General features: G+C 49.6%; 3 protein-coding genes across 4 annotated transcripts in view; 2 read left to right on the top strand and 1 right to left on the bottom strand.

Moving 5' to 3' along the window:
- The window catches only part of MINPP1 (multiple inositol-polyphosphate phosphatase 1), a 16,083-nt gene extending 9,548 nt beyond the window's left edge, over positions 1 to 6,535 (top strand). The window contains exon 5 of the mRNA XM_058810365.1: positions 2,935 to 6,535. Within this exon, the coding sequence (XP_058666348.1) occupies positions 2,935 to 3,334 (400 nt within the window). The 3' untranslated portion in view covers positions 3,335 to 6,535. The remainder of the gene's footprint in view (positions 1 to 2,934) is intronic.
- Positions 6,536 to 23,711: 17,176 nt separating this feature from the next.
- Positions 23,712 to 51,412, top strand: PAPSS2 (3'-phosphoadenosine 5'-phosphosulfate synthase 2). The gene is made up of 12 exons (XM_058810684.1): positions 23,712 to 24,074; positions 33,601 to 33,706; positions 35,132 to 35,367; positions 36,243 to 36,381; positions 36,642 to 36,760; positions 36,880 to 36,993; positions 37,598 to 37,709; positions 42,583 to 42,788; positions 44,509 to 44,644; positions 45,757 to 46,025; positions 47,706 to 47,935; positions 49,400 to 51,412. The coding sequence occupies exons 1-12, from the start codon at positions 23,712 to 23,714 to the stop codon at positions 49,539 to 49,541; spliced, it is 2,172 nt and encodes a 723-aa protein (XP_058666667.1). The 3' UTR covers positions 49,542 to 51,412.
- Positions 51,413 to 52,987: 1,575 nt separating this feature from the next.
- On the bottom strand, positions 52,988 to 69,305 carry ATAD1 (ATPase family AAA domain containing 1). 2 transcript variants are annotated; one of them, XM_058810397.1, is made up of 10 exons: positions 69,127 to 69,305; positions 65,838 to 66,012; positions 64,456 to 64,554; positions 64,123 to 64,243; positions 62,214 to 62,414; positions 60,929 to 61,035; positions 59,179 to 59,268; positions 57,546 to 57,596; positions 55,504 to 55,640; positions 52,988 to 54,278 (listed from the first exon to the last, which is right to left on the bottom strand). In XM_058810397.1, the coding sequence occupies exons 2-10, from the start codon at positions 65,997 to 65,999 to the stop codon at positions 54,158 to 54,160; spliced, it is 1,089 nt and encodes a 362-aa protein (XP_058666380.1). In that variant the 5' UTR covers positions 66,000 to 66,012; positions 69,127 to 69,305; the 3' UTR covers positions 52,988 to 54,157. The 2 variants fall into 2 exon arrangements, with proteins under 2 accessions (XP_058666380.1, XP_058666381.1); XM_058810398.1 differs by having other exon boundaries at positions 55,534 to 55,640.
- Positions 69,306 to 69,507: the final 202 nt, after the last annotated feature.

Here is a 69,507-nt window from a genome sequence, read left to right as displayed (position 1 = left end):
AACAAAGACCATGCAGCTGGGAAGACATGAAAATACAAGTAATTAAATAAGAGAAATATTGAAAAAGCATCTCCAGGAGATGAAATAGAATTCCAGGCCAGTCTTGTAGAAATAAAAAAATGCTCCACACTAGTATTGCTGAGCACCTTGATGAATCTGATACACCTGAGAAGTGTTAGGGTGGCTCTTTAAAAGGAAGACATTCCTCTTGGAGCTTTTGGAAGGGATCAACAAATATAAAATAGGGTGGTTGGTAGTTACAGTTATGGTTTCCAAACATCCTTCTGAACAGGTTTCCTTATCTAAAGGAATCAGGCAGCTGGGGTTACAGGGAGAGGTCCTTACAGAGGGAAAAACTTGATAAAATTACAAGAAATGAGGGTAGGGACAGCTGATTGATTTTTCCTAGCAGAGATAGAGCTGGAAAGATCTGACCTGCTTGGAATGTTGAGAAGAGCTGACAAGTTCAGTGGCATTGCAAATGTGGCAGTTTTATTCCAGATAAATGAGATGAAGTGTTTCTACAAGGGAGATTGTGAAAGGACCTGGGGAGACTGACTGGGCTGGAAAACTGCAGAGCTGTCAAGTAATCCACATGGGGAAAAATGATTTGTTTATCAGCTGTTGGGTAGGATCTGGGAGAGCCTATTGCTCAGGGGCCTTTAGGAGGTTGTTGTAGCTGTCTGAGATATCTCAGACTTCAGGCATGTGGGGTTTGGGGCAGCCTGGCCTGTGGAGGTGTCCCTGACAGGGACAGGGAGCTGGAATGGGATGATCTTTAGGGTCCCAGTCCAAATCATTCCTTGTTGGATATCAGGAATTAAGCAGAGAGCTCATGGGTGTAGCATTGTTTTCTCTGTAGCTTATGCTTCTTGAGTATTGTGCATTCTGATGTTGTGATCTAAAGGGATGTGGAAAATTGTGAAATGACTGAGGAAGGATTTCTCAGCTTGGAAAAAACACTATTGCAAAGCTGTCAGAATGGATTAAATGGGACATGGAATCTACAGATAGAAGAATAAAGAGCAGTGTGTGAAGCTGTGCAGCTCCTCACCACAGGACACTGTGTGTGCTAGAAATGCACCTGGATTGAGGGAGAGATTTGGCAAAGCTGGGATTCATTACCTAGGAGCCACCTCTGGCCCTGGAGACTTCTGAGCTGGAAATTGCAGGAGATCAAAGGAATGGCCTCCTGTTTCCTTCCACAGACATCTGTGTCTGGCTGCTGTGACAGGAAGGATGTGAATGTGTCCTAAAAACTAAAAATACTTCCCTGCAGGTGTGTGTGGATGGGAAGGATACATGTGAACTGGTCAAGTGGATTAGAAAGGGAAGAGAAAAGAAAGGGATTCAAGGATCTAAAAGCTTTATAGTTTTCATAAATAGCAAGGGGAGAACTTGAGCAGGAACATTGATTTTGGAGGAGCTGGAAGAGTGGTGAATGTAAAGATCTTGGTGCAACAGAGGCATAGGTGGGGAAAAATACACTGTCCTCCACAGAGAACCTTTGTGGTTTGGAGGCTGCTGCTTTTGAGCGGAAAACAGAGGCAGAGTTTGGATGTGTTTTTTAAGGGATATTTTGTCTAAGGGGGAGGGTGTGAGGAGTGGAGTCAGAAGGGCTCAGGCTCACCAGGAGCGTGCTACAAGGTGTGTGTCAAACTGTACAAACACCAGTGCACCATCCTGGCCCAGCACTGAATTCCTGCTGAGCTGATCAAAGCTCCAATCCCCAGGTAAATCTCCCACTTAACCATTTCTCCATTGCTTTGGGTGGGAGCTGAGGAAACTCCTCCTTTCCAGAGCAGTCAAGATGTGTCTCCTGAAAGCTGAACTGTGTTTACCTGTGCTGGATTTACATGGGCCACTTGGAACTGGTCCCTAAAAGCCATCATCCTCCTCTGGAGCAAGGGTCAGATTTTCCTCTTGGCTGGAGTTTCCTGGCACAGCAAGGCAGCTCTTATCTCCCCTTTGGCTGAGCACTGTGTGTAACCTTTTGTTACATAAGCTGTCCTGGGTCATGGTTTGAGGCAGTGCCTTGATTTGCTGACCTGTTCCTGAGGGAGCATCATCTCCTCCTGGACTGCTTGGTGCCCTCAGGGATTGGTAACAGCAGTGCTCCTGCTGGTCATTGGGGCTGCCACACTGGGGAGGGACAGTCTGGATTTCTGTCTTCAGACTAAATTTGGTAAATGCTGATGATGATTTGGAGGAAACTCTCTACATCTAATGAAGGGTTTGGCTGTGTGAGCTGCAGTCCCTTCAATGCATGCAGAAATTGCTGCTGCTGTCCCAGCTGAGCCTCCCCTGGCCCAGCCTGAGGCCCTTTCCCCTTGTCCTGTCCCTGTTCCCTGGCAGCACAGCCCGACCCCCCCTGGCTGTCCCCTCCTGGCAGGGAGTTGTGCAGAGCCACAAGGGCCCCCTGAGCCTCCTTTGCTCCAGGCTCAGCCCCTTGCCAGCTCCCTCAGCCCCTCCTGGGGCTCAATTCCCTGCCCTGGACACGCTCCAGCCCCTCCATGTCCTTCCTGCATTGGGGACCCAGAACTGGACACAGCCCTGGGGTTCCTCAGCAGGGCCAGCACAGGGGACAGGGACAGCCCTGGGCTGGCACAGCCAGGGCCCATTGGCCTCGTGCCCCCTGGGCTCCTGCCCAGCCCTGGCACAGCCCCCAGGGCCCTTTCCAGCCCCTGTGCCCAGCCTGGAGCTGCAGGGCCTGGCACTTGCTGAACCTCACTGTGTTGGCCTTGGATCCATACTTGGACAAAGTTTAGGAAGCTGCATTTAAAATGTCTGTACCAGACTGCAATTCCCAAAGAGATTTTTCTCACAGGTTCAAGGTGTCCCTCAGCCACGGTCGCTGGCAGCTGTGCCACGCGTTGGAGTTTTGTTTTAAGGCACAACCTCTCGCTCATCCCTTCTGGTTCTTTTCTTTTGTAGCTCCAAACCCATTTCCTCACCTTTGATTGTCCAAGTGGGGCACGCAGAGACCCTGCAGCCCCTGCTTGCCCTGATGGGTTACTTCAAGGACAAGGAGCCCCTCCTGGCCACCAACTTCGCACGGCAAGAACGGCGCAAGTTCCGCAGCGGCCGCATCGTGCCCTACGCCGCCAACCTGGTGTTCGTGCTCTACCACTGTGACCGTGCCAATGCCTCCCAGCAGGAGTACCAGGTGCAGCTGCTGCTCAATGAGAGGCTGCTGCCCTTCCTGCACTCCAACGAGACCACCTCCACCTACACTGACCTCAAGGATTACTACAAGGACATCCTGGAGAACTGCCACTTTAAGGAGGAGTGTGAACTGCCCCAGCTCAACGTCACTGCCGTGGATGAGCTGTGAGGGAATGAAGCGTTCTGCAAATTGCTCTGGGTTCAGTTCCACAGCTGTTGGGAACAAGCACTTTGGATGATTTGCTGCTGCTGTGTTGACTTTCTAACCTTGCAGATCTGGGGGGTTGTCTCAGCTCGGTTTGCTGGTTCTTTGTTGCATAAGCACAACTGCTGTCACAGGGAAGTTGTAACAAATGCGTGATGCAAGACACAAATACCTGTGTGTTTATGTGTGCACATAAGCTGATTTCATTGGTCACTGCTGTTGTGAATGGGCCATGGATGGATTTAAGAGCTGGGGCAGCTTCTATTTTATTGAATCTGAAGTTGGTTGGACTGATTCAGTGTTGCTTTCTGCTGCCTGTGTTTCTAGCTGCTGTTTTCCTGTGCCATGCATGAAATATTTCAAACCTTTTTTTGATCCTTTTCTCAAGCTTCTAGATGGGAGAGGGTACATAGTTCTCCACAGATGGACAACTTCTGCCTGGACAGCACCATTTCTATTTTGAGCATTTTAAAGCAGGAGGAGTTCCTGCGTGCATCACCTGCTTGAAAAGGGGCAAGGAATTAAAAGTCTTAAGGTCATCATCAACCCATCCTGCATAGCAAGTTAGTCTCCAGGGTAAGTAAATTATCTTTACAAAGAAGTAGGAAAAAAAAAAGGAAATAAAAGTGAGGGAGTGGAAAGTAGCCACTCTTCCTTTTAGGTGCTCTGGGAAATGCAGCAGTTATTGTTTAAATACTCTGGAGTGTCCTTTCAGTAACACCATCCATTTCTGGTGTTATTTGGGCCATGGCTCTCAATCTCTTGGTCCTGCCCAGGTGGGTGCTGACAGTTTCCCTACCAGCCCTGGCTGGAAAGCACCTCTGATGTCTCCAGCCTCCTGCTGGAAATGGAATTGCTGCTAACTCTAAATCCAGTTTTTTGAACTGTATAAAGATTGGGCTGAGGCTTGATTTCTGCTGACTTTAAGGCACCAAACGAGCTGCCACTTATGCAGGCCTTACACATTTGATGTGCCACCTTGCTTTTGAAATGCAGCTGTTTTAAAGAGGTGAATGGCATAGAAGGACTGGTGATATTTTAAAGGAAGTGCACTTTAAGTAGGTTCCCTCATGCCTGAAAGCTGGGAAGTATTTTAGAGCTCTGCAGTGTGACGGTAAAAGGAAAACTGAAGATAGCTGATGAGAAATGTCAGAAAAAGATTCTGTCATCACCTGCAAGGGAATGGTTGTTTGACCAGGTTGCCCCAAAGCAAATGAAGGATGGATTTTTGGTGCTGGTAACTCTTGAAGTGTGCACTCTCACCATCTAATGAGCATCCAGAGCTCACCCTGCAAAGTGGGGTTTGTTTGGCTGTGTTTCCTGGGCAGGAGGTGAAGGGATTACCACAGCATGGCCTGCAGCACTTGAGTGTATAAATGTCTGTAGTGCACCTGATAAGTGCTTTTTGTGGGCTCACCCCCAGAACTGGGAACTTAACTGCTGCAGAAACAGAAAAATGCCAAACTTCAAGCTGAGAAGTTACACTTGGTGTATGTGGGTTTTTAAATTTTTTTTCTTGAGGACTCAGCCTTTGGTCACTTTTTTCTTCTTAATATACCTTGTATATAAAAGCACTTTATGTTTACATCCTGTAAGTTAAGGAGCAATTGAACACCTGGTTTCTGCTGCTCTGAGTTCAGGGCATTTCCCTCCCTGTGCTTGCAGGGCCCTGTTTGGTTTGTGCACCACTTGCTGCAGAGATCACTGAAGATACTGATTCAAATATTTCAGCACTTACCTGTGTAAAATGTTTGAATCAGTATCCACAGCTCTTTCTGAAGTTGGGGAAATGGTTAGGGAGGAGTTCAGTGCTGCAACAAGCAGAGGAATATAGGTCAGGATAATTGTCAGCCCCTGCATATGACTCCTGCTCAATCACCTTTGCATGGCTTCTTTTGCACATGATCCTACCTGGAGACTAAGTCAACTGATGGAAATGGTTGTGTCAGAGCCCAGTTAAGAACTTTCTTGCAACATTTGAGTCAGGCTATAAAGAAATGAGCCTTTGTTTGAAGGCAGTTAAGTTTGGAAAGAGCAGATATGAGAGTGAGAAAATCCACCTTTGAACAAATATTTTTTTTCTGTGAGTCAGTGATGATTCATGAACAGAAGGGATGAAAGCCTGACTATGTGAGATGAATGGAAGATTCTGTTGTCAGTTCAGCAAGACTGATTTTAAGACATCACATTTGTTAAAAGATACATCCTTCTTCCTTATGGAGGGGGGAATACCTTGCACTTGACTGCTTTTCTGATTGTGTGCCAGGTGAGGTGCAGGAACAAAAAACTCCTGCTGTGGGTACCCTTTGTGCATTAGCAGGTTGATTGTGTGTTTAAATTCTGTGGGTGATGCCTCAGAAGCTGTTTCCTGGTTCACCTTGGAGCTGGGTCTCTCAAACCCCTGTAACAGATCTCTCTTCAGGACTGTCAGCAGCTAACTGGAGAGGAAAATCTGCTGTTGGGGCTCAGGATGCTCTGACTCACTGCTCTGGCAGAATTAGAGGCTCAGTGTGGAAATTTTACACCATTGTGGCTCTATAGAAGTGTTGGGACATGTAAATATCCAGGCACTTACTCTGGTACAGCACTGGGGAGGTGCTGATGCTTTTGTCTGATAAACAAAGACATTTGTTTAGATATTAAAAAAAAAAAACAAACTAAAATGGATCCAAATACTTCTCCAAAGTTGTGCACTGGCTCAGTGAGCAGTGTTTGATCAGGCTGCCACATCTCCTGGCAGTGCACATTCCCACATCCTGCAAGACAAATAATGCTTCCTCCTCCTTCCTGTGCCTCTGGAGCCTCATCTCACACACCTGTCAAGGACTCTCTCTGCAACTGGAAGCTTTCACTGATGGAGAATACCAACAGTGCTCTGGTATGCTGGCCTTCAATATGTGAAAGTACATTTTCATTTGTGAAATGGTTCATCTTTCTGGCAAGTGAATTTTTGCTGCCCAGTAAGAGCTGCTGCTGTTCTGGTTAGCATGGAGCTGTCAGATGCAGGTTTGTAATGGTCTGGTACTAACTGGATGAATTTGGATTTTTAGTGCTGTGAAATAAAACTGCACACGTTCTTGATCTGTTTTCTGAGCAGCAATAATGAAATGATCTTTGGAATCATGGTTTGTTTTTCTTCAAAATACATTTGGGAGGTTGCTCTTACCTGTGTTGGTGTCTCTGATTATTTTAAGTCATCAGATTTCTTGGTCGTTAATAGAAAATTGCTTAATTAGGCAAAAACCTAACCTTAATTAGGTTTTTATGCTCACATTTTGAGGGGACTAAAGATTTACTCTTGTTTCCAGGAACTCTGATATAAAAAAGGTTTTTATACAATTTCCTGACAAGGTTTTTGCAGATGCAAAGAGGGTGCTGTGGCTGGGATGGCATCATCTTTGATTGAGGGCTGTTCCTGCATTTTCTGTGAAGGTGTATTAGTCTGTAAGAGAGCTGGAAACGGAAAACAGCAGAGGATGTTCTGTTTAAAGCAGGGAGAAGCCCCCAAACTGTGCAGGTGATAGAGGGAAATCCTCTCAAATGAAGACACCACACAGAACCCTGAGGAAGGAACACCACCACCACCATCCAGCTCCCCTCTCCCTGGTTCTTGGGTCTTTAATACATTAAAGAGCTGTGTTTGTTGTCAGCCCTTCAAAGGGAAGGGGATATTATCAGGTGCTGCTGAGGCAGGAGTAATGGCTTATCTTTAAAGTGTTACATTCTTGCTTTCCTGGGCTTTAAATTAGAGATTTTCTCCTGACCTGACTGGCCTGGAGTGAAGGTCAGGACTGAGGAGGTTCAGGCTAACAGCCTGTGGTGGGCTCATTTATTTAATTTAACAATTCCTTTGAGTTTCAAGGGACCATTGTTTCTGCTGAAAGGTTGGAGCACGCCTGTTACTGTGTTCAGTTAGCAGAAACAAATTCCTTATCTTCAGGGAAGGGATCACTGTGCAAGGAACAGTGTGGAGGGAGCAAGGTGAATTTTGCATTATTTATTTAGGGGTTAGAAAAGCTCTGCAGGCCTGTCCACATTAGTGATCTGTAGCTCTCAAATGCTTCCCTGGCTGTGAGAGCAGATCCTGAACCTCTTACAGAAGCAGGAGGTGCCCAGGTGGTCTGGGAGCCACTCCAGAAAGGGGATCCAGGTGGGATCAGGCTCAGGGTCCTTTGGCCTGGGGCCCTCTGGCTTGTGGTGGGACGTGGTGCCTTGAGCATAGAGACAGAGCAAACATTCCCCATCCATCCTGATGGTGGTTACAGGGTTTCTGAGCTAGGGACAGTGGATTTGTGTTTAATTTAATATATTTAAAGGAATTTCTCTTCTACACAGCTGTCCTGGTGCTTTGCTAACCCAAAGGCAGGATTGTACCCCTGGGCTCAGGTGAGACCCCACCTGCAGGACCTGGAGCTGCTGCAGAGAGCCCAGGGCAGGCACCAGCATGGGCAGAGGGATGGAGCAGCTCTGCTGGGAGGAAAGGCTGGCACAGCTGGGGGGACTCACCTGGACAGGAGAAGCTCTGGGGTGACCAAACTGTGGCCTGAAGGAGCTGCAGGAAACGTGGAGAGAGATTTTGGACAAGAGATGGAGTGGCAGGACCAGGGGAATGGCTTCATGCTGACAGAGAGGAGGTTTAGATGGGATATTGGGAGTGAGGAATTGTTCCCTGGCAGGGTGGGCAGGCCCTGGCACAGGGTGCCCAGAGCAGCTGTGGCTGCCCCTGGAGCCCTGGCAGGACTTTGGGACTTGGAGCAGCCTGGGACAGTGCAAGGTGTCCCTGCCATGGCAGGGGTGGCACTGGATGGGATTTAAGGTCCTTTCCAGCACAAACCTTTCTGTGATTCCATGCCTTGCTTTGCAGTGGGATGGATGAGGTGGATGCTGGAGCTTTAGGAAGGTCCAGCTCCTCTCAGCTGAGCCTCCTGCCAGACTGGAATTTCAGCCATGTTTCCAGGAGCTGTGATTTGAAACCAGAGCATTCTCAGTTAGCAGAATTAGTTACCATATGCAAATCTGGGGCTTGGCATGTGTTCTGGAGCAGCTCTGCTGATACTGATCTTGTTTCAGTGTTCTTTTCCTCAATACCAGCAATTCATCCCATTCCTTGGAGCACTTTTATCGGGAGAGCAGTTAAACACTTGACCTCTTTGCATCACACTTTGCTACTTGTGACTTTTGATTTTCTTTTCCTCACATGGGAGGGGCTCATTTTCTTTATTCCTTGTGCTGAAGTTACTCTGTTCTCATTGCTGCTTTGATTTTTGGCTTGGTTTTACCCTGTGCCTATAAATATATTTCCTAGGCCACACTTGCACACACTGTTCAAGGTGAGCCTGTGCTGTTGACTTGAAAAGGAGTGAAATGATAATTCTTGTGAACTTTTCTAGGTTTTTATTTCACACTTCCCCCACATAAAACAGCATCCCAAAGATGTCCTCTGTGTACGATGCATTGCTCCTTCTTGCTATTAATGTTATTTTGCTGCTCTCTGAGTGTTTTGGTTGCCTAAAAACACTTCTGAAAATTGGAACAACTTTCTAATATTTATGAATGATTAAAATATCATTAAAAATATTCTGATTTTTTTATATTATGGTTGTTTGAAATGAATCATTGGTTTGTTAGAATAAATATACAAGGGATGAGGTAGAGGGAGTATTTTCAAACAATCAGATAGGGGAGGAGCACAAGGAGGTGGCTCTTGCTCCTCTGTGATCCCACCTTTGTGCTGGACCAGCCAGGACACAGTTGGCTTTCTGGGCTGCCAGCTCATGTCCAGCCTCTCATTCACCATCAAATTGAAATCCCAACCTCCTAATCTCCAGTTCCTGGTTCATGTGCCAGAAGGGAGCTGTGAGGTGCTCAGGGGTTTGGTTTGCAGCCTGCAATGTTACTGTCACCCTTTGTGTCCCTGCAATGTTACTGTCACCCTTTGTGTCCCTGCAATGTTACTGTCACCCTTTGTGTCCCTGCAATGTTACTGTCACCCTTTGTGTCCCTGCAATGTTGCTGTCACCCTTTGTGTCCCTGCAATGTTGCTGTCACCCTTTGTGTCCCTGCAATGTTACTGTCACCCTTTGTGTCCCTGCAATGTTACTGTCACCCTTTGTGTCCCTGCAATGTTGCACTCACCCTTTGTGTCCCTGCAATGTTACTGTCACCCTTTGTGTCCCTGCAATGTTACTGTCACCCTTTGTGTCCCTGCAATGTTGCTGTCACCCTTTGTGTCCCTGCAGTGTCCTTACACAGTCATTGCCCTGATCCCTCTGCAGATGCCACCTGCATTTCATTTCAGCCTTGGCTGTGCCACATCTGATAACTTGGTCCCTCTCCATCTCTCCTCACCTGGCTTAGTTCATGTGTGGGTTGCCTTGTTTCACTTCAGTTCTTTTGAACTTTAGTGACCACCGCTGTACTTGGTTTTCCAGATGAGGTCCAACAAACAGGTCCTTCCCTTTTTCTCTCAGGAAGGTTAATCATTAGGCCAGTGAGGTTTTTGTATTTATTTGCTTGGTTAGGGGCTGTTTTCTGTGGCCCTGGAGAGGTTTTGTGCTCTGTTTCCCATCTTCTGTTACAGAACTCTCTCACCAGATGCCACAGCTCATTTCTTGCACGTGGATTTGCGTAGAACAAATTTCACTTTTGCAATATAAAGAGTTTTGCCAGCTCTGTCCTGCATTTCTCTGTTTGCCTGCATGCCTGCTGCTTTTGTTATCCAGGACCTGCTTCCCCAGGGCTCCCAGCCCTCTGAAGCATGAAGCATATGCAAAATCCTGCTGGCTCCTGGCCTTGCAGGAAAGCCTTGGGGGCTCAGATTTCATCTCCCATAACCCAGAATTATCAGGCTGTTCTTCATCTAGAGATGTGGCAAAGAACAGCACATCTTTCCTCTGCAGCTGTGCCCTGAACCCACCACTGGGGGTGTTTAGGTTTCCAGGGCTTGATTATCCCTGGGGGTAATCAGGAGCTTTCCTGTGGTAATTAATTGTTGTGGTGTTGTGAGGTCCCCAGGATGAGGTGAGAGATGAGAATTGACTCTAAGTTCTCAGAAGGCTGATTTATTATTTTATTTTATTAAAAGAAAATTATATACTAAAAGAGCAAGGAGACATCAGAAGGCTAGAAAAGAATAAATAATAAAAACCTGTAATAGACTCAGAGTCTGACACAGCTGGACTGGGATTGGTCATTAAGTTAACACAATTCACATGGAACCAATCAAAGATGCACCTTCCTGGAAGCAAGCAACTTCCAGATCACATTCCAAGCAATCAGATAATTATTGTTTACATTTCTTTTCTGAGGCTTCTCTGGACAAAAATCCTGACCAAGGGATTTTTCAGAAAATATGACAGCGACATTTTTGCCTTTCTTCTCCTGGGTTTGAGGTCAGGTGAGGTGGATCCCCCAGTGTTCCCATGAGCAGATCTCCCCTGTGTCCATCTGCATCCTTTCCAGCAGAACTGGGAGCAAGTGCCACTCCCAGCATGACTGCCCTGTGCTCCATGTCCCTGCTCAGGCAGGACAGAGGTGGTGACTCAAGGGACTTCTTGATGGGTTCAGCTTCTTTCTTTTCTTTTTCTTTTCCCCCACGAGGTGCTGCATGTGTTGGGCACAGAGTTGGGTGTCAAAGCCAAATCTGGGGGTGTGCTTGGAGCTCCCAGCTGCATGAAGCAAGACAAGGAACATCAGAGGTTCATGTGACCTACTTGTTCAGCTCTCACACACAGCCTGCAGAGCAGGGACCTGGCTGCAGGGCACAGCTCTGCTGGGAAATGAGGAATTGTTTCCATCCTGCACAGAAAGGGAGAGCTTGCAGGAGCTTGGAGCTCTGTCAGGTTATTGGGCCACTTTGTGTGGCTGCCCCTGGATCCCTGGAGGTGCCCAAGGCCAGGTTGGACATTGGGGCTTGGTTGAAGATGTCCCTGCCATGGCAGGGGTGGCACTGGATGGGCTTTGAGGTCCCTCCAAATCAGTGTTTGAATAAAGCACCCAACACTGTCACAAACAGTAAATATCACCCTGATTTTTAAAGCTTATCACTTCTACCTAAGAGTGGCTTTTCTATGAAAGTGGCAAAAAGGCTTCTCTGGATTATTTTAAAAATAGCAAAATTGAGTTTAGCAAACCAGTAGAAGTTTCCCTTCACATGGTTTTCCTGTGAGAAGCCTTTTCTTAGTTGCTGGCAGCACACATCTGTCATGGGTGACAGCTTGTCTGGGAATCTGTGTGACAAACCCCACTGGGGAATGGCACAGGGGGAAATGCTACCCTCCAGCAGTGCATTGCAGATCCGAAATCTGCTTCTGCACAGGGGTGAGGACCATGGGCTTTGCCCTGTGCTGCTGGCAAAGTGCTTGGTGCTCCTGCTCACCAGTGGCTGATGAGGGAGATGGAGGGAGTGACAGGAGGAGCTGCTGTCACAGCTGGCTGCTTTGTCAAAGGATTAGGATGAAATCACACTTCAAAATGTGACTGGAGCTGACTTCCCTGCCTGCCTGGGCTTGTCCAGCTCCAACACTGCCTGGCCCTGGAGAGGCTGGGTTTTCAATTGGCCCTTCCTTAACTGATTCTGCTTCAATCCCCTATCCTGGTGGCAGTTTTAGCCAGCCTGGTATCTCTGTAGATATCTTTGGCCTTTTTTATCTGCCAGCCTGCTTTTAGAAGAAGACATACATGGCTTCTAATCTGACTTCCTGAGTTCCCAGATTACTGTAGGGAAAGTGAGTCTGAAAAAAATTCAGGAGCTGGGGTTTTTATTCTGGTATTGTAAAAGGAACAAGGCAGGGATATGGGTCAAAGTCTGTGATAGGGATAAGAAATCACACAGGGCAAAGGGAACAGACCTGGAGTAGATAATTACACTCAATAAATAAATATCTTTACTGCAATATGACACACCACAAAAGGATAAGAATCCTTGTTTTGCTTCCAAGAAAGATACTTGTAAAATCAATATTCCCTTCCTTGTAGACTGTTGTCCAGGCCCTGGCAGGGATATATTTTATATATTTTATATCTTGCAACTGTGGTGTGCAATCAGAAGGAGAGCATAAGGTCTGTCTGCAAGTGGGAGCTGGGATTGCTCTGGGTTCTGTGGGACTGGCAAGGAAACCTTGAAGGCACTGCAGGTTTATAATCAGGCAAAGGGAAAATAGAAATATTAATTTAAAAATTAAAAATAAAAAATAAATAACTAAAAATAGGTGAGTGAGAAAAATCAAGGACCCCTGTCAGAACTTATTTTACAGATCTGGTGGGCAGAAGCTGATGGCCAGCAGTTCACCCAAAGCTGTGCCCTGGGCTCTGGGATGGCCCTGCTGGAGCAGGGAGGGGACACCAGGTGCCCACTGAGCTCCTGCAGCCTCACACACCCTGGCATCCTGTGCTGAGCAGTGCTTGGAGAACAGGACAGGTTTGTACCCACCCTAAAAATGAAAATTATAGCTGTGGGATTGATTATTTTGCATTTTTACCATTTCCCTCATGACTGTGGGGTTTTGCTCTGTGTGTGATGCCATCCCCAAGGCTGGACCAGTTGCACTGGGATCTCTCAGAGCTGTCAGTGCAGCCCAGAGGGTGTGTGGGAAAGCAGGATCTGCAGGGGAGCAGCAGTGCTTGTGTCGCTGAGGCACTAAAACCTGGCCTGGGCTGCTTGCAGTGAGCTCTGCAGCACTGTGAGGAGACCCAGGTAGGTGCAGAGCTTGTTCCTGCCTTGGGCTCCTCTCTCCCATTGTGAAATCCTGGCAAACTGGTTTGGAGCTCAGCTTTTGGCTGTGGCAGTCCCCACCAGCAGTGGGTGTTGCCACTGGCTGATTTCTTGTCACTTCTGGAGCTCTTTTTCTCTCAAGCAGCTTTCTGGAAGTTTGGGATGATCCCCTGTGTTTGAGTTATGGAACAAGGAAAGGAAAAACATTTCCTGTTCTCATTAAAGTGCTGATTGCTGACTCCAGGAGATAATTCCCTACCCTGGTGCTCCCAGCAATCTGTGCTTGCCTTTCGTGGCTCATTTCTGATTTCACATTTCACAAGTGAGGCTTTAGGGCTGCAGATCCACCCTTGACTTATACACAGAATTCAACCCCCTTTGTGCAAAGGGTGAAAGGTGAGCTGGATAAGCTGGAAGTGCTTGTTGGGGCAGTTCAGTATCTCTGGTATCTCTGCAAGCTGAGGAGTTACGTGTGTTCATTTGGGGAATATTCAGATTTCAAAGGTACCTCATGCACTGGGGACAGGATGAACAGAATTTGCCCCACTCCCTGTGACTGCAGGATGCTCCATGAACTTGGTGACAGCTTCCCCTGGCAGTGTGGAAAAACAAAGCCAGAGAATCTGAGAGGAAATAGAGCTGAAGGCAACCACTGTGTCTCCATCACTTGTAAAACTAAGCAACTTGTGAAAACCCAGAGCACTGGGAATATTTCTGTGTCTGCTCAGGGGTGCCCTGACCCCCAGGGCAGCCCTGACTCTGACCCTCACTCATGGAGAAAGTTTCCTACACTCCAGAACAGACCAGAACCCACAAGAGTGTGCAGTAGATTACAGAGAGCAGTGCAGGTGCATCACTGGGTGAGAAATTGAGGTTTGGGATTTTTAGTGTGTTGTGGGTGGAAGCAAGATGGGGGGCACAGGGTGTCATCCTGGGTTTCTTCTTCCTCCTTCTCCATGGGTTTGGGTGGCATTTTGTAATGGGGCAGAAAAGTCCCCATGGCAGCTCTGTGGGATCAGTTATTGGGTTAAAAGGGAAAATAATCCAGGTGTCAGTTCTTAATTGGATAGTTTAGTCTTAAAAGCCCTTGGAACAAGAGATTGTTGGCCATTTGGTGCCTTCTAACGAAAAGCTGCTGAACTCACAGTAGTGAGACTGTTTTACTGATAAGAAATGATAAACACCTGAGTCTGAACATGAGCTACTGTCTCAAGTGCCTTCAATGTAGACCCAGAGAAACCAACAGCTGGGACCCCCAGAGCTGAACTTGCTCTGTAGGTTCCTGGTGCTAGGAAAGCAAATTAACAAGAGCAGAGCCAGCAGCAGTGGAGTAGTTTTAAATTCAGGGAGTAGTGGAGTGCTTTTCCACCTAGCAGTCATCAAATGAGGGAATTCCTGCAAGGATTTCAGAGCACAGTTGTGCAGTTTCAGAGCCAGTGAGCTCCCCCTGTATCTCCCCTGTGTGAGAGCTCTGCCAGGCACAGCTCTTTCCTTCACGGCATTGCCCAGGGGCTGCAGCACTTTGGGGCTGATAGAGCACAAGGGATGTGGCCTTTTCTTTCCACCTTGTAGGTGGCAGGAAGTTTTAGTGAAGATATCCCACTGGTCATGGCCAGCTTGGGAACGTTGATCGGAGTTTTGGCGCTTTGGGGCGATTTCTTGGGTGGTGCTGGGATAGGAATTTAGACCAAGAAGGTGATTTGGAATGGGGAAAGGTGGATGGAGCAAATGCCTCACAAGCAGCTGCTTGCTGGGCCTGTTTGGGGGAGTTATATATAGATTGTGCTCTCTGCTAGTGTGGCAGCTTGCACAATGGGCTCCTGAGAGAGCTCTTTCTCTAGGGATTTATTGTTTCTTTGAGATCAGGGTGTGAGAGCAGCACAATGCAGGAAAATGCTGAATCCCAGTGCACAGGGGCAGGTGACAAGTGAATGACTTTCTTTTGTCCTTCCCAGTGAGGAGAGGGATCCCAATTTACTCCTGTAAACAGAGTGAGAATCATCACAAATAAAAATATTCCCTGTAATCACAGAAAAACTGAATGGTATGAGTTAAAAGGGATCTTAAAGCTCATCCAATTCCACTCTGTGCCACTCTGGGACACCTTCCACTGTCCCAGGATTCTCCAAGCTGGCCTTGGGCTCTTCCAGGGATCCAGTGCCAGCCCCTGCCTGCTTTGCTGGGATGCTGCTGCTTTCCCTGGCTCTGTGAGGCTGAAGCTCTTGTTCAATAGCCCCAGAAATTCTTTAATGAAAATTGAGTGTCACTAATTTGTGTGTCTTGAGGTAAGCAACTAGATTTTTTTTTTTATTTCTTGCTGAGTTTCTGATTGTTTCATCAATTACTTCCTTGAAAAGCCCCACACAAATTAAAACTTGTGACAAAATCAAAATATATTTAGTTATTATAGCTTAATATAATGGAAGGTCACACCATTCTTTCCACTGTGCTCAGGAAAAATAAGTGAAAAACAGATTAAAAAACCCTTAGATCTCTTATGCACCAAATATTTGCTAGAATTCTCAGGAAGGTTACGAGCAGTCAGTTTAATTCCTAGAAGGGAAATCACTTTGATGAAGTTAGAAGTGAAGAATGATGCAACCAATGGAGATAATGTTGACTCACTTTCTGTCTCACTGATGGGTATCTAGGGGAAACATGGAGGTGTTACATGCTCTGGATGCTAATTTTTCTGTTACATTGTAACACTAGTTTTAGCTCTTTCCCCTTTCCTTTCTACAGCTCACTTTTAATTAAAAAAAAAAATGTTTTCCTTCCAAAATGCCTTCTCTAGAGCCAGTTGTGTGCCAGGCCAGCGTGGTTTAGAGTGGTCTGTTGTTACAGGAGCCTCTCTTTGTGCCTCTTCTTCTTCACAATCCCCTTTGTGCTGCTCCTGGTTCTTCTGTAAATGTGTTTCCCTGCTGGCCTTGGTCTGTTGGGCACCTTTTCCACCCTTCTGCTTTCCTGGAGGTTCAGAAAGGCAAGGTAATTCACAAAGATGTGAATTTAAGTGTACCAGAATGCACTTTCCCAGTGGATATTGTGTTCAGCCTTCTTTCCCTGTTCTTCCAACCTTGCTGTGTTGTTTCTATGGCAGAAATTTAATCTGCCCTTAATTGAGAAAAACAATATGAGGAAAAGCAAGGAATGAGAGATGCTCAAAAGCAAGCCTGGTATTCTTTAGCCAAGTTAATCCTGAATGTAATGCCATGGGTTTAACTGGAATTACACTGGGGATTAGTCCAGCTGATAGCTGATCACACTCTAATAGCTGCCTGGCTTTGGGAATTGGGTGAGCAGGTGCTGTTGCCTCCTTCCAGCCCCATTCCTTCACGTCCCTGTTTTCCCACAGTGGGCCCTGTTCTTCCTGCAGCAAGATCTCATTTGGGGAACCCCATTTATCCCTTGGGGTTTCCTATTTTCTGTTTAAAGAGTTCATCAGAAGAACTGGGAGCATTGCAAAATCCCAACACCTTTTTCCGTTTCCTTCAAGGGGCTCACTCAGGGCATCAATGATTTTAAACTCTGCTGGAATGGAGGACAGAGATGAACAGGAATATTTTATGGACTGCTGGTGAACGTGTGCTGAGGAGTTAAAGTAGGCTCAGCATGTTGGACCTGAAGGGAGCTTTGCTCTTGCAGGCACGACAAGAAGTGAGGTATCTCCTCCTAGAGGAGAGGCAGCACAGTTGGCACAGCCATCCTTGTGGCCCTGGGATGGATCCATGGATGGGTGTGGAGCAGGAGGCAGTGGTCCAGGACCACAGGTGCAGTGCTGGATGGCACCGTTCACCCTCAGGTGTAAATTACCCACTCACCCACCCACCAGCATCTTCCTTTCTCTGTCCCTGTCTCACGGGCCATCCCAGGGCTGTAGTGGGGTTTCTCTTCACCAGGATCTTCCTTTCTCTGTCCCTGTCTCACGGGCCATCCCAGGGTTGTACTGTGGTTTCTCTCCACCAGGGTATTGCTTCTCCTTTCCTCTGTTTCAGCAGAGTTCAGGGACCTGAGCTTTTCCAGCAGTGGGAGACTGAGGATTTGGGGCAGAGCTGTCAGTCACGGCATTTCTCTTCCCCTCACCTTCTGCCCTTTGTTTGCTGGGAGGCTCCTCTGAGTTTCCTTTCAACTTTATTTCGTATTTTTGCCAAACCATCAGCGACCACCCTCCAGCACCGCTTATTTTAAACATCCCTTTTACCATCCTCATCCTCCTCAGGAGCTGCTTTTCCCTCAGTAGCGTTGTGTGGGCTGCCGTTCCTCCTCCCTCTCCCCTCCCTGGCCGTGGCAGCAGAGCCCCAAGCTCCTCATTTCAGGTCCCTTTTCCCAGGGACGGTGCCGGAGCTCCCTGCCCGCCCCTCACAGGGGCTGAGAGCCGGAGCTCCCCGCCCGTTCCTCCGGGGCTGAGAGCCGGAGCTCCCTGCCTGCCCGTTCCTCCGGGGATGAGAGCCGGAGCTCCCTGCCCGCCCCTCACGGGGGCTGAGAGCCGGAGCTCCCTGCCCGTTCCTCCGGGGATGAGAGCCGGAGCTCCCCGCCCGCTCCTCCGGGGATGAGAGCCGGAGCTCCCTGCCCGCCCCTCACGGGGGCTGAGAGCCGGAGCTCCCTGCCCGTTCCTCCGGGGATGAGAGCCGGAGCTCCCTGCCCGCCCCTCACGGGGGCTGAGAGCCGGAGCTCCCTGCCCGCCCCTCACGGGGGCTGAGAGCCGGAGCTCCCTGCCCGCCCGTTCCTCCGGGGATGAGGGCCGGAGCTCCCTGCCCGCCCGTTCCTCCGGGGATGAGAGCCGGAGCTCCCTGCCCGCCCCTCACGGGGGCTGAGAGCCGGAGCTCCCTGCCCGGTTACCGCGGGGGCCGGGCCAGAGCTCCCTGCCCGGAGCTCCCTGCGCGCTCCTCCGGGGGCTGAGGGCCGGAGTTCCCTGCCCGCCCCTCCGGGGGGTGAGAGCCGGAGCTCCTTGCCCGATTTCCGCAGGGGATGAGAGCCGGAGCTCCCTGCCCGCCCCTCACGGGGGCTGAGGGCCGGAGCGCCCTGCCCGGTTCCCGCGGGGGCCGGGCCGGAGGAGGCGGGGGCGGGGGCGGGCACAGGGCGAGAGGGGCCGGCCCAGGGCCGCGCTACGTGTCCCGCAGCCCTTATAGGGCTTCCCCCGCCGGGCCCACTGCAGCAGCCGCAGCAGCAGCAGCACTATGGCGAGCCGCGAGCACACGGTAGGGACGCGCCGGGAGCGGGGCTGGGCTGTCCCCGAGGGTCCCTCTCCCTGTCCCTGTCCTGCGCTGGGATCCGCGGGCAGCGGCAGTTCCGGCACCGCTCGGGAGTTCGCCGCCCCATCCATCACTCGGCGTGGATGGTTGGGCTGCCCGAGCATCCTCCGCATCCCGCACCTGCCCCGCGGGTCCCTCCGGGCACGGCCGGAGCTCCTGTCCTGCCCCGCTCGTGGCTTTTTGGGTGTCCCCTGTCCCGGTGCCAGGCGAGGCGCTCACCGCCGCCGTCAGGCTCTCGGCATCGCGGCAAAGCAAAGGAATCGCAGCTCAGTGAGAAATTCGAATTGCAAATCACAGCCACGGCAGGCAGACACCGCGTTCCGCTTGCCAGCTGCCCTCCCCTGCTCCTCGGGGCTGGGTCCCTCTGGCTGTGTGTGCGTTTTCCAGGTTTTAAATCAGAACCAGAAGAAATCTTGACGTAAGTCTTTAGGGCTGCTTTCTGCTGGTTGACTCGCTTTTTTTTTTTTTCCTTAACTTTGCCATAAACTTTTCCGATGGATTTGATGCATTTTGGGCACAGTGGCAATCTGTCCGGGGAGGAATGCACCCAAACCCACACGGAACAAAGCGAGCCTGTGCAGCAGGGTGTTCTTGGAAAAGCAAAAACCTGTGGTTTAGGGATTATTTCAGGCAGGGGAGGTGCGATCCGTGAGCTGTGTATGGGAGTTCTGTTCATGGCTGTGACAGGAGAGAGGTATTGCTGAACTTCCAGAATAATCCCTCTCCTTTGCCTCCACCCTGGGCTGGAAAAATGACCTTTATAAGCAAGTTTGTGGCTGACCTTTGTGCCGTGGCTGTCAAAACAGATGCTATCAGCTTGACAGCTGTAGGTGGATTTTGGTGTGCTTATCTGCCAGGTATCCGTGGGGTGAGAAAAGGCGTGATTTGGCTAATTACAGGAGGTTTGGGGAGCGATGGTGAAACGGTGATGTCCCATTAGTGATCTTCCCGTGCCTTGCCAGGAAGATGTGGTAGCACAGAGTGTGAAGGAAGTTCTCTCTCCAAACTGCAACCTCAGCAGCTCCTTGGTTTCAGCCATCTCCAGTTGATATCAAAGGCCTGGATAAGGAATTTCACTTTGTTCAGGGTGCTTAGACCTTTTTTTGCGCACACAGACACTTTTTGTGGCTGCAACAGCCAGAGGTGTTCCATTTTAAAATGAAGACACAATAATTTATCCTGTTGAGATCCCTATTGATACAGCAGTAGGGTCATCCTTCTGTTGCCCCTTCTTATTCCCCATTCATCATTCTCCCAGTAACACAAATCCTTATTACCCCTAAAAATCCCTGTTGCTGCTAAAACCTCAGTTTTATCACAGTTTCTCTGTCCCACAGGCTGGATTTTGTGAGGCTGGATGTTACCAGCTTTGTTCACTGAGGGGATGTCAGAGCTGGGTTTTGCAGGTGATGCTGTCAGCTGTCAGTTTTGGAAAGGCACAGCAGTGGCAGTGAGCTGGACCACGGTGTTATTTGACAAATTGAATAACTAGAAGCCCAGGTTTTAAACCCTAAATTCAGCCTGAATAATGCTCTCTGGAGTTTGAATCTGATGTGAGGATGCTTTAATTGCACACCTATTTATTAATTGTTATTATGGTAAGGTGTAAAGAAGAAAAGTTGTTTGTTTTTTTGGTTTTTTTTTTTTTTTTTTTTTGCTTCTGCATGTGTTGTCCTTAAAAATGAGCACATGAGCACAGCACCTGAATTCTGCCTTGAGTGAGGACCAGAGTCTTGGTGAGCAGGAACCTCTCTTTGGCTGGTTAATGTGGAAACACTTTGTGCTCCCTTCATTTCTGCTCACCACACTGCAAGAGGCATGCAGTCCTCTACGTGCCAGGCAGTTCCCTCCTGTCCCAGCCCTCCCTGACAGAAAGCATTTATTGCGGGCCAGTTTCAGGACCGGCTGTTTGGGCAATGATGACCTTAGAGGCTCCATGTCCCTCCTGTGTGCCTCCACGGCAAGCCCCGCTCTGTGTCGGGAGCAGGGAGTGCAGTGAGGGAGGTGGGGCTGCCCTTGTTCCTTGTTGGGCCCTGCACAGCGTGGCTTTCAGGGCAGCTCCTGCTCCCGCACCGCGGTATTTCCGCGGCTCGCTGCCCGCGCCCGCCGAGCCTGCGGCGCTTCCCTGACGGCCAGCGGGACACAGATGGAGCACTGTGCTCCAGGGAAGCTTGCACAGAGCCCAGAGGCACGGCCCTGCCCTGCCAGGGGCACTGCCTGCGTGCCTTCGTGTCCCCGGGGCTGCCTGGGAAGTGCGGCTCAGCGCATCTCAGCATTGCCAGTCCAGCCCCCAGTGAAGCTTCTCTTTGCTTTGCCTGGGGAGAATGAGAGCCCAGTACTGAAAGTGCCTTTTTCAGAGGTGTTCCAGCTTTGTCACCTGCCTGTCACCTGTCATCTGTCACCTGCAGCAGCATCTCCAGGAGTGTGGCTGGTGTGGCATTGTCACAGGGCTTGCAAGGGTTGCAGGGTGAAGAGAGAGGTGAGAATGTTGACCTCATGTTCAGAAGGCTGGATTTATTATTTTATGAAATATATACTACATTATAACTATGCTACAAGAATAGAAAGGAAAGTTCTCAGAAGGCTGGCTAAGCTAAGAATAGAAAAAGAATGAATAACAAAGGGCTGTGTCTCAGCAGAGGGTGAGACCCAGCTCTGCTGTGAGTAGTCAGTAAATCTAAACATCTACCTGAGACCAATCACAGATCTACTTGTTGCATTCTACAGCAGCAGATAACCATTGTTTACATTCTTTTTCTGGGGCTTCAGCTTCCCAGAAGGGAAAATCCTAAAGAAAGGATTTTTATGAAAAGATGTCTGTGACATGGCATCCCTGGCTGGCAGTGGGATGTGCTTCCACAGCCCCACAGGAACTTCTGCTGGCACACTTGTGTTTGTGTAGGGCTTATGTGCAAATGATGTGGGCTTATTTAAATTTATTTAAAGACCAGCAACAAACCCACGAGATCAAATCAACCCTGAGGAAAGAGGTTTAGTTTCTTCGCCTAAAAGCTGCTCTCATGTTGGAAAAAACAGAGCTGCAGGGCAGAGTTCAGATGGACTGAGTGGTACCCCAGGCAGAGCAGGAACACATGTACATCTCCATCGATTTAATTGCCAAGCAACATGAAAGAAAAAGCTTATTAGAACACCCAAACCCTGCATTCATCACTCTCACACTTTCTCTTAACTGTTGCCTTGAAAGTGAAGAGCAAAACGACTTGAAAGATGTTTACTTTCAAAGGTGTTTATTTTCAAAGCAGTTCTGAGAAGCTCATTGCAGTGACACCGCCTGGGGGACAGGGCAGCAAAGCCATGATTGCAGAGAATTAGCCTGGCTTGCTCTGCACTGAGTCACTCCATAAAGTGAGTTTTCTCCAACTCATGTTTTATCCAGCGAGTCACAGGCTGCTTGTTCTTCCAGCATGATTTATCCTGTGGAGCACAGTGCCCAGCTCATTGCACCGTGACATCCAAAGGTGATTGTTTCCCATGCTTGAGATTTCTTGCTTGATTTTCTATTACTTTGTTTGCTTTGTATCTCTTTTCTTCAGAGACCATGGAAAGGTGAGGTGATTAACTTCTGCTGTTTTGTTAATTATAACTTTCTCTCCTTTTCTTCACTATTAGAAAGTTCCCTTTCCAGTCTCTTGCTGTTTCATTCACTTGGCTGTGCCAGACCAGTGGTTAACAACCACACTCAGCTCTGTAAGAGCAGACAGGTTCAGGTTGGGGGATTTCAGGGAAGAAAAGCCAGGAAAAGTTGCAGGTTTTTAAATATGAATGCCTTCTCCTTTCCATGCTGATCTCTCCAGGGCTTGGGGAATGAAAGAACCACCTTGGTATGGTCAGAGCACCTCTGCTGCTGGTGGTTGGAGTGGTGCTGCCATCCCACACTGCCCACACATGTGCACTGCAGCTGCAGCTCAGATTTAGGCCAGGGAGTTTTGTTTTTCTGGAAGGTTTTCAAGACAAACTCTGACATCTTTGCTTTTTTTTTTTTTTTTTTTAATTATTATTTTAACTGGGCTGATGTTGATCCTGGAGGGTGCCTTTAGAAATGAAAAGCCTATCTGAAAGCAGGTGTTTTAGATAAACTCACAGCTGTATGTGCCCCCAGAAGATAAGGGGCATGCAGGGCCTGTGTGAATGTTTGAACCTGTACTTTGGTCACCCTTTGCTCCTCAAAAATCCATTAAGAAGAAGGCTGTGTAATTCAGGTTGCCATTTCTGAATTTGCTGTTATCATGAGTGGGGTGGCACAGCTGAAGGCAGTGAGAAATAGCTCCTTAATGGGCTCACAGCTTAATCATTCCCAAGTGAAAATTGACCCTGAGTGTATCATTAACAAAAGGAGGGGTGCAAAAAAGCCCTGCCCGTGCGTCATGCCACGGGATGCTGGGAGCTTGGGATTTGCCTTGGAGCTGGTAATTCCTTGCTAGCACTGCCTCCTGTCCCTCCCTGAGTGGTCTTTGCTCCTTTGCTCACAGCTTGGCTCGGTTACAGCTGCATGTGTCAAAAGCTTTGTCTGCTGAGTGGGTGCCAAAACGTCTTTGGAGAGCAGAGCTGGAGGGAGGAGCTGTTTTACACAGATTTGATTTGATTTTCTGTGAGCTGCAGCACTTTGAGTCTTGTTGAGATGAGCTTTTTGTGTGCATTGCTGGAAAACAACCATCTGTACCTACATTTCCAAGACTTTTTGACCTGGAAGTCTTTGTGGCCTCTCTGGCAGAACAAAATGTTTTCTTCCATATCAAACTGTATTTTAGCTTCCCATTGTGGTGCATAAAATTGGGAGATCATTTTTGAGGCCTGCCCAGCCCTTCTGATGGGAAGATCATTAGGCTGTGTTGCCAGTGAGTGTTGGAAGAGAGGGAAAAAGTCATTTTAGAGGAGGGGTTTTTTACAGGGCTGCTCTAGGGGGCTGAACTGGGCACGATGAGCACCCCAGCTATGGATGAGGCAGCCCATTCAACCCTGGAAATGTTCATTGCATCTCTGGGAATGCTCATTGCCACCCTGGGAATGCTCATTGCCACCCTGGGAATGCTCATTGCAACCTTGGGAATGCTCATTGCACCTCTGGGAATGCTCATTGCAACCTTGGGAATGCTCATTGCCACCCTGGGAATGCTCATTGCCACCCTGGGAATGGTCATTGCATCTCTGGGAATGCTCATTGCAACCTTGGGAATGCTCATTGCAAACCTGGGAATGCTCATTGCAACCTTGGAAGTGCTCATTGCAACCTTGGGAATGCTCATTGCCACCTTGGGAATGCTCATTGCATCTCTGGGAATGCTCATTGCCACCCTGGGAATGCTCATTGAAACCTGGGAATGCTCATTGCATCCCTGGGAATGCTCATTGCCCCCTGGAAATGGTCATTGCCACCCTGGGAGTGCTCATTGCATCCCTGGGAGTGCTCATTGCCACCCTGGGAGTGCTCATTGCCACCCTGGGAGTGCTCATTGCATCCCTGGGAATGCTCATTGCCACCCTGGGAATGCTCATTGCCACCCTGGGATTGCTCATTGCCACCCTGGGAGTGCTCATTGCATCCCTGGGAATGCTCATTGCATCCCTGGGAATGCTCATTGCCACCCTGGGAGTGCTCATTGCATCCCTGGGAATGCTCATTGCATCCCTGGGAATGCTCATTGCCACCCTGGGAGTGCTCATTGCATCTCTGGGAATGCTCATTGCATCCCTGCAAAGCTGCTCTGATACCCTGGGGATGGATGTAAGGGATGTGGAGCAGCCTGAAGTGCAGAGGAGCTGCTCTTCAATCCTGTCATTTTTATGTCTTAAGTATTATGGGAGCTGAAGTCTTCATCTGCTGCTGGTTTCATTCACCACCACCCTTCTGTGGTTGTAAAAGTGGGGGTGATGCCACCCCCTGATGATGCTGGGTGTTTGCGTGAATTTGTGAGGGACCAATTGACAACAATCTCCAAGGAAAATGTGGAAGTGTCCTTGGAGCAGCCTTTGGGCAGCATGGAACGACCAAGGGCTGTGCTTACAGCTGCTTTAGGGAGGGGAGGGGAAATGCTGAGCAGCCACTCATCCAGGAGGGTTCCAACATCCCTGGTGCTGATTTAGGGCGGGGCCTAGGTGGCCCTGTGTGCACTCACACATTGAAAATTCATCTTGCAGCTTGTAGGGCTCAGATACACAGAGAGATGGAGCAGGAAAACTTCATCCTCCTGATCCTCAACTTGCACTGGTCTCCTGCAGCTGGTTTTGTAGAGCAGCACATTGAGTGGTGCAGCAGTGAAAACAGCCCTGTCTTCATCCCCCAGGAATTCTGGGGGGACTGAGAGGTGCTGAGTGAGGAGAAGGTCTGGCCTTGTCTGCATTCCCAGTGGCAGCCAGCAATGAGTTTATGGCTGGGACAGCAGTGCATTGTCCCCCCCTCCACTGATTTACAGCCTGAGATATCAGAGGCTGTGCCTTTCCTCCTTGATGAACTTTCCTTCCATGAATTCATCATCATGGTTTTTTCCAGCCTGTGAACTTCTGGCCTGTCAGGCAAAGTTCTCCCATTTAACTCTGTCCTGTGTGGTGCTTCTGGCTGAGCTCCCCTGAGCTCCTCCCTGCTGCTGCTTTTGCACTTTGAAAACCCTAAAAAAGGTGCTGAGGTGGACAGAGGTGTCCTGTGGCCTGCAGGTGACCATTGACCCCACAAAGTCAGGCACATGGGGCACAGAGAGCGGGTTCAAGGCTGGACATCCAGCCTGAGGCAGGGAGAGGCACACACTGAGCCCACCAGCCTGGGCTGGAGCCCAGCTTTTCCCCTTCCATCAGGTCCTGCAGAGGAGAAGCCTCACAGAAGAATTAGTTCTTTTACAGAATCCCAGAATTATTGAGGCTGGAAAATCCCTGCAAGCCCCTGGAGCCCCAGCTGTGCCCAGTGCCCACCTTGTGCCCAGCCCAGAGCACTGAGTGCCACCTCCAGCCCTGCCTGGGACACCTGCAGGGCTGGGCACTGCAAAGCTCCCTGGGCAGCCCCTGCCAAGGCCTGGAATTGAATTCCAAAATGGAATGATGGAACTGGGATTGTGGGTGTGGAGTTTGAATAGAAGTGTATAATATAACATGGTGGTTATGATACAGTAATGTATATAAACAAGATGGAGGTTTTAGGGCAGAGGCTGGTCCTTCTTCTTCACCTTCTTCTCCATGGGTTTGGGTGGTTTTGTGTAACTGGATAAAAAGTCCACATTGCAGGCCATGGGTGGTTGGTTATTGGGTTAAAAGTAAAAATAATTCAGGTGTCATTTCCTAATTGGACGGTTTATCCTTAAAAGGCCTTGCAGAGAGAGAGATGCAGCTCCATTTTTAGTTTTTTACAGTGAAGTTCTGTAGAACTCAGGGTTTGTGAGGCTGTAACATAGATAAGAACTAATTGACCCTTTGCATGCAGAAATTGCTGCTGCTGTCCCAGCTGAGCCTCCCCTGGCCCAGCCTGAGGCCCTTTCCCCTTGTCCTGTCCCTGTTCCCTGGCAGCACAGCCCGACCCCCCCTGGCTGTCCCCTCCTGGCAGGGAGTTGTGCAGAGCCACAAGGGCCCCCTGAGCCTCCTTTGCTCCAGGCTCAGCCCCTTGCCAGCTCCCTCAGCCCCTCCTGGGGCTCCATTCCCTGCCCTGGAATCAGAAATTGATGCATTTTAAAACCTGAAGCTCCTTGAAACACAGATCCTCTGTAGCTCCTGCTGCCTGTGAAACCCCTGGAGCTGCTCTAAAGACAGAGGATTCCTTTCCTCAGAGGGACATGCTGGGCATGATAAAAGGGGGTGTCTTATCCCCATATCACTCAGCCCTGCTCTAAGGTTTAGGGTGCCTGTCCTGCCAGTGCAGGAGGTGGGACATGTACAGTGCCATATTTACCATAGAGAAGCACAACCCACAAATTAAATTCCTCTCATATTCTGGGGGGAAAATAAATTAATTACATGTGGATACAATTCCTACCTGGAAATCCTTTTGATACTGAAGTTAGTGTGTAGTCCCAATCTGTACCTTTGCCCTCTTTTCCTCTTGTTCCTGCACTCTGAGGGACTGATACTCAGTTTCCCATTTCTGTAGCCAGATCTTTCTCTCCAGGAGAAGGCAGGGTCTGTGTTCTGGGTGTTTTCCTGGCAGGCATCAAACCAAGGCAAGTTCTTCTGCAATGTCAAACCCATTGTTTGCACAAGGAGCAGGGACCCAACTGCTCAGGTGGGTTCAGCTGGGGGAGATCATTTACCAGAACAGTTCTGAATATTCAACTTTGGGCCACCATGGAGGGATTTTGTGTTTAAATTGTTCTTTGTGACAAAATGCTTTGTTTGTTAAATATTTGCTGTCCCTGCAGCTGTCCCTTGAGATTTCAGAAATGAAAACGGGCAGATTTGTTTTTATAACATCTGTCCTGGCCTTCCAAGTTTATCCCAAAAATGCAGGAGCACAGGGTGAGTCAGTGGCTTTTCTGCATCGAGGAAATGACAGCAGTGACATCACTTCATTCCAAGATAAGGAAGCAGATTTCAGTCCCCAGCTGCTGATCTGGCCTCACAGTGTAGAATTCAGCATCTGATTTAGGGAGTTACTGGAACATGAGCCTGATTTTGTTGATTCTCTTCTCTTTTTTTGTCACAACTTGATTGTGACAACCCAAGCTGTGTGAATTTATGCCAAGAGAAAAAAAATTTGAGCTGCCATCAGCAAATAAGGTCTTGCTAAGAGCTCAGAAATTCTTGTGGCTTAAGAAAACACGGCTGCAGCTTAACAGCAGCTTGAAAATCTTGTGTTGGTGAGGTTTGGCATCTGCAGCTGTGTGGCTCCAGGCTGAAAGGCTGCTTGTTTTGGGGCACTGGGATGGCTCTGCTGCTCTCCTGAAGGTTTTGTGTGCTGTGTTCCTGGCAGGGCCCTGGGGGCAATGCCAAAGGAACAGGCAGAGAGTGCCAAGGAGAGCCTGAGCTGCTGGGCTTTATTCAGAGCACTTCATCCAGGCTGCAGAAAGGGATCCCAGCCCTGCACCCTGCCTGGAACTGGGGGGACACAGCAGTGTCACTGCCCAGCTCAGCCTGAGAGAAAACACAGTTCCTGTCACCTCCAGGTGCTGGGAAAGGAGACTCAGCCCTGGGCAGGGGACAGGGGGACAGCAGAGGGGAGCAGCGAGCTGGTGGCACAGTGGGGACACCAGGGAGGTGGTGGCACAGCAGGGACAGCAGGAAAGTAGTGGCACAATGGAGACACCAGAGAGGTGGTGGCACAGTGGGGACAGCACGGGGGCAGTGGCACAGCAGGAACAACAGGAAGGTGGTGGCACAATGGAGACACGAGGAAAGTGGTGGCACAGCAGGGACAGCAGCATGGGGGCAGTGGGGAGGTGGTGGCACAGCAGGGACATCAGGAAAGTGGTGGCACAGCAGGGACAGCAGGAAGGTGGTGGCACAGCAGGGACAGCAGGAAAGTGGTGGCACAGCAGGGAGACCAGGGAGGTGGTGGCACAATGGAGACCTCAGGAAAGTGGTGGCACAGCAGGGACAGCAGCATGGGGGCAGTGGGGAGGCGGTGTCACAGCAGGGACAGCAGCATGGGGGCAGTGGGGAGGTGGTGGCACAGCAGGAACATCAGGAAAGTGGTGACACAGCAGGGAGACCAGGGAGGTGGTGGCACAATGGAGACCTCAGGAAAGTGGTGGCACAGCAGGGACAGCAGCATGGGGGCAGTGGGGAGGCGGTGGGCTGTACAAAAGATGCCAGCAAGGTCCCACTTCCCCATCTGGGGCTGCCTCCTGGGGTTAAACAGGCAAAATTCCCAGGGTAGCTCCTCCCTGCCGGGGTTTTCCCTGGGGAAGGAATGGGGCTGGGTTTGCAGCATTTGCTGCCTCAGTGCAGTAAGTGAATATCTGGGGAAAGCCCACGGGGTTTGGGTTACAGGAGCTGAGCTGGAGTGTGAGACATGCCAAGGTTTCTCATTGTTCTTCAGTGTGATTGTAATCAAATCTCTGCTTCCACACACAAAACCCCCGTTTTCCCTCTCTTCCTCCTTTTCTTTGGAGTAGCAGTTTTGCTCTTCTTCAGCAAATGCCTCTTTTACAGGAGATTTTCATGGATACAGTATCACCCTTTTGCCACAGCAGCCCTGGTAAAAGAAAATAATTTTTAAAGGAGAAATTTGATACATGTAATTTTTATACACCAAATGCATCTGGTAGGAACAAATTTAATTTTTTTGGTTTTTTTAGAATGCTGGCAGGAGTTGGGAGGGTTTTTTTAATGATAGAGTTGCTCACTCTCCTGAGGCTTGGGGAAGTGTTTGACCTCAGAATCACAGAACCTCCTGGGCTGGAAGGACCCACAAGGATCATCAAGCCCAATTCCTGACCCTGCACAGGACACCCAATAATCCCTCCACGTGCTTGATCCCACTGCTTGCCTGTCAAAGTGAAGGCTTGCTTGATCATTCCATCATTTTAAAAGCCCATTTGCAAACAGGATCAGCTGCAAACATTTCAAAAGCCTCTATTTTTATTTAGCTCTAATTTTTTCCTTCCTGCAGACGTGTCCAGGCTGCTGTACCAAAATAGGGTGTGTGTGAAACGCTTGGCTGGAAAAAAGTGAATCATATTCCTGGTGCTGTGAGCTTGCCCTGTAAATAAAAAGGCAGCTGGGGCAGTCCTGACCCTGCCCTGGCTGCTGGGTCAGGGTTTCCCTGGGGCTCTGAGTGCTGCCAGCTGGATGCTGGTGCTGAGTGAGCACGGGGCTGCTCAGCCTCAGCGTGGTTTCAGGAGTGAGAAATGAAATCCCTCTCCAGAGCAGGATGCTGCTGCAGCCTGCCATGAGTGCAGCTCCTGGCCAGCTTCCAGAGCCGTGTCTGTGCCAGCTGCACCAGGCAGGGGTCAATTGAGGGCACCATGAGGGACTGGGCTTGGATCTGATGGGCCACCGTGGCTTTCTGGTGCCTCATCTCCTTGTGCAGCATCACAGAGCTCTGCCTGCTCTGGGTGGCTGAGCAAGGGTGCTGTGTGCACTCAGGGCATCTCTCAAATGTCCTGCTCAGCTCTGGAACGTGGCACTTGCAGTTGGTTCTTGCTTTGCTCCCACTTGTGATGCAGCCACGGAGGTGCTGGTTGAAGAACTGGGGATGTGGAGGCAGGAGGAGGTGCTGCCCTAAGAAGCAGAGTTTATACTTGAAATTCTACTGGGAGATGGTAAAAGATGGTAAAATATTCATGCAATTTGTTGGGACAGCCCTAAACCCAAAAGGGCAACAGAGCTGGGGAGGGGTTCTGATGAGGAGCAGCTCAGGGAGCTGGGGAAGGGGCTGGAGCCCCAGGAGGGGCTGAGAGGGCTGGGAAGGGGCAAAGGAGGCTCAGGGGGCCCTTGTGGCTCTGCACAACTCCCTGCCAGGAGGGGGAAGAGCCTGCAGGGCTCAGGCTGTGCTGCCAGAGAACAGGGACAGGATGAGAGGAAACAGCCCCAAGTTGGGCCAGGGGAGGCTTAGATTGGATATTAGGAAACTTTTTTTGTAGAAATGGTTGGAGAACATTGGAATGGGCTGCTCAGGGGGTGGTGAAATCACCATCCCTGGAACTGTTCAAAAAACATGTGGATGTGGCCCTTGAGGACATGGTTTGGTGGTGAACACAGTGGTGGTGCTGGGTTGATTGTTGGACTTGATGATCTTAGAGGTCTTTCCCAGCCTTAGCACCTCCATAAGTCTGTGATTATAAATGTGCCTTGTCTGGTGCATTTTCTATTAAATGTGTAGTGGTTCTGCTCCCAGCAAGCATCACTGATGTCTGGGAGAGGCCCCACAGACCTCTGTGCTTTTACCTGTCAGATGAGAGGAGAAGATGCTCCCTGATAAGATCTCCGTGAGCAGTCACACACAATTGATGTGGGCAAGCACAGCTCCTCCTTTCCAGGGCCAATTAGCTCAGGAGGAGCTGAGGTCACTCTTTGGGGTGCCATGAATTGAGCAATGATGGCTCTCAGAGCACAGGACACTGGTGGTTCCTGATCTCCAGCAAGACTCTCCTCTCCCAGAGGCCACATCTCAGGAAATCCTCCTGCCTCTGGCTGCAGCCTGCTTCCACACAGGAGGGCAAGAAGCTTCTTCCCTTTGGAAACTAAGCCTAGAGACCCTTGACAGGACCCAGGACATCCCAGCCAAGAGCCCTGCCAGGGGTCTCACAGAGCCCAAAATGCCTGTGTGGTGCAAGTTCCCAACCTTAGGTGAAGATCTGCAAGCCATGACAAATTAAGTAGAATGACAGTGAATTTATCACGGGGTGAAAAAGTAGATTTTGGGGTTTTTAGAATGAGGATCCATGGGGGCAAGATGGAGGGATCTGGGTGTGTCCAGCCTTTCTTCTTCTTGGCCTCCATCTTCTGCTGTGATGTTGGCACTTTTGGATTGGTTTGGAGTAGAAGCTCACTGTCTAACATAGGGGATGGGTATTGGGAAATAATTGAAAATATTGTACACATAGTTTTTAGTATAAAGACGTAACACCACCCCAGGGACAGGCAGAGTGCCTGGACTGTCCTGCTGGACAGACCTCAGCAGGACAGGAGAAAAGATTTTATAGATAAGGAACAATAAACAACCTTGAGACCAAGAACTGAAGAGTTCTGACTCCTTCTTCGAGTGCTGGGCTGGGAAAAGAGACTTTCCAACTTTTCTTGGGGTTACTGTGACAAGCTAAAAATCCCAACAACCCTTGACAGGCAGCTCAGTCAAGGCTGATCCTAAAGATCTCGGTGTCCCCCTGTTTGCCAACCTCATGGAAGGTTTCAGTAGGAAGGGAGACCAAAAACAGGGTTTGGTTTCTTGGTCTGCTGCAGCCTCAGCCCAAGGTTTGGAGTGATGTGTTTGCTTTTTTCTCATTTCCTGGATGAGGTAAGGCAGGGTGGGCTGAGCACTGAGCTCATCCAGACAGGGCCAAAGAGCAGAATTCCAAGGAATGGGGAGAGTGTGGCAGTGTCATCTTTAACCATCTGTCTGGCAGGGCATGCACAGCCCTGCTGGGACATTTATTGCCTTCTTTGGGGCTGAATTACAAATCAGAAGTTCTTCTCCCAAACTTCATTCCCTTGACCCAGACTATTCCATGACGTGCTTAGTGTCCTAAATTGTCTCTGCTTTAGGGCCCAACACCCAGGTGCTGATGTTATGATGATGATTGAATTATCTACTTAAATATGTTTGATTTGCAGTGACAGGGTTAAAACCCCAAGAATCAAATCAGCAGGACAGCCCTGCATCTGATTAAACCCCTCCATTGCTTCTCTCTGCCTCCCATCCATCTTGCAGGATATGCTGTTCCTAGGCAAAATCTCGCCAAGATTTGCTGTCAGGCCATTAATGCTCAGTTTTCCTGGTGCCTCTACTCCTTTCCACCCCAGCTCTGGCTTCCCAAACCATTCCTAGATGGTGGATGATGAGGTGGAAGTTGGTCATTCCCATTCCCAGCTAATCAAGCTCCCAGCCCAGCCATCCAGTTGCTCAGGGTTGGGAAGAGTTTCCTGGGAAGTTTAAAGAGAGCAGGAAAACCTGAGGGGTTTGGTACCATCTGGAGCTCCCAGCAGGTGGGAGAGGTGTGACAGTGCTGCTGAATTGCAGAATTGCCCTCAGTGCTGCTTTGCCAAGCTCCCAAAGGTGCCAGTGTGCAAAATAACAGCTCTGAGATGCTCACCCAGGGCAGGTTTATGGCACAGCACCCTGTACTTAGAACAATCTCCTTACATCAGCCATGTAGGAATGTGCCAGATCCTGCATCTTCCTGAGGTACAGACATTATCATGGCTCATCTCCTGTGGGACACAGCCTGAACTCCTGGGGATGGGAGAAAATTCATCCATGGTGCTGCTGTCTCGCCTCTGAGAGCTCAAAATGGTCAAACTTCTGACAACCCCCCACGAAAAAAGCCCACAAAAAGCAACAAAACAGAACAAACCACAGAAACCAAGTCTTGAGTTATTTTATTCTCTGAGTCAGAGGATGTGGAGCATTCACTCACCTTTTCTGGGGCAGGTCTAGAGATGTTTTGGGTTTTTTATAGGAGCACAGACTGGTTTGTGTTGGAAGGGACTTTAAAACCATCCAGTTCCACCCCCTGCCATGGGCAGGGACACCTTCCACCATCCCAGGCTGCTCCAAGCCCTGTCCAGCCTGGCCTTGGGCACTGCCAGGGATCCAGGGGCAGCCACAGCTGCTCTGGGCACCCCTCCCAACCTCACAGGGAAGGATTTCTTCTGTACAACTAACCTCAATTTCAGTCTGAACCCATTCCCCTTGTCCTGTCACTCTGATGAACAGTCCCCTTCCAGCTTCCCATAGGCACCCTCAGACACTGGAAAGTTCTGTGAGGTCTCCATGTTGCCTCTTTTTTCTCTTCTCTTCTCTTCTCTTCTCTTCTCTTCTCTTCTCTTCTCTTCTCTTCTCTTCTCTTCTCTTCTCTTCTCTTCTCTTCTCTTCTCTTCTCTTCTTCTCTTCTCTTCTCTCTGCATATGTATCCAGGATATGTTAATATCCTTGTTCCCTCCTTGTTCTTTCCCTTGTGAGTTGGGAGCACCATCCTCACAATGAACAAGGTCTTGTGGATATTTCATGTGCAACATTCCTTGTGGAGGTGCTGCTGCTGGAGCCAGGCTGTTTCACCTGCGGCCCTGCAGAGACTCTGTGGTCAGCAAGGTTAGGAAGCACCAGAATTAGGAAGCACCAAAATTCAGGCCTCTGGCTCAGTGCTGGTGCCTTGTTTGCTTGGGAATACACATGGACACATCAGGGATTGTTTCTTCTGCCTCTCATCCTATGTGTGCCCAGCTCAGGGCTGCTCCTGCTGCAGTTCTTGTGTTACACAGCCAGTAAATTAGCACCTTGTTTTGCAAGCCTGATTAAAATAATAGCTGAGGCTGTCTGTGTTTTAAACTGTCAAGAAGGCAGGGAGGGTGTCCCTGCCCAGGCTCTGTGTCCTGCCTGCCTGCAGGGGGATCAGTCACCTGGCAGAGTCACCTTCTCCCTGCTGGCACGAAGGCATCGCCGCCAGAAACACCCTGGGCAGAGGCAGAGAGCCTCCAAAAAATGAATCTGTGCTGCTGAGACAGAAATCCAACTCACACCAAAGCACCGGAGTTCACCGTGTGAACCACCACACCATGCTGCCTCATTAATGGATTTGCATTTCTCTCCCATCTGTTTGTCCCAGCAGACATTTCCTTTCACCCTGAGAGCAGCCAAGGTAACAGAGGTGCTTTGTTGTGCTCTGTTTTCTCAGGGATCCACCAACGTGGTTTACCAAGCCCACCATGTCAGCAGGAGTAAGAGAGGACAAGTGGTCGGCACCAGGGGAGGATTCCGAGGCTGCACAGTCTGGCTCACAGGTATTTCTGTCAGGCTGTGAAATGCAAGCCTGGCCTCACCTGTGCCAGTGTGGCTGCCAGGTGGGGATTTGGGATCTGCAGGAAACGTCAGCGCTCCCTGCGAGCCGCGAATTGCAAAACATCCCCACGTGGGAAAGGCAGCCACGCGGTGCTGGCGCAGCAAGATGTTCTCCCTGGCAGCTGCTGCCCAGAACCAATGTTTTTATGGATTTCCCAGCTGCTCTCAGGCTCCTTTGAACATGTCAGAGGCCCTCAGGGTAGCACTTGTTGTTCCCAAGTGTGTAGCTGAGGAAGGCTTGGCTCCACTCCAGCCAGGCTTTGACAGTGGAACGTAGCCGGGGTTGTGCGAAACGCGGATGTTTTCATTCAGGAGTTCTGGGAAGTTCATTGGGACATGCAGGTCTGCTGGGTTTGGTTTGAGGCAGCACGAGGCAGTCACCTTGTCTGGAGAACAAACACTCCCAGCCACAGAGTCGCACTGGAAGCAATCCCTTACATTTGTTTTGTTGCCCTTCTCTTCTGTCTTGAAGTATAAACTCGTTGTTTGGGGATTAGGGGCTGCCAGAAAGGACAATTGCATTTCCCATTTCTAATATTTAGACAAGTCTGTCTTTTGCCAGTTGTCCAGTTGTTCCTTTGCTTGTTAAATATTGGCATTTTCTTTGGCTGCTGGAGGATGTTGAAGGACGTGCTTGGAAGGATTTGTAAAGCCATTCTGATTTGCCTTCCTGTCACCTTAATTTGTAGATGCTGGATTAAAGCACATTTCTGTTCTGTTCTCCTCCTCAAATCTAAAGTGCCCAATCTGCTTTTATATAGTTTCTGAAGCCAAAAGCCCAACCCAAGGCAATTTCCTTCCTTTTCTGAGTATTACTCAAAAATCTTGTGTCTGAAAGATTTGAGCTCACCTGGCTGATGGTTATTCTTTGAGATACACTCCTAGAGAAGGAGGTGATGGGGGCCCTTTGCTGCCAGAGCCTCTCCCACTCCACGTGGTTGCAGCAAGAGCCTCTCCTTGGGTTCAGAATGGGAGAGCAGCTGGCTCTTGACAGTGGGAGCAGGGGGAGGAGGAGGAAGATGAGGAGAGACCTGGAGGAAGCAGCATCCTTTCAAACCTCCCCTGGTTCCTGGAACCTCTGTGTTCCAGCATGGCCTGGCAAGAGTCACTGCTGGGTTAGACCCCTCCAGAGGTTGGGCTGTAGATGCTTTTCTCAGGGCATTAATGCCACCCCTCCAATAATAAGGGTTGAAAAGGTGAAGGTCCATGTATGAAGGTTCATCCTTCATTTGTGGAGGACAAATCCAACTTCCTTTAGGAGGGAATGAAGTAGGGAGCTTCAGACAGAAGAAGTTTGGCCACTGGTGTCACTTGTATTTCACTCTCTTGACCTCAAATCTGACCCCTCACTCTTCTGCCTCCCCCAGGCCTTTCTGGAGCTGGCAAGACAACCATTGGCTTTGCTCTGGAGGAGTACCTGGTGGCTCATGGCATCCCCTGCTACTCCCTGGATGGTGACAACGTGAGGCACGGCTTGAACAAGAACCTGGGCTTCTCGGCCCAGGACCGCGAGGAGAACATCCGGCGCATCGCCGAGGTGGCGCGGCTCTTCGCCGACGCGGGGCTCGTCTGCATCACCAGCTTCATCTCCCCCTTCACCAAGGTAAGGGTGTGAAGATCCCAAGCATCCTGCTCTCTTCTCAGCTTCACCTCACATGATGAGGATGGTTTATGCAGAGGGTTTGCTAAATGCACAAACGCTTGGTAGAACACTGCTGGCACAACCGCGCGCGGTCGGCGTTTGGAGGGCAGCGGCCTCGCTGGATAAATTCAGTGCTGCACATTGATGAAAATCTAAGATGAGTTTAAGATCTCCTTGCTATTAACTCCTCAGAGGTAGGAAAGAGTCACAGAAGCAGCACAGAGGTAAATGCACAAATGCTTTGTAGAACGCCACCGACGCACAACTGTGCGCGGTCAGTGTTTGGAGGGTGGCAGACTTGCTGGATAAATTCAGTGTTGCACACTGATGAAAAACTAAGAGGAGTTTAAGATATCCTTGCTATTAACTCCTCAGAAAAGAGTCACAGAAGCAGCAGCCTGTCCTAGACCTATCACTGGTTTTTTGGAAGATTTGACTGCGATTTTCACTTCCGTAGCTGCTGTTATCAGGGTGATGCAAGCAGTTCCTTTTTTCATAGAATCAAGGAATCACTGATTGGAAAAGACCTCTGAGATCATCAGGTCTGATCATTTTCACATAGGGCAGATAATTTTTCACAATCTAAAGTTCTGCTGTCTTGCCTAACGAAAAAGTCTTGAGGTTTTGCATGAGAAAAGATGAAAACAGATTGGTGATGTCGATTTTTACAAAATTTTTTAAAGTATCTTTAAAGAAAAGGAGGGAAGTGAGATGAAAGACCTTATTAGAACTAGTGTACATTGAATAAATCTATAATAAAGATGAATTTACTTGTGTGAAAATCCAGGGAGGTGTTTTTGCTGCAATTCAGATTTTTCCTATCTTTCTTCTAACAGGATCGTCAAAATGCACGAAAAATTCACGAGGCAGCTGGACTTCCTTTCTTTGAAATCTTTGTAGATGCTCCTCTAAATATTTGTGAAAGCAGAGATGTGAAGGGCCTGTACAAAAAGGCAAGAGCTGGAGAGATCAAAGGTATGGAGGAATGAGATCTTATTTTGCCTTTTGCTTTCCAAAGCTTTGGATCCCTTGTCCTGGCAGTGCCATAATAGGGGTGGGTGTCTAAAGGCCCTTTGTGGTGCACAAAAGGATCCTGTTCCCCTAATCTTACTGTCACAAGTGTCACTTGTACCCAGCATGGTTGAATGCCTCCTGGTTGTTTGTACAGTGTTCTTGGCTCTAAGGCACTGATTATTCTATTAAACAAATTTAATTTGGGGGTTAATTGTCCGTAGGATTCACGGGCATTGACTCCGAGTATGAGAAACCCGAAGCTCCCGAGCTGGTGCTGAAAACAAACGTTACATCAGTGTCTGAGTGCATCCAGCAGGTCGTGGAGCTCCTGCAGGCACAGGTGGGTCACTTTTGTGTCACCATCACTGGCAGCTTTGGAACCCAGCTTTGGGACACTGCCTTTTTGGTGTTCCTCTTAAAAACAGCGTGTTACAAGTGCTGCTTGCCTCTGTCTTTCAGAACATCGTGCCCCAGGGCTCAGTCAAGGATGTTCTGGAGCTCTTTGTGCCTGAGGATAAACTCAGCAGTGTCAGGGCTGAGGCAGAGAAGCTGCCAGCACTGGAGATCACCAAGGTATTGTCACACACAGCTTCTGACACTATTTAGCTGTGGAAGCTTCCAGGAGGATGTTGCCAGAGGAGCCTGTGTTCTCCTGATGGCCCTGACTTTTTGTGGCTGTGGTTTATGGTGAGCTGAGGTGGGATCCTGACCCTCAGCCATTTTCTGGCATGTGTGCTGCAGGGTGTCAGTCTCCTCTGCTGTGTTCATACAGCCCCACAAGTTCAAGCTGCCAGAGGGGCAGGGTTTGGTGGGATATTGAGGGGCCCTGGCACAGGGTGCCCAGAGCAGCTGTGGCTGCCCCTGGATCCCTGGCAGTGCTGGATGGGGCTTGGAGCAGCCTGGGACAGTGGAAGGTGTCCCTGTCCATGGCAGGGGTGACACTGGATGGCCTTTCAGGTCCCTTCCAACCCAAACCAGTCTGGGATTCTAAGTTGTGCTGTGAAAGTGTGTGAGTCTGGCTTTAAAAGCCCCAAGCTACAATCTTCTGTGTCTTTCTCCCCTTATGAACATCCTGTATTTGAAGCAAAACAAAATGAAAATGCTGTTTCAGCAGAAGGGAAGGAAAAGCAACCTCTGAGTGTGACAGGAGTGTGACCCCTTTGGGTTTGTTTTGCAGCTGGATCTGCAGTGGGTGCAGGTGCTGAGCGAAGGCTGGGCCACTCCTCTGACAGGATTCATGAGGGAGGCAGAGTACCTGCAAGTGCTGCACTTTGACACCCTGCTCAACGGTATGGATCCCCTGTGTCCTCCTGTCCTGCCTTGTGGCACGCTCCTGAGGGTGGCCAGGTCACCCTGCTGTGGGCACAGCCCTGGCTCACAGCTCTGACATCTCTTGTGGTGCTGCTCAAACCTTCCAGCAGTTGTTGTGGGGCTCTTGTGGAGCTTGGCTGGACCAGGGTGTAAATAGAGATGCACACCCAAGGCCAAGGAAGAGGGAGGCTGCCAGGCTCAGCTGGAGGTGGGAGGAGAAGGCAGCTGCTCCTTGGAAACAGGAGCAGAGGCTGGATTTGCCCCCCACCCCATTTCCCTGCTTCTTCATGGGAGTAAATCTGATTTATCTATGCATTAGCAGACTGCTAGAGGTGCTTGAAGTAAATCTGATTTATGTTAGCTTGGAGTAAATCTGATTTATCTCTGCATTAGCAGCCTGATAGAGGTGCTTCATCCCTGGAAGAGGCAAAGAGGGCTCAGGTGATGCCCATCCACAGCTGGGACTGGGGCACAGATGTTTCTACCCCGTTTCTCAGCTGTGGATGCTGTTGCTGGGACTTCACCTACACGTGGGTGCTCACACTGGGGTTTGTAGAGCTGGCAGTGATCTCTGCAAAGGTGAGCAAGTCCCTTTGAGCCTTGCATGCCTTCTAGATGATCCTGTGGTCCCACAGGGCAGAGATTTGCTGCTGTTGCTGAGATTTGGGCACAGAGGCAAAGCTCAGGACTGCTCACTTTGCACTGTGGGAGTGTCTGTGAGTGGGGGCCCTGCTCCCAGACACACCATAGCCTTTCACCTCCTGCCCAGTGTGCAAACAGCACTCAGGAGCACATGTCCCTGTTATCAGAGCCTGCTCTGTGCTCTTTGAGCTGCTCTTGTGCCTGGGGAGGTCGCAGAGTGCCCTGGGATGGCCACGTAGCTCCAGAACCCTGTACTTTGTGCTCAGGCTCATCCCAGAGTGGATCTGGTTTTGGGGTAGCCCCCCAAACCTGCCAACACCCCTGAGCACATCTCTGAGCTCTGGGGGCAGGTGCTCAGGGTTTGTAGAGGAGCAGGGGATGAGCAGGGTTTGTGGGGAGCAGGGACAAAGGCCAGGAGAGAGAGCAGCTTTGCAGGGGATGAGCTCTGTGTAGCAGAGGGCAGCAGCCTCTGGAGATCCTGTCTCCACAGGGCTCTCCAAACTCAGCATCAGTGTGCTCAGGGTGACATCTGAGTGGGAGAGAGAGCACCATCTGCTCCTGGAGAAGCTTTGGGAAGTGGTGGAGGGCTCCATCTCACTGGTGTGGCACTGCCCAGGAGAGGCTTGAGCCTGCTCTGCTTCCCAGAGCCATCGTGCCCTGGGCTGGCTGATGGTCTGGGCAGCTCCTGTGGGTTTTTGGGGACACTTGTTCAAGCTCAAATCCCTCCTGGATGCCCCAGCAGGTGGGTGGTGTGCTTTGTGTAGGGCCATCAGGAACAGGGTGGACCTGCAGCAATGCACCATCAGCCTGTGACACTGCCAGGAGGGGTGACAGTGACACTGGAGGTGCTGGACCACACTCAGTGTGAGGCTGTGGTAGGACCATGGCCACGCCAGCAGGAGCTGTTAAGTGCTTTGAGTCTTGAAATGGTTTCTGTGACATGCCCCTGAGTGTTAATTATCTTAATTATGTTTGTGTTCTCCCAGGAAAGAGGCGCTTGGGAGCTGGTATGTATGGAACTGTTCTCAGGCTCTGCACAAATTACCTCAACTGAGATTCTTTTTGACTATAATTTTTTGAGATTTATCAAAAAAAAAAACCCACAAACCCTTGAAATTACTATGAAATTATTACAGCCATGGCCCATTTATGATCCAGGCAACTCTGACACACCCCATGTCCCAGGGACCAGTCTGCACAAAGATCCCAGTTGTGTAATTTTGTAATTACCTGCACTGGAGTGATCTTTTGTTACCTCTCCATCCTGCATTTGGAAATGGAGCCTGAAGATCTTCACTTTCAGCAGCATTTGTGGGTTTCATAATGCAGCTTTAATTTTTTTTTCCTGTGCTGGCTTCATTGACTGATCATTATTAATATGATTTAAATGTATGAAGTTGATATTGATTGGATCCCATGTGAATATAATTATGATTATTCATTGAAATTGCTGCCTGGCAGATGAATGATAGCCAGTCGTGAATTTAAAGTAAATGCAAATATTTTCATAAAAATTAAAGTAAAAATCTATATCATAGCCAAAATCATCAAATTAAGACTCTCAAGGGTCCAACCTGATTTCAGTCAAATCAGAATGAATTGAATCAGTGATTTGTTTGTGACTGGAAACCCATCAAAGAGACTGATTCTCCTGTATGAACACTGGAATATTGTTAATATCCAAATATCCAAGGAGGACCTCAGTGGAACACTGGGAAATTTGGAGGGTTGGGTTAAAATCAACATGATTTCAAGCTATTGAGGGACAACACTGAAATTAGAAACTAGGTGTGCACTTACAGACTCACACAGAAAACAGATTAAAAATGGGCAGTGCAGAGATGTAAAGGAGGAGTAGCAATATAGAGATAGCCAGGAAAAAGCCCAAACAAGAAAAAAAAAAAAAAACAAATTAAAACTGAGTGTGGTGGGAGAGGCAGCCCAGGAGGCGTGCAGGGCATGGGGGGCTCCAGGGAACACCAGCCTGGGGCCATCCCCACAGAGGAGGAGAAGGCATTTTCCAAACATGTTGAAATTTTTCAATTTATCCAGGGCTGCATTTTGCCAGCACATTTAAATTTTTCACCTTCACAAGCAGCTAACAAAGAAGAAGCAGGGCAAGGGAGAGTGCAGGAACTAATGAAATGCTCCAGGTATCCTGGAGACACCTCTGGCCCTTAGATAAGAGCTTTTATATTCTGCTAACATCACCATCACCAGTGCAGAGGAAACTGCTGCAATGACTGATTTTCCATGATAACCTCTGTTTCCTGTGCTCCCAGGGCTGCTTACAATTCTTGTCCATGCAGGAGGGTGTTCAACCCTCCCCTTCAAGGGTTGTGAGCATCCCCATGGTGCTGCTGGTGTCCCTGTGTCCTGGTTTAGGGCAAATTTGGGAGAAAACCTCCAAAGGGGTTCCTCTAAAAAGCAAATTCAAGCAGCCCCTCCCCAAGCTGGTTCAGGAAAATATTTCCTTGGAGAAAAGTGCAAAAAAACCTGTTTATTTAGCAGGCAAAGCATTCAGCAGCACAAAAAATTATCAATATTAAACAATAGAACCTCTCACTGTTCTGAAGAGATGGCAAACTCAGAAAGTCCTTTCTGTGGGCTGTGGCTTGGCTCATTCAGTCTCTTATCAGTCCTCTATCAGTCCCTTATCAGTCCCTCTGGTGCTGGAAATGCCATGCCCCAGGCCCAGCCTGGTGGGCCACAGGTGGAGCTGCTGGTTCTCTTGTGGGTGTTCAGCCCAGAGCAGGTTCAAACAGTTCCAAGAAAAGGAAAACCACAGTCCAGTGAAATTTTCTGCCTCAGCTAGCTAGAAACTAACTAAAAGCAAAGGAGAGCTCTGTCCTGCTGTCTGTCTGTGCTGCAGACACCACAGTTGTGGCACTCACATTCTCTGATAAAATCCCTTTGCCCAGGATTTTCTCCTGGGAAGCTGAGAAGCCTCAGAGAAAAAGGAAAACAATTCTTATCTCATTTGCTTCTCTTGTGTTGTGCTCATGTGGAATGTGTTTGGAGATTGTTTAGCACAGGTGATTGGATTCTGGTATGAGTTGTTTTCACTCTTTTGCCAGTTGTGTCAGCACTCTGGAGAGAGTCACGAGTTTTTCATTATTAGCTTTTTAGCATTTAGTAAGTATCTTTTCTGTATTTTTTAGTATAGTATACTATTATTTAATATAATATAGTACCCTAAAGTAATAAATTGCCTTGTAAGAACATGGAGGCAGATTCATCATTCATCATGAATGATACCTGGGACATTCCCAGCAAATACTGTAACACAGTCAAGGAGAAGGATGCAGGGAGCAAGCACAGTTTGTGATAACAAACTCCACGCTCCTTCTCTCCTCCTTTGGCTGTCAGAACAAATCTTAAAGGTGCAAAACCTATTTCTGTGCTAAACAGGGGATACAATTCAGACCATAAAGCCATGCCAGGACATCCTACAGGACATATAGTGGCTGCAGGGTGCTGAGCCCTTTTCTGTGTCTCTGGGCAGATGGTGTGGTGAACCTGAGCGTGCCCATCATGCTGTCCCTGTCAGCAGAGGACAAGCACCAGCCTTTGCTTGGTTCAGGGTGTCCCCAGCAGGCTGAAGGGCCCGGATAGCTCAGTCCTCTCCAGGACAGAATGTCTGAGTTCCCAAGCAGTTCTCAGCCACAGGCAACCTTAGCAAGCTTAAGTGAGATCAGCTCTTTAGTGATTATCAGCTCATTGTGATTTCAGCCCTTCAGCTTGATAGCTGCCTAGGCAGGCAGACACCAGGAGAGAGAGGAGAAGGCTGTTTGGAGTTCCACAGTGATGTCTTTATTGGATCTTCTGAGAAGGGTTCCAGTGACAGCTCTTCTACCAGAACTGGGCTAAACCAGCCCTTTATACAGGGTACAGGGGGATCAGAAATGGTCCAGTGGCAAGGGTTAAAGGAAAGTGACCTATAGGGTTACAGAGAGATAAACAGGGGTTCCAAAAGGCAGAAAAGGGTCTTTCTAGCCCATTCACCATGACTTGGCATTTCCTATCTTTAGGCTTCTGCACGCCGTGGGACCCTTGCACAACATTGCAGACTGCAGGGTGCTGAGCCCTCTGTGTGTCTGTGCAGATGGAGTGGTGAACCTGAGCGTGCCCATCGTGCTGCCCCTGTCAGTGCAGGACACACAGCAGCTGCAGGGTTCTGAGCCCCTCTATCTCTGTGTCTCTGTGCAGATGGAGTGGTGAACCTGAGCGTGCCCATCGTGCTGCCCCTGTCAGCAGAGGACAAGCAGCGGCTGGAGGGCAGCGAGGCGCTGGCGCTCAGCTTCCAGGGCCGCCGCGTGGCCGTGCTGCGCCGCCCCGAGTTCTTCGCGCACAGGAAGGAGGAGCGCTGCGCCCGCGTCTGGGGCACCACCTGCCCCCGGCACCCACACATCCAGGTGGGTCCTCAGCCCTGAAACCTGCCCAGAGCATGCAGAAGTGAATTCTGCCAAGGTTTTGGGTGCCAGCTGTAAGAAATCGTGCCTGGCCTAGCCCACGCCGTCTTACATAGGACAAGAGGCGCTCCACGTGCGGACAGTAAATTTTATTTCCTAGATTGGAGAGTACCAGGTCATCCAGGTGACTCCCCAGGTGGAAAAAAGAGGGAGTGGTCTTCTCCCAGGGGGATTTTGAGCTGAAGGGAAGGGGGCAATGTGATACAAGTGAGGAGGGGTAAACCAGGAAGAGAGCACTAACACTGAGGCTTAGGGGGAGGAAGAGGAAGACCACGTGATGATAGAATCCAAATCACATGAACAGTGCCAATTACCAAACACCCAGTGCAAATAACTAAATAACTGTTTAATGCAATACAACACAGGTGGGTCCTGCCCCTCCCTGCCACAGGAAGCGCAGCCTCGGGGCTGAAACCTGCTCAGGGCATGGAGAAGTGAATTATTCCAAGGTTTTGGGTGCCAGCTGTAAGGAATCGTGCCTGGCTCCAATCTGGCTAGCTGTGGGCCCAGCCCACACCATCTTACATAGGACAAGAGGCGCTCCACGTGGGGACAGTAAATTTTATTTCCAAAACTGAAGAGCACCAGGTCATCCAGGTGACTCCCCAGGTGGAAAAAAAGAGGGATGGTCTTCTCCCAGGGGGTTTTGAGCTGGGAGGAAGGGGGCAATGTGATACAAGTGAGGAGGGGCAAACCAGGAGGAGGTAACCAAAACTGAGGCTAAGAGGGAAGAAGAGGAAGACCATGTGATGATAGAATACAAATTATGCGAACAGTGCCAATTACCAAACACCCAGTGCAAATAACTAAATAACTGTTTAGTGCAATACAACACAGGTGGGTCTTGCCCCTCCCTGCCACAGGAAGCGCAGCCTCGGGGCTGAAACCTGCCCAGGGCATGGAGAAATGAACTTTGCCAAGGTTTTGAGGGCAATGGGTTTCCTGTCTGAACTTCCTTGCTGGGAACCAGCCCATCCCAAGCAGGTAGGACTGATTTTATTTGGCCACCAGCTCATCCCAAGCAGGCAGGACTGAATTTTTTTGGCCACTAACCCATCTCAAGTAGGCAGGACTGATTTTTTTAGCCATCAGCCCATCCTGAGCAGGCAGGACTGAATTTTTTGGCTTTTCCCTACAGGCAGCCAGCAGAGTTGGTGTGTTTTTGCAGCTTCTCTCTTCCCCCTTAGTCTGTGGCAGTACAAGGAGCATTGTCCCTCAGAAAGGGAGAGCTCTGGGTTCCACACAGTGACTTGAGATTTCTGCCTAAAAGGGCTACAGCTGTGGTAGTTCTTTCCCCTCCCTTAAAATGCCTGGTTTAATTCATCAGCAGCAGGTGTGTGCCTTACAACAGGCTCATTCCTCCCGTGTGTTCCCAGCAGGAAAGCAAAGGGGGAGCTGGAGGAAGGTCTTGTGCCTTCCTGTAGACTGCTGGCAGCCAGAGGGGAGCCCAGCACCCAGCTGGGGGGACTGGGTGGCTGCTGCCCCACTTGGTGAGGTTTTGCTGCCCAGGACATTTGTTCACATGGTCACTGCAATGATGTTTTCCATCTGAGAGAAGGGAAGGTCATCCTACAATGGGATTGAGCCTCACACTGTTCAAAGGAGACTGGGAGAAGGAGGAGTATGCTGTCCCCTTTGCACTGAAGGTGTGTGTAATTCCCAGATGGTGATGGAGAGTGGAGACTGGCTGGTTGGTGGAGACCTGGAGGTCCTGGAGAGGATCAAATGGAAAGATGGGCTGGACCAGTACCGCCTGACCCCGCTGGCTCTCAAGCAGAAGTTCAGGGAAATGAATGCTGGTGAGTGCCCTGGGTTACCCCAGTGACAGGGCTCTTCCTGCCCCACCAGGCCTTGGTGGGATCCATGATGTGCTCTCAGCACTTCCAGACAGAAGTGCTCCTCCCAAAATGGATCTGTTAGGGAGGGTGGGCAGTAAAGGGGACTCAGGGCATGGCACAGGTGGCACAGGGCTCCTTGGTCAGGGCAGTGCTTGTGATGGGCTGTGTCCCCAGTGGGCTGCTCTGAGGGCTGGGATCCTGCTCACATCCCCCCTGGCAGGTCAGATCCTCTCTGCACTGAAATTCTTGGCCTTCACACCTGGGGCACAGCTCAGCTGTCTCCTCCCAGCTCTCTGTGCCATGGAATCCCAGAATGGTTTGGGTTGGAGGGACCTTAAAGCTCATCCCATTGCACCTCCTGCCATGGGCAGGGACACCTTCCATGTTCCCAGGTTGCTCCTGCTGGTGGTGCCAGCAGGATGGCAAGGGTCAGACACCCACCCTCACATGGGGGAAGAGCATTGGCTCTCCTGCAGGTGCCACTGAGCTTGGGGAGGTGACAGGTCACTAAAGACATCAGTGCAAGTGTCCACTGCAAACATTGTAGGAGAGCTGATGGGGCTGAAATCAGGGAATGCAGGGAATAAAAGGGAATGCAGGGAAAATAACCCTGGCAGGGTGATATGTGTGTGTGAAACTTTCAGGGTCCTGTTTGTGTGGAGACAAAGCACACACAGCTCTGTCACGGCACACAGGGCACACACTGGGCACACAAAGCTCTATCATGGCACACAGGGCACACACACAGCTCTGTCACGGCACACAGGGCACACACACAGCTCTGTCATGGCTGAGACAGGGCATACACAGCTCTGTCATGGCTGAGACAGGGCACACACAGCTCTGCCATGGCTGAGACAGGGCACACACAGCTCTGTCATGGCACACAGAGCACACACAGCTCTCTCATGGCACACAGGGCACACACACAGCTCTGCCATGGCACACAGGGCACACACTGGGCACACACAGCTCTGCCATGGCACACAGGGCACACACCCAGCTCTCTCCTGGCCCTGTGCAAGCCCACAGTGTGACAATGACCCCCGTGTCCCCCCACCTTTCCCTTGCAGACGCCGTTTTCGCCTTCCAGCTGCGCAACCCGGTGCACAACGGGCACGCGCTGCTGATGCAGGACACGCGGCGGCAGCTCCTCGAGAGGGGCTACAAGAACCCCGTGCTGCTGCTGCACCCCCTGGGGGGCTGGACCAAGGACGACGATGTCCCCCTGGAGTGGCGCATGAAGCAGCACGCCGCCGTGCTGGAGGAGCAGGTCCTGGACCCCAAGTCCACCATCGTGGCCATCTTCCCCTCTCCCATGCTCTACGCCGGCCCCACCGAGGTAAGGCGGCCTTGGCCGCTCAGCAGGGCTGGGCAGGCAGCCTGTCCGTGGGGCTGTGCTCACAGCCTGCCTGCAAAACCCCAGGAAGGGGCTGGAGCTGCGGCCTCACTTTTTGGTCTCTGCGTGGTTTGCCTGTGTTTGCTGCTGCAGCATCTTCCCGGAGAACTCTGCTCCCATCCATCCCCTCCTGGGCTGTGGAAGGCTGGGGAGAAAGGACACAAACAGGAATCACCTTGTTCTGGCAGGCAGGGACATTGATTTGAAACCCCTTGTGTCCCTAAATCAGTGGGATGAAAGGGGCAGATGCTGAACATCCCCTTCCCTGTGCTGGGCGTCACCGCCTTGGCATGCAGAAAATTCAAACGGACCCAGCCTATGGGAATGTGCTCCTTGTTGATGGAGTGACAAAACTGTCCTTTGTCCCCCCAAAAAGGAAATAAACCCAGAAGTTTCTCTCCTCAATTGGGTGAAAAGACACCTCATAGGATCTGGGGGGCTTCAGCTCAAACTTAAGGATAGCCAATTGGACAGGAGCCAAAAAGTCCCACCTGAACAATTCACTAGAAAAAGAAGAGAACAAAGAAACAAATTCTTTTTGTGAGGTGTTTAACCAGGAGAAGAACCTCTGGCACCTGGCTCAGTTTTTCTCTGTAAAGAGTTTTGTTATTTTGCCTTTTATTAAAACTTTTTTGTTCCCAACACTGCCACAGAAGCCATCCTGCTGATTTTATGCCTTCTGAGGTAGCTGAGCTATCTTGGATGTGAAATAGATCTCCAAGGGCTAGTGAGACCTGGCTCAAGGAGACTCCTATTTCACCAGCCCAATTCCCTCCCCCTGCCTGTGTGTGAAAAATGCCAATCACTTTTTAAAAAAAAAATTAAAAGTTTAATAGTAATAAACTGTTATAAAAATAGCAATATAATTAGAGTAATAAAAATTTGGACAATTGAGTTTAGGACAATATGAGACAATAAGAACAAAGACTTATGCACAGTCTGGGTGCCTCTTTCTGGGCAAAATAAGCCCAAAAAAGGACCCATGTTAACAGGATTAACCCTTAAAAGCAACAGCCTGTTGCATATTCATACACCTCATCCATGATGCATAAATTCCATTCAAACACAGGGTTCTGTCTGGTCATCGTCAACTTCTTCCAGCTAATCCTAATCCTAATCTCCAATCCTGAGCAAGGTGGGAAGAAGTTCGTTTCTTCTGATAAGAGGGCAATAAATTCTCCTTCTCTGAAAGATTCAGGTGTCCTGTGGCTGCTATCTCAATGTGAGTCCTTTCTTTAGAAAAAAAGTATCCTCCATAGCAGTTTCTATTTTAACATTATGTTATAACCTAAAACTATGTTTCACGCACCACTTAAGAGAATTAATACAGCATTACTTTCTAACACAACACATATAAAATTCATTACTCTCTGTAACTCTTTGTTTCTATTGTCTCAAATTGTCCAAATTATTATTACTCTAATTATATTACTTTTCTTACAACCATTTTATTACTATTAAACTTTTAAAATTTTACAAACAAGCGATTGGCGTTTTTCACAACATACAACACCCATTTTAATAATTGTGAAAAGCCAAACATAAAATACGCATTTTTCACCAAAAACCTGCCCCAGGCCCTCCCTGTGCCCATCGCTCAGTGCCCGTGTCCCCTCCCCGCAGGTGCAGTGGCACTGCCGGGCCCGGATGGTGGCCGGGGCCAATTTCTACATCGTGGGGCGCGACCCGGCGGGAATGCCGCACCCCGACACGCGGCAGGACCTGTACGAGCCCACGCACGGCGGGAAGGTGCTGAGCATGGCCCCCGGGCTCACCTCCGTGGAGATCCTGCCCTTCCGAGTGGCTGCCTACAACAAGACCAAGAGAGCCATGGACTTCTACGACCCCAAAAGGTAAAGGCGGCCCCGGTTTCTTCACAGCGCGCGGTCGCGGCTTTCTGGGGACGGGGAAAAGTCCCCAAGGAGAGGAATGGGGCAGAACCTGGGAAGGGCACCTGTGTGTTCCACCAAGAGGTGCCACGTGGAACTAAAGGTGCCACCAGGGAGGACAGGCAGCACAGGCTGGGGGGTCAGAGCATGTAGGGAGGATGGGAAGTGTTGTGGACACTGCAGCTCCTCTGGGATGAGGAGCCCTGGGGGTGACTCGGGCCTCTGGGGTGTGTGAGGGTCCCCAGGAGGAGGGAAGAGATGAGAATCTGACTCCGAGTTCTCAGAAGGCTGATTTATTATGATATGATATGATATGATATGATATGATTGATATGATATATATTTGGAATGTGGTCTGGACATTGTTTACCAACATGTGAATGTTTAATTGTTTCTATGTGAATTGTTTTAAATTACAATTATATATTATGTTATATTACATTATATTACATTACATTATATTACATTACATTATATTACATTACATTACATTATATTACATTATATTATATTACATTATATTATATTACATTATATTATATTACATTACATTATATTATTTGGAATGTGGTCTGGACATTGTTTACCAACATGTGAATGTTTAATTGTTTCTATGTGAATTGTTTTAAATTACAATTATATATTATGTTATATTACATTATATTACATTACATTATATTACATTACATTACATTACATTACATTACATTATATTACATTATATTACATTACATTATATTACATTATATTATTTGGAATGTGGTCTGGACATTGTTTACCAACATGTGAGTGTTTGACTGGTTCCATGTGAATTGTTTTTAATATAGATTATAGTCTATTATATCATATATCATATCATATATCATATCATATCATATAATTTGGAATGTGGTCTGGACATTGTTTACCAACAGGTGAATGTTTGATCAGTTCCATGTAAATTGTTTTTAGTTAATATTATATATTATATATTATATATTATATATTATATATTATATATTATATATTATATATTATATATTATATATTATATATTATTTAGTTAATATATAATATTACAATATATTACATTATATTATAGTCATATCAATGCTATACTAATACTATGCTATAGAAAAAGAAAGGATACATCAGGAGGCTAAACAAGAATGATAATGAAAACTCGTGACTGACTCCTCAGAGTCCAACACAGCTGGCTGTGGTTGGTCATTAATTAAAAACAATTCACATGGACCCAATCAGACATTCACCTGTTGGTAAATAATGTTCAGGCTGTATTCCAAAGCAATCAGATAATTATTGTTTTCATTCTTTTCTGGGGTTTCTCAGCTTCTCAGGAGAAAAATCCTGAGCAAAGAGGGTTTTTCAGACAATGTCCTGGTGGCGTGGGCCAGCAGTGCTGATGTCACCTGTCTCTGTTTCACACAGGCACGATGACTTTGACTTCATCTCAGGAACACGCATGAGGAAGCTCGCTCGGGAAGGGGAAAACCCCCCCGACGGCTTCATGGCCCCCAAAGCCTGGAAAGTCCTCACCACCTACTACCAGTCACTGGAGAAAAAGAATTAACCCCTCCTCCTCCTCCTCCCTAGAAAAGCCTGTATTAATAGTGAGCAATGATCCATTGATTCCCTGTGACACAGATCACTTGCCATGACCCTGGGATGTTCCTACCTGGGTCAGAGTGTTTTTTACCAATCAGAAATACTTTCAGCCTGATCCTTCTGCCCTGAAGCTGCTGGGAGTGTCCCCATGGAGTGGAAGGGGTGGGGAGAGGGCCCTTTGTTCCCAGCTGGCACCAGGATGTGCCACGGTGCTGCCAGTGCAGAGGGGCCCAGGGTAAATCCTGCCTGTGCCCTGCCTGGGGCGGAAATGAAGAAGTGCCTTTCCTCATTGTGCCTTAGACAGTTTTTGCTAATTAACAGCAGAATCTTTTTAAATGCCTCTTTTTATAAAAAGGACTTTTTTTAAGATCAGCTGTGACCACCTCCAGTTCCTGTGGCTGAGCCAACTCCTCACTGCTTCCTTCCTTCCTTCCTCCTGCTTGACCTCTGGGCTGAGCATTCCTGTTGCTCCAAGTTCAGGAGCCTGTGAGGATGTGCCATGTTATCCCTGGCACAGGAATCCATCCCTGCACTCACAGCCCAGCTGGGGAGCCACCACAAACCCCGAGATCCCTGAGAAAGCTCTGCACAGCGAGGAGAAGTCAGGGATGCTGGCACTGTGCTTCCAGGTGTCCTCCCAGGTGCCAGCATGGGCTCCCCCTTCCCTCTGCCCCAAAGGCAAAACAGCAAAGTCACAGCACCAGGAGGGTCTGGAGGACCGGCTGAGAGAGGCTGCAGCCTCATCCACACCTGTGTGGGTGCAGGTGACCTGATTTATTCCGTGTCTGCGGATGGGGACAGCCCGAGGGTGGCAGGAAACCCTTGTCCCCCAGCCCTGTGTGGTTCTGCTGCTGCTGCTGAGCCCAGAGCCGGTGCTGCCCCAGCCTGGCTGTGTGAAGTCCCCGCGGTCCTTGTCGCCTTCCCCACCCTCGCCCGGCACGGACATCGGCAATGCCCCGCCCGAGGCTTTCCCGCTGGCTCGCAGGAGCCGCCGAGGTGACAGAGCAGCGACAAACAGCGACAGGACAGCGTGGGGCACTGCGGGAGCCCGGGGACGGTGGCAGCAGAGCAGGACAAGCAGCGCCCGCTCGTTGCAGCCTCACTGCGGGTTGGTGCGCCTGGCCCCAGGTGTTCAGCAGCGGCCCCCGGAGCCCTCGGGATGTCCCCAAGGAAGGACAATCAAGGACAATCAGCGTTCCTCTCTTCTCGTGCTCCTGTTTGAGCTCCAGCAGGATCCACACTCAGCAAAACCATCCTGCTCTTGCTCAGTACCATGAGCTGCAACCTGCTCTGCTGTGCCCAGAGCACACTGCCTAAACCTTCATGTATAACTGGAAAATATCCTTGAAAAAGGGTTTTTAAAGTCTTTTTTAAAGCATTTGGAGGAAATCTGTGTTTTACCCCAAGGCAAATGCTGCAGCCTCTGTGGGAGCTGCCAGAGCACCAGCACCAGCCTCACCCAGCCAGGCCCCAAAAGTGACATTCCCAAAAGTGACATTCCCAAAAGTGACATTCCCATTTAGGATTTCTAAGGAGTGAAACAGCACTATTGCTGCTCATCATGAAATAATCCTGCCCCCCCCAGTGAATCCAGGTGGTCACAGCAGAACACAGATGTTGTGTTATCATTTTAAACCAGAGTAGTGTCCTGATTACCTCTGATTGAAGCACGTGGACTGGGGGGTTTATAGTCTATTTATTAAAGACATGAGACTGGAATTTGTACCTCAGCTGATGCATCTCATGATTTAATATATTCTGAACTCGATACTCTATGAAACACTCACTTTTAGTACAAATAAATATTTATATGTGTAAGCAGCTGTCACTTGGTGGTTTTTGGGTGGAGCTTTGCTGGAGGCTGGCTCAGCCTGGGCCGTGCTGTGCTTGAGCAGCTGTGCCTGAAGCTGTGGGAGAGGAATTGGGCTCTTCCCCCTTCAGAGAGGCAGGATCAGGTGCTGAGGGCTGGGCCAAGCCTCTGGAGCCATGGGATGAAAGCAGCCACGTCCCAAACCCTCAGCCTGTGGAGGAAATTTCCAGAGGGTTTGTGCTTTGACAAGGTCTCCCACAGCAGCAACAAGAGTGGAAAATGTGGGAGAGTTCCTGGAGAAGTGGAATTGCACTCCAGCTGCAGAAACTGCCCCCAGGAGCAATCAGAAATGACTCCCCGTGCCTCTCCAGCCAGCTCCCGAGGAGTTCTGGGCAGCAGGGAAAGGCAGCTCCAGCCAGAGCCGGGAATTTGGAGGCACCAGCAGGAGATCAGGGCTCAGGAGTGACCAGGGGCTGTCCCGGGTTTGTCCTGCTGCCGTGCCCGCCCTCGGGGTGACACTCACCCCCTGAGGGCACACCTCACACTCAGTTAAAGCCAATTGAGACCTGCCTGCGCTGGGGTTTTACCGAGCAGGAAACAGCCTGAAAATAGAGTACAAACAGCCCTCCAGCCCTCGGTGCACTGTCTGATGTCAAACTGCAGAGCCAGCAACCTGAACTACTGCCTTTTTATCCAGATATTTCCTGGAGAAAATGAAATATGGGTGACATGGGGCAGTCTCGCTGTCATCAGCCACTGGAGGAAATGAGAAGGAGCCAGCAACAGAGGCAGGAGGTGCAGGAGGAGCTTCCCAGGCTGGCATTTCCCAGGTGTCACTGTCCCAGGCTGCTCCAGCCTGGCCTTGGGCACTGCCAGGGATCCAGGGGCAGCCACAGCTGTGCCAGGGCCTGCCCACCCTGCCAGGGAACAATTCCTAATTCCCACTATCCCATCCAGCCCTGCCCTCTGGCACGGGGAAGCCATTCCCTGTGTCCTGTCCCTCCATCCCTTGTCCCCAGTCCCTCTCCATCTCTCCTGCAGCTCCTTCAGGCCACAGTTTGGTCACCCCAGAGCTTCTCCTGTCCAGGTGAGCCCCCCCAGCTGTGCCAGCCTTTCCTCCCAGCAGAGCTGCTCCATCCCTCTGCCCATGCTGGTGCCTCCCCTGGATCTCAGGCTCACCCAGCCCCAGCCCTGAAGTGATTTATGGGATTTACATCCCAGACTTTCCCCATTTCCATATCCCAGCAGTTCTGCCTGAATTCCTGCAGCCCTGTGTTAGATCATTGTGCACCTCCCATTGCTTTGGATATAGGGAAGAAGTCTATGCAATTATTCAATTATTTTTATCCTCCCCCTCCCATTTGGCTTTAGGATTAAACTGGCACAAACTCAGCCCTGCATTCCAGGGGCAGGACAGCAGGGAGCACGCTGAGCTTGAGGGACACTGTCACCAGCCCCTGACACCGTGTCATGGCAGGGCTCCAGCCCTCCTTATTTCACTTTATTTTCCTTTGCAGTGCATTTGGTTTTACATCGTTCTGTGTACCTCCAATGTTTCCCTCCCCTCACAGGCAGCAGAGCTGTGACACAGCATCCCACCCTGGGCTTTGAACATTTAATTCCCTTTACAGATTTGGGCTCAATTAGTGCACAGTTCATAGCATTATATGAAAAAACCACAAGTTTTTTACTACCTCTGACAATAACTCCACTAAAAAAAAAACCCCAAACATTTTTGCCACTCACATTTGTAACCCTTGGCCTTTATCACAACAGAACGTTACAAGAATTCACCAGAACTGGTACCAGCAAGGACAGCACGTTGCTAAACCACACCAATAAGCCCAAAATCCATTTCCTCCTCTTGAAATTCACAGATCTGAGCATGGGACAGAGTCAAACATCACACAGTGTCCCTGCTGTGCCTCAGGGCTGTGACACTTCAGGGGGTGGTGCCACGGTGGGGCTTGCAGAGACCGAGGGAGAAGCAAGTCCTGGGGACAGTGCACAGGAGCCCAGAGAGCTCAGAGGGCTTCAGGAAAGAGCAAGTGGGGTTCTACTCTAGCTGCTCACAGCAAGGGAAAACCAAAAATAAAATCAGCCTTCATTTAAAAAGCCTGCAAAAGCAGAATTCATAAAAAAATTAAAAATATTCAAACATTCTTACAGAGTCATTTACTATCTTGACTAAATGGCACCAGATTTCAAGTGGTCATGTGGAAGAAAAATCAGTAGCATTTCAAATGTTGCTTTGTTCTAGGAGCAGTTTCTATCCTGGCATTTGCTGCTAAAAGGTACAAGTGAACTGAGTATCGAGGAACCTTTTCCCTATACAGCTTCTGATTTGGTTTGCTTCAGGAAGGAAGTAGAAAAGATTTTCCATACTCAAGTTATCTACAGATTATGTCTATATATATAAAAAAAAGTGTGGCTATGTACAGGTCCTGCACTCACACACCCATCTGTACACACCCAGCCCGTGCCAGGCCCTGCCCCTGGCCCTGGGAGCAGCCACTCCTGCTGGGAGGCTCCAGGGATCCCTGGGGACAGCACTCAGGCTCCTGGGCTGGCCTCAATTGTTCCACTCATGATCTGTGCTTCCACTCCCACTGGGAATTGCAATAACTTAAGAGGTTGTTGTTGTATAAAAACGATTCCAGGAACAGAACTCCCTTTGCCACCCCTGCTCCCACCCCCTGACACTGGTTTTGCTAACTGATTACAGAAGTCAAACTAAATCACGTCAGGAACTGCAAACACACTCTTTTGTCTTAATCAAACACGATCTCCATGGCCAGGTTCTGCATGGAGACATCCTTGGATTTCCTCATCTTCTCGATGGCCCTGTGGAGATCCTGCTGCTGCACGGGCCGGATCTCATCCTCATCGTGCCTGGGGGAGAGAGAAACACAGCCAGGTGAGGGGCCAGGGCTGTGCCAGCTGTGCCCACCCTCACAGCCATCCCTGCCACCAGCAGCTCTGCATGGATCCACTGGAACCACAGAACCACTGAGGCTGGAGAATCCCTGCCAGCCCATGGAGTCCCACCTTGTGCCCAGCCCAGAGCACTGAGTGCCACTTCCAGCCCTGCCCGGGACACCTGCAGGGCTGGGCACTGCAAAGCTCCCTGGGCAGCCCCTGCCAAGGCCTGGAATTGAATTCCAAAATGGAATGAGGGAACTGGGATAATGAGTGTGTAATTTGAATATGGAAGACTTAAGAGTTGAAGGTTTTAGAATACAGTAATATATATAAACAAGATGGAGGTTTTAGGGCAGAGGCTGGTCCTTCTTCTTCACCTTCTTCTCCATGGGTTTGGGTGGTTTTGTGTAACTGGATAAAAAACTCCACATTGCAGGCCGTGGGTGGTTGGTTATTGATTTAAAAGTAAAAATAATTCAGGTGTCATTTCTTAATTGGACAGTTTATCCTCAAAAGGCCTTGTAGAGAGAGAGATGGGGCTCCATTTTTAGTTTGTCAGAGTGAAGTGCTGTAGAACTCAGGGTTTGTGAGGCTGTAACATAGATAAGAACTAATTGACCCTTTCCATGCAGAAATTGCTGCTGCTGTCCCAGCTGAGCCTCCCCTGGCCCAGCCTGAGGCCCTTTCCCCTTGTCCTGTCCCTGTTCCCTGGCAGCACAGCCCGACCCCCCCTGGCTGTCCCCTCCTGGCAGGGAGTTGTGCAGAGCCACAAGGGCCCCCTGAGCCTCCTTTGCTCCAGGCTCAGCCCCTTGCCAGCTCCCTCAGCCCCTCCTGGGGCTCCAGCCCCTCCATGCACCCAGGGTTGCTGCAGGCATGGCAAACAGCAGAGGGATGTCCCAGCACTGTGGCAGCAGCAGGACTTGGTGGCTCAGGAGCTGGTGCACTGAAGCCTGGCACTAACCAGAGCAGCAGCAGCAAGATTTGGTGGCTCAGGCCACCTCCAGCTTGGGCACCTTGGAACGACCAAGGCGCTGAGCCGATTTTCAGAGCCAAAAGCAACAAGAGCCAGTGAGCTGTGAGGGGCTGTGCACAGTGGCAGCAGGGCATGGCAGCAGGACACTGCAGCAGTGTGTGGCCCTGTGGGCAGCCCAGCCCCAGGGCAGCAGCAGCAGTGAGGTGCAGCAGCCCCACGTACACGTCCTCCTCGCAGGCGTTGTTGACGTACTCCCGCACGCAGAGCAGCGCCGCGTCCCGGCACATCTCCTTCAGGTCGCTGCCCGAGAAACCGTCCGTCTCCTTGGCCACCTGCAGCAGGTCCACGTGGCTGTCCACCTGTGGGGAGATCCAGCTCAGCCCAGGGACGCTCCAGAGCCAGGGGCTCTGCTCTACAACAGTCTGAGATCATCTTCATTTGGCAGTTTTGGGGAGCTGAATTATTCCCTTGCTCTTGGAACCTCCAAGTGGGTCACACCATCTCATGTGTCAGCTCATCAAACCCTGCCGTTGGCTCCAAACCCACAGAATCCCAACCTGTCATGGACATAATTTATGGAAAATCCTTTCATTAGGATCTTTTGTCCTGAGAAGCTTCAGCTTCTCCATGTATTGCTGCTTTGGAATGAGATTTGGAGAATTGTTCACCCAGCATGTGAAATTGTTTTTACTGATGGCCAGTGACAGCCACCTGTGCCGAGGCTGTGAGCAGTCACAAGATTTTCCTCCTTTCCTTTCCTTTCCTTTCCTTTCCTTTCCTTTCCTTTCCTTTCCTTTCCTTTCCTTTCCTTTCCTTTCCTTTCCTTTCCTTTCCTTTCCTTTCCTTTCCTTTCCTTTCCTTTCCTTTCCTTTCCTTTCCTTCCCTTCCCTTCCCTTCCCTTCCCTTCCCTTCCCTTCCCTCCTTTCTTCTATTCTTTTAGTATAATTTCAATATATCATTTTAAAAAATATAATATATATAATAAAATAATAAATCAGCCTCCTGAAACATGGAGTCAAGATTCTCATCTCTCCTCTCCTCCTGGGACCCTGCAAACACCACCACTCCAACCATCCTTACTCACCTTGGCATGTCCTTGTGGATACATCCTTGGAACCCCTGAACATTGGTATATCCTGCACTAATCACACTCCTGCCTGGCAAAAACTGGATCCCAGCAATAGTGACCCTTTTCCCAGGAGCCCACATGAGTTTCTCACCTGTTCCTGCTTTACACAGCCCCAAACTGGGGATTTAGAGGCAAAATTCTGTGTCTAACTCAGTGCACTGGGTCAGGCTGAATTCTTGCCAGGCAATACCTCAGGTTTATTCCATCTTTTTATGGCATTTATTCCTTTCCCACCATGTGCATCAGTTTTTCCTTTTCAAAAAGTTAAAGGAAGTCTAATAAAGGCTGAAATTCAGGGGTGACTTCTTTCAAACTATTCCCTAAAATCATGGTTTAAGTCAGGTAAGGAAAGGGGAGGGCAAAATTCCCTGGCCATGTGAAATGTGAGCTTCAGAGATCCCATTCCTCCTCTTGTGGGATCACCAATACAGGCTGTTTTTTTATCTCCCTGAAAAACTAATTTCTGTGGTTCCCTGCTGGTGAGCTGTCATTTTTAGGCCTCTTAAAAAAAATTCAAGTTGGTTTTACTAATAAAAGATACTTAATAGGCTGGAGCTCAGCCTACAGACACTTTGCAACATAAACATGAAGGCAATTAGTGGTGCTGATTAAATTTGGGAGGAAGCTCTGAGGAACAGGGATTCCCTTTCAGGTGTGCTCACACCTCATCCTTTCCTTCTCCTCTGAAATTTGAATTATGGATCAAAAGCAGCATTGCCAAAAAAATCCATTCCTCCTCACTTGAGTCGAGCCAAGAAAGAGTTAAAGAATCAGCATCTTCTTGATTTCCTTCAAATTTCCTTCCCTGATCTAAACATGATTCACCTGCACCTTTTTGGAGAGAGCAATCTCTTCTCTTGTAAGAGAACAAGCAAATGGAGACAGAACTGGAGTCACTGCTCAGAGGGGGTGATTCACCCAAGCCAAGGCTCCTGCTCACAAAGGAGCCAGTGCAGGGCTTTGATGGCAGGCCACACCTGAAGGCACAAAGGATTCCCAAGTTGTCAGCACAGTGCCCTGGCACATCACCTCAGCCTCAGTGCAGGGCAGGCAATTACAAACCACACGTTCTGCAGGGCCAGGGCTGCACTGGGGGCACCGATGCAGCCATGAGGCACTGGCAGGAGCTACTCACATTTTCATTCTTCAAAATCAGCTTCAAGATGGCCTCTCTTTGCTTCAGAGCCTGAAACAGAGGAAACTGAAGTTACCAGAGGACAAAAATGAACACTTGTGACGTCCCAGGGCTTTCAGTCCCTTCAGTTCCCTCACCCAGGACACGTGACACACACTGAGGGAACCTCTCTGATGGCAAATTCCCTTCCACAGGTGATGCTTGGGAAATTCTAAACCACATAAATCACACACTGTGTGATTCAAAACTCCCCCAAAACCCCACAGAAACCCCACACATCCCATGGGTATATCCTGCACTAACCTCACTAACCTGGATCCCAGAACAGTGACCCCTTTTCCCAAGAGTTTCTCAGAACTCTGCTGTCTGCACACCTGATCCTGCTTTGCACAGCCCCAAACTGGAGGATTTAGAAGCAAAATCTTGTGTCTAACTCAGTGCTGGAGGTTACTGAAGAGTCATTCCTAGGAAGGTCAAACACAGGCAACAGACCCTGGGGTTTGTGCCTGCCAAACCTCACTTCCATCATTGAAAAGGGGAAAAATCCCCCCACAGACAATCTGGCAGCTGAAAAGTTGCTCCTCTGTCCCAAAACCCACTCCTGCCATTTCCCTCTGCTTTGCAGGCAGTTTTTGATGAGTAATTTGGGGCCTTTTCATCTCAAACTCAGTTATAAAATCTGCAAGGCTTTCCCTGCTGCCCCTGCCTGTTGCCAAGCCACAGCACATCAATTATTCCAGCTGCAGTGAGAGTCAGGGCCAGTCTGGGCTGATCACAAAGCCCAGAGCAGCTGTAAGCTCATGGCAGGGCTCTAGGGGGGGTAAGGAAAATCTGTTCTCTTGGGAGAGGGAGCCAATCCCTGTAACCTCCCAGGACACAGAATAAAGATGGGGCTTGATAGAATGGCACCACAAAGTTCTGAAAGCCAAATTTTTGCCCCCTTCTAACTGCAGAACAGCTGGAGATGAGGAAGGTGTGTGGAAGCACAGCTTATAAATGTTACACAGGTTATAAATGCTGTTCCCAAAGGGATCCACTCCCATGGAGGGAAAGTCAGTTCCAACAACACAGGCGTGGGAACACAGCTCCTCTCTTGCACAATCAATAAGAATTTTACTCCTCCAGTTTGCTCTCAGCAAAAATGGATCATGATTTCTGTAGCCAGGAGGGAATCCAAGCACAACTGAACTCCTGATAACACTGACACAAAAATGTCTGGTCACATCAGCAGGCATTCAAAGGTGAAATAGCTGGGAGAGGATGGCAGGAGCAACATTTGGAGTAAGGACAATTGATAAAGAACTTAATAAATCACAGAACCATGGAATGGTTTGGGAGCTGAAATCCATCTCATTCCAAGCCCATCACAGGCAGGTTTTCCAGTGTGGAAGGCCTGAGCAGAACTCAGTTACAAACCAGCCCTTCCCAGTGTGCAGCACCCAAACAGCTCCATGCCCAGAGGAGAGCAGGGCTGAGCAGCTCATGCTGCTGTTCCAGATAAAAAACCCAAGAGATCAAAACTTCACCTTAAAAATCTGAGTTCTGGATGTGCTTGAAAAAGCCCTAAACCCAGGTGAGCAGAGGCAGCACTCCTGCAGGAAAAGCCCCCTGGGGCAGGGCAGGCAGGACTCACAGGCTGGTTGATGTGGAAGCGGGTGGGCATCCTCCTCATGATGGCAGAGTCCAGGTCCTGGGGCCTGTTGGTGGCTCCCATGACAATCACCTGTGTGACACCAAGAGACAGAAACCAGAGCTGGGACACATCCTCAGGCTGGGAATGTCACCACCAGCCAGGGATCTCCCCCACTTCATCAACAGCAGCAACATTTCCAGAAGTTACACAGAGGTTTCCTGGCAGTGATGTCAGCAAGGGCAGCCCTGGTGCCACAAACACCACCTGGGGGGAGATTTCAATGAGCCCAGCTTGAAATCTCAAACCCCAAGGAGGAACTTAAAACTTCTGCTTGTGATGTCACTGTTAGTTCCTGGTGGAATTTAAAAGGAGATATTTCAGGAAGGTGCTTAAAACTGTGGTGGTTTTGTGCTGTGCTGGAGAAAGAATCACAGAAGGTTTTGGGTTGGAGAAGACCTTCAAAGTCATTTTGTTTTAAACTCTTCCTGAGCAGGAACACCTTCTGGGAGACCACCATGGCAAGGGGATCACCTGGTACCCACATGGTGTCTTTTAAACACTCAAAAAAGCATTCCAGGAGCTCCAGGTGAGCAGTGGGTTAAAGGTGCCCAAGGCAAGCCCTACACCAGACAGTGTTTACCTCCCTGCAGCACTCCACCTCTTAACTCCAGAACAAATTTACTCCCCATTCACAGCTGCCTTGTTCTCCCACGTCTTACTCTAAGCTGTGTGCATGGCAAACAGCCAGCCAGGACAGTGACAAACGACGCGGTGATTGTCATTACCCTGGGCTCCAGGGCTTTGCTGCCCTGCTCCTGCCTTCGGGCCAGGCCCAGCAGCTCCAGCAAGGAGGGCCAGCAGGGTTGGTGGCCCGGCAGCGTCACCCTGCCACCTAGAGGCACTGGGATGGCTGGCTCGGGGATGATCCACACTTCTCTGGGCTTTATTTTCCTGATCCAGGAAAAGGAAACCTTTCCTCAGCAGGTTTAGCTCACAGCTGAGTGTGGAATTCCAGGTGGGATCAGCACATTCACCTCAACACTTCCTTACAATCTCCTCCAAGCATTTGGGATTCTGGCTTTTCTTACAAAAGGCAAACACTGCTGAGCTTGAGAGACCCCAGATTGTCTCGGTGCAGGGAATGAATAATTTCATTTGCTCCAAGGAATTGTCAGTGTGCTGGGTAAAAAAGGTAATGCACTGTGCTTGGAAGATGGGATCACTTTCCAGTGAAGGGTTCATACCATTGCTTTTTACTAATGGGAAACTCTAACCATCAGTACACACACATCACTGGTTTTTACTCATTTTGGGGAAAAATCAGCTGAAAAACATCTTTAACACATGCTTGGGAGAGGAGAAAGAGCTATTTATGGAAAAATACACATTTAAAAGGCTGAAAATTTTCAATTTAGAGAATAAACATTCTGTTTAAGGGCTTTGAGAAGATTATCCCAGGTGACACCGTGGCATGTAGGCTTTCTGCTATATTCTAGTCTTTACACTCCCAGAATGGTTTGGGATGGGAGGCACCTTAAAGCCCATCCCATCTCATCTGCAAACACTTCTTGATTAAAATAAACTAAGCACAAAGCCAATATTCTCAGGAATGACCTGTGGATACAACTCCCCTCATTCCCACAGAGTGCTGGGAATCACTGACAGGTAAAAAGCCTTTGGCATCCCTGTTCCCAAGCAGCTCCAGCCCCAAAATCCCACTGAGGGGATGAGGGAATGCCTGGGGACTCACCTGGCAGTTGTAGTCAGTGTCCAGCCCATCCCACAGGCTCATGAACTGGGCTTTCATCATGGCCGTGGCCTCGTGGTCGGTGCTGGATCGGTTCCTCAGGAAGGAATCTGGGCCAAAGCAGGCATGCAGTCACTGCCAGCCCCATTCCCCTCAGGAATGCACTCCTGGGCTGCTCTCTCATCTCATAAATGCATTTTCAAGCAGCACTGTCAGCAAACTGCAAGTGCTGCTAAGGGTGAAAGTGGATTCTCCCCCATTCCTAAGCTCCTCTCTCCAAGGACACCACACAAGTGCGCACCCATCACAGGGGATTCCCCACATCCTGTGCTCCAAATTTTCACCTGCATGAAAATTTCACCTCTCACCTTAACCTGCATTCATGGAAAGCAGCCTCCCTGTTGGACCCTTCTCTAGGTCTGGATTGAAGGCCCTTGAGACACTAATTCATGTTGGGATTCAGGTGTTTATTATCTCTTATCAGTAAAACAGTCTCACTACTGTGAGTTCTGCAGCAAGGCACCAAATGGCCAACAATCTCTTGTTCCAAGGGCTTTTAAGACTAAACTATCCAATGAAGAGCTGACCCCTGGATTATTTTCCCTTTTAACCCAATAACTGATCCCACAGAGCTGCCATGGGGACTTTTCCACCCAATTACAAAATGCCACCCAAACCCATGGAGAAGGAGGAAGAAGAAACCCAGGATGACACCCTGTGCCCCCCATCTTGCTTCCACCCACAACACACTAAAAATCCCAAACCTCAATTTCTCACCCAGTGACGCACCTGCACTGCTCTCTGTAATCTACTGCACACTCTTGTGGGTTCTGGTCTGTTCTGGAGTTTGGGAAACTTTCTCCATGAGTGAGGGACAAAGTCAGGGCTCCCCTGGGGGTCAGGGTCAGAGGAATATTCCCAGTGCTCTGGGTTTCCACAGCTCCCCTCCTATTCTTCAGCCCCATGAAATTCCCATTCCAGAGCTCTCCTAAAACCATATTTTACCTCCCTTATGTGCCCTGACAGCAGAAGCACTGAAGTGCATTTGTTGCTGGGTTTCCTCATGAACAAAAATAAGTAGGAATTTGTTTTACTTGTGAATTCCTCCACTACCACCAGGAAAGAAACCCATTGTTTTTCCTAATGTGCCACCATTCCTTCACAATTCTATTTCTCCTCCTGAGCCTTCTTTTGAAGGAAAAGATGACAGCAGATCCATACATCACTGAGCCTACAGTTCAAGGTCACTCTGCTATGGCTACTGATAAAACAAAAAAGAGATTTTTACCTATTTCATCAATAAAAATGATGGATGGCTGGAGCTTTATGGCCAGGGAGAAGACAGCAGCAGCCAGCTTTTGGGATTCTCCATACCATTTATCTGTCAGTGTGGAGGGCTGCAGGTTGATGAACCTGCACCCAGCTTCCTTGGCAGTGGCCTTGGCAATCAGGGTTTTCCCACATCCAGGGGGGCCATAGAGAAGAACTCCTGGAAAATTCACAGAGTTAATGCTTTAATGCAGGGATTAAAAGGGAAGAAATCAAACCAAGGGAACACTGTTCCATCAATCAGAGGTTTTAAGGTAATCCCTGTTAAATTACAGCTCAGAATAACCAAAGACAATTCCCTGTGGGGGAATTTTTCCCCTTTTTAGACAGGAAGGGTGAAGCTGAGAGGAGACATTTGAGAGATGACTGATTTATTGTGGGGCTGCAACATCATCTTTAAGTTCCCTTCCAACCCAAACCACTCCATGATTCCATTTTATTCCACTCCCAGGACAGAAAATTAACCCCTATTTATGTCCTGGCAGGTTTATTTACAGCTCCTTCCAGCCCTGCTAATAAAACTTAGCACAGAGGAGTGAGGAAAGGAAAAATCCATCACACAACAGACCCACAGACAGTTTAAACAAATTACCCACAATTAAACATGACATCTTGTGTTATTTTTAAACTTGTCACACTGCAAGAATTCACAGGAGTGTTTTTCTAAACACAGTTACAAAGAAAACAATTTCAAGAGCAACATTCTGTTAAAAGAACCCAAAACACAGGGAATTATTGAGGTTTTTTCTCTGTTTATGTGAGTGATGCCCACAAACATCATTACTCTGGAGCAGTGATTTCCTATTAACACCCAGCACAAACACTTATAAAACTGGGGAGCAGCCTGAGCTGGAAAATCTGCTTTAAAAAGATAAATAATAATAAAAAAAAAAATTTCCTTCAGCTTATTAAATCATGGCATTCATGTAATTTTCCAGACAGCTTCAGTTTGTGACTTGCAAAGAAAGCAGCCTGGAAAAACTAAACCAGCCACCAAAGTGCTGCATTTTCCATCCCTTTGAGAAGCCTTGAGGTGCTCACAGATCCAGGTAGCAATTGAGAGCTCCAGAAATCAATATTCAGGGAACAAAGCTGTAAATTTGGGTGTTTTGTCCAACATTTCAGGTTTAAATTCTGCTTTTTTAAAAAATCTTTTTCTTCAGTGAAATACAACAAATAAGGCTGTAGGGATTTCAGCAGAGTCCAACTTCTGTTTTACTGGGGAAAATGAATCTTCCACCTGCCTTAACACTGTGTAACCCAGCTCTAGAGAGAATCAAGGGATCTCCAGAGGAAAAATGGGATTTCTGTCCTGCTGAATGATGGCAATTTCTAGGAGTGTCAAAGAGCAGAGTTAGAGCTCAACTCTGCCAAAGGACAACACAGGAAATGACAACTGAGGCAGTTAAAAATGCAGGATACAGGGATTGTAATGGCCTGGGGTGCCAGGACACAGGGAATGGCTTCATGCTGACACAGGGGAGGTTTGGGAATCAGGAATTGTTCCCTGGCAGGGTGGGCAGGCCCTGGCACAGCTGGGGCTGCCCTGGATCCCTGGCAGTGCCCAAGGCCAGGCTGGAGCAGCCTGGGACAGTGGGAGGTGTCCCTGCCATGGCACTGATGGGATTTAAGGTCCTCCCAAGCCAAATGATTTCATGATGGACATCATAACCAAAATCCAGCTACTGCTTCATTGTTCAGATCAAACTTCCTCACCAAAGCAGGGGAAGAAGGGAAATCTGAGGGTTTTCCCTGGCATTGGTCCTGATGTTTGCACTTTGACCTAACAACCCACTTCCTCTTCCCTTTCTGAAAAACCTTTTATATTTCAAATATCAAGATATAAATCCGTCACATTCTCTTCCTACCTTTTGGGGGCTGTAAGAGCCTGGAATTCTCAAACAAATATTTCTTCTTGATGGGCAGAATGACAGTGTCTTTCAAATCTGTGATGACATCATCTAAACCTGCAATATCACTCCAGGTCACCTGCAAGGGAAAAACAGTGTTGGGAATGATCAGCACTGATCCTGCCAAGGAAAAGCACCCACCAGCTTCAAAGAGTGGCTTGAAAATGAAAGAGAAAAGGGATTAAAACTCTCTGCTCTCAGTGATGCAGTTTTACATCACAGAATATTTCCACAGAGGTGCAAACAATGCAAGCCAGGGACAAAAGGGGATTTTGCAGGGAAGTTGCTCACATGCATGCTGAGAGGGTCCACCAGGTGGGCAGCAATGCTCATCTCATACTCAGTCAGCTTCACATTCTTCACTCCTATCTGCTTCATCAGCTTTTCAGCCTGGGGGGAACCAAACAGCAGGAAAATCAAAGGAAAGAAATGGAATGCTTCACTCAGAAATCAGCTTTTTTAAAGAACTGCTGGTTGTGGTTTGAAAAGCTTTTCCCTAAGAGGTGAAATCTTGTTTAAGTTCTGCTGTTTCCTTTGTTGTCACTTGAGTGAAACCAAGTCAGATGTCTCAGTTCCCATCAATCAAATGCTTGGACCTCACATGCCCAAACCCACAACTCCTCTGCTATGACCTAAAAAAAACAACCACAACAAACCTTAAAACACAAAGTGTACTACCCCCCAAGCCTCCAGAACACTTGGAGTTTGGGATTTTCACATGACTCAAGGAGAGATTAATGTATTTTTAAATTCCCAGAAGCCAATCAATTTCTAATATGTGTTTCAGTGGGTTTTCCCTCATTTACAAGGAAAACTCATTGTGCCAACACACTTGCACAATTCAGTTTTTCTTTCTGCTCCAAGTTGCAGTAAGTCCAACAAGGTTTTGGGACAGTTCAGCCTCTTAGATAACAGCTGGCACTGAATCCATTGGGAAAGTTGGTTTTCAATTGAAAAACTCATCACAAAAGGAAAACCACCCAACACAGGTTGCTCAAAACCAGTGAAATTCTTGTCAGTCAGAAACCAAACCAAAAGAAAGCTGCCACATTTCCAAAGCAAACCTTTAACTTTTGGTTCTGAAGGGCCCCTAAAGCTTTTGCAGAGCACAAATTGTTCCAGTTCAAGGTAAGCAACGAGGCTTTTCATTTTTTCCCTCCCCCCCACCTTTCCAAGGCATTTTGACTGCTGGTGAAGGTCTCTGCCTTCACTACGGTGCCAGAAATGCAGAGCTTTCAAGTTCTCTTTTAAGTTAAGAATTAAGTCCAGGTTTAAGAATTAAGAATTAATTCTCAATTAATTTTCAAGGTTTAAGAATTAATTAATTCTTAATAATTAATTCAAGGTTTCCAAAAGCAGCCAAGAGATTGATTTAAGGCCCCTGCTGCTCAGCAAAGGTGTCAGAAGCAGAGGAGGCACAAGGCTCACAGAATTGCTGAAAATGAGAGCAAACAGCTCTGATTTTTAGCAACAGTTTAGACCCACAGTTTTGCCACCACTTCAAGCTGAAAATTGCACTTTGTTACAAAAACTTGTTATTTTTCATTTGCTCTATACTGCAATTTGTTATAAAACCTGAACACACCAACAACTAAACCCCGAGACTGCCTAACAAACTCCAGCTTCCCTCATTCCTCAAGATGCCAAGGAAAGAGTGCAGAATGCAATCCTACCTGCTTCTGAGCTTCCACCTTCTGCTTCCTGGTGGGGTCAATGGCATCCACCATCCACTTGATGGTGAAGTAGGTGACGGCCCCGAAGATGGTGAGGCGGAAGATCAGCCCCACCACCTCGTTGCGGCTCAGGGGCCGCGAGAAGGCCTCGGCGTGCACCATCCTCCTTCCTGCCCTGAGGGGAAAAGGGGCAAAGGAAAGGGAAATCAGAGCTGGAAAAGCATCTGCAGGGGGTTGGGATGTTGGTGGATAAAGGGTGTTGTGCAGGGAGTTGGGGTAAGTGAATGGAGAGAGGCAAGACAAGAGGATGGGATTTTGGGAATTAGGAGTTGTTCCTGAGGGTGGGCAGGCCCTGGAATGGATTTTCCAGAGCAGCTGTGGCTGGCCCTAGAAAAAAGAAGCACAGGGAGGGAAGGAAAGGAAAATTCAAGCTGTAAAAACACCTGCATGGTGTTGGAATGTTATTGGATAAAAGGTGTTTTGCAGGGAGTTGGGATATGTGAATGGAGAGAGGCAGGACAAGAGGATGGGATTTTAGGGAGGAATTGTTCCCTGGGAGGGTAGGCAGGGCCTGGAATGGATTTCCCAGAGCAGCTGTGGCTGGCCCTGGAAAAGGGAAGCACAGGGAGGCAAGGAAAGGAAAATCAGAGCTGTAAAAACACCTGTATGGTGTTGGAATGTTATTGGATAAAAGTTGTTTTGTACAGAGTTGGGGTAAGTGAATGGAGAGACAGGAGACGAGGGAATGGCTTCATGCTGACAGACAATGGGATTTTGGCAAGCTGGGGCTGCCCCTGGAAAAGGGAAGCACAGGGAGGCAAAGAAAGAAAAATCAGAGCTGTAAAAACACCTGTATGGGGTTGGAATGTTGTTGGATAAAAGGTGCTGTGCAGGGAAGTGGGATAAATGAATGGAGAGGCAGGAGAAGAGGATGGGATTTTGGGGAGGAATTGTTCCTGAGGGTAGACAGGGCCTGGAACAGAGTGCCCAGAGCAGCTGTGGCTGCCCCTGGAAAAGGGAAGCACAGGGAGGCAAGGAAAGAAAAATCAGAGCTGAAAAAACACCTGTATGGGGTTGGAATGTTGTTGGATAAAAAGTGTTTTGTAGGGAGTTGGGATGAGTGAATGGAGAGACAGGAGAAGAGGGAATGGCTTCATGCTGTCAGAGGATGGGATTTTGGGGAGGAATTGTTCCCTGGGAGGGTGGGCAGGCCCTGGAATGGATTTCCCAGAGCAGCTGTGGCTGCTCCTGGAAAAAGGAAGCACAGGGAGGCATGGAAAGGGAAATCAGAGCTGTAAGAACACCTGCATGGGGCTGGAATGTTGTTGGATAAAAGGTGTTGTGCAGGGAGTTGGGATATGTGAATGGAGGGATGGGACACAGGGAATGGCTCCCAGTGCCAGAGGACAGGGCTGGATGGGATATTGGAATTAGGAATTGTTCCCTGGCAGGGTGGGCAGGCCCTGGCACAGCTGTGGCTGCCCCTGGATCCCTGGCAGTGCCCAAGGCCAGCCTTGGAACCACCTGGGATGCTGTAAGGCACCTCTGCCCATGCACAGGCTTCCATGTCCCTTCCAACCCAAAGCACCCTGGCATTCTGTGCTCACAGTGGGCACAAATTTCACATTCCCACTGACACTTTGGGGGCACTGCTGACCCTGAGTGCCCACTGCTGGAGCCAGGGAAGTCCAGGATTGAAGCACAGAGGTTTTTCCCTGAGAGGAAGCTGACAGCAAAGGCACCTGGCTGCCACATCAAGGTGCAATCAGCAATTCCCATTTGATTAAAAGGAGGTTAAGAGCTGGAGCCTGCACCTGGCAGGATGCACGGGGAGTTATTAATATCCCTGGAAAGCTGAAAATGCTGGATGTGGCACACAGCTATCCAGGGAAAAGCCTGGCTGCTGCAGGAGCCAAGCCCAGAGAGCACAGCACCCCCAGTCCTGGGAACAAAGGGCACAGAGGAAAGAACTGTGCTGAAACTCTGGGAAAATGATTTCTAAAATCAGGGTCCAGCTCTTGCCCAGCTCTGGGAGGGATCTTCATGAGAATCCCAAATCCCTCCTTGGGCACTGCCCCATTTTCCTTCTGCAAGGGCAAAACCAGCAGCAGCTCCTGCCACTCCCTGGCCACTCTCCAAACCAAGCTGGCAGCCAGGGCAATGCTGGAGCAGCAGAGCCAAATTAACCTGGATCCCCCTGCCCAGGGCACCCACAGCCAAATTATCCCTGGATCCTCCTCCCAGAGCAACCCTGGAGCCAAATTATCCCTGGATCCCCATCCCCAGGGCACCCAGAGCCAAATTATCCCTGGATCCCCATCCCCAGGGCACCCAGAACCAAATTATCCCTGGATCCCCATCCCCAGGGCACCCAGAACCAAATTATCCCTGGATCCCCATCCCCAGGGCACCCAGAGCCAAATTATCCCTGGATCCCCATCCCCAGGGCACCCAGAGCCAAATTATCCCTGGATCCCCATCCCCAGGGCACCCAGAGCCAAATTATCCCTGGATCCCCCTGCCAGGGCAATGCTGGAGCACCCAGTGCCAAATTAACCTGCATCTCCTTCCCCAGGGCAACTCTGGAGCCAAATTATCCCTGGATCCCCCTCCTTAGAGCACCCACAGCCAAATTAACCTGGATCCCCCTCCTTAGAGCACCCACATCCAAGTTAACCTGGATCCCCCTCCCAGGACACCAAATTATCCCTGGATTCCCATCCCAAGGCACCCACAGCCAAATTATCCCCGGATCCCTGCTAAAGGATGTGAGGAAGCAGCCCGGAGCCAGGGGATTCTGCGTGTCCTCCCCAGCCTGATTTGTTAAAACAAAAGGGCTCTGTAGTCACTGAGCAAGGAGCAAACCTGCCCAAAACCCCTGCAGAAACCTCCTTCTTATGCAACGCGTGCCCTGAGCGCCAACCGAAAGGAAAAGCTCGAACAGCGAGGAACCGAAGCAGAACCTGGCTGAGGGAAGCCCCAGCCCCGCACAAAAGCTGAAACCCGGCGGAACTCAGCGTTTGTCCGCCCTCGGGGCCCGCGGCGGCTCCGCGCTCCCGGTCAGGCGCAAAAGGGAAACCAAAAGCGGCAGCGGCGCCGGTTCCCGTTCCGCTGCGAGGGCACGCTGCCGGGAAAGCCGGGCAGCCCCGCTGCAGCGCGGGGATCCCCCCCGGGGCCCGGCAGCCCCGTCACGGCAGCCCCGGGCAGGGCCGGGCCGCGCCGCCCGTGACCTTCCCGCCGCCCGGCAGGTGCGGCGCGGCCGGGGCCGCCGTCCCGCCGGGGCACTCACCGTGCGGCGGCTCTCCGGAACACGGCGCGGGCCGGGCGGCAGCAGGAGGAGGAGGAGGAAGGCGAGGAGGAGGAGGAGGAGGAGCGGGAGGAGAAGCGGAGCAAAAACCGGCGGCGGCACCGAGGGCCCGGCAGCGGCGGCGGCGCGTCCGGCGCTTCCTCCGTCCGTGCGGCGCTCGCCGCCCCGCCCAAAGGTTCCGGCCGGCGGCGGCCCGCGCGAAGGTTCCGCCCACCGGATGCGGGGCAGCCCCGGCCGGGAGGGGCCCGGAGCCACCGGAGCCACCGGAGCCACCGGCAGCGGCCGCGGCCCAACCGAGCGGCTCCACCGGCACCCCCCGGGCCGCGGCCCCCGCCTACAACCGCCTAACGACAGCGGGAACTC

Source organism: Ammospiza caudacuta, chromosome 9 (assembly GCF_027887145.1).
Source record: "Ammospiza caudacuta isolate bAmmCau1 chromosome 9, bAmmCau1.pri, whole genome shotgun sequence".
NCBI classification, from domain to species: Eukaryota; Metazoa; Chordata; class Aves; order Passeriformes; family Passerellidae; genus Ammospiza; species Ammospiza caudacuta.
This window is presented reverse-complemented; position numbering and strand designations above follow the sequence as displayed.

What these genes read in the sequence shown, in the direction of transcription:
- PAPSS2 (XM_058810684.1), top strand. Translation starts at nt 23,712, where the DNA reads ATGGTCATTGCCACCCTGGGAGTGCTCATTGCATCCCTGGGAGTGCTC. An exon ending in CTTTGACACCCTGCTCAACG is followed by an intron (nt 37,710 to 42,582) that starts GTATGGATCCCC and finishes GTCTCTGTGCAG; the next exon opens with ATGGAGTGGTGAACCTGAGC. An exon ending in GACTTCTACGACCCCAAAAG is followed by an intron (nt 47,936 to 49,399) that starts GTAAAGGCGGCC and finishes TGTTTCACACAG; the next exon opens with GCACGATGACTTTGACTTCA.
- ATAD1 (XM_058810397.1), bottom strand. Translation starts at nt 65,999, where the DNA reads ATGGTGCACGCCGAGGCCTTCTCGCGGCCCCTGAGCCGCAACGAGGTG. An exon ending in GCTTCCACATCAACCAGCCT is followed by an intron (nt 57,597 to 59,178) that starts GTGAGTCCTGCC and finishes CCTCTGTTTCAG; the next exon opens with GCTCTGAAGCAAAGAGAGGC. An exon ending in AACGCCTGCGAGGAGGACGT is followed by an intron (nt 54,279 to 55,503) that starts GTACGTGGGGCT and finishes TCTCTCCCCCAG; the next exon opens with GCACGATGAGGATGAGATCC.